Source organism: Theropithecus gelada, chromosome 5 (assembly GCF_003255815.1).
Source record: "Theropithecus gelada isolate Dixy chromosome 5, Tgel_1.0, whole genome shotgun sequence".
NCBI lineage: Eukaryota > Metazoa > Chordata > Mammalia > Primates > Cercopithecidae > Theropithecus > Theropithecus gelada.
In genome coordinates this window covers 37,703,207-37,775,295 of record NC_037672.1, presented here as the reverse complement: position 1 = coordinate 37,775,295, position 72,089 = coordinate 37,703,207, and the positions used below count along the sequence as shown (strand labels likewise).

The 72,089-nt window shown below is 41.6% G+C and overlaps 2 protein-coding genes across 8 annotated transcripts; both read left to right on the top strand.

Moving 5' to 3' along the window:
* Positions 1-16,472: 16,472 nt before the first annotated feature.
* TLR1 (toll like receptor 1) lies at positions 16,473-30,726 on the top strand. 6 transcript variants are annotated; one of them, XM_025386728.1, is made up of 4 exons: positions 16,771-16,889; positions 19,220-19,346; positions 20,713-20,804; positions 22,755-25,369. In XM_025386728.1, exon 4 carries the CDS (start codon positions 22,822-22,824, stop codon positions 25,180-25,182), a length of 2,361 nt encoding a protein of 786 aa, XP_025242513.1. In that variant the 5' UTR covers positions 16,771-16,889; positions 19,220-19,346; positions 20,713-20,804; positions 22,755-22,821; the 3' UTR covers positions 25,183-25,369. The 6 variants fall into 6 exon arrangements, 5 of the variants coding, with proteins under 5 accessions (XP_025242512.1, XP_025242513.1, XP_025242511.1 ...); XM_025386724.1 differs by lacking the exon at positions 19,220-19,346 and adding an exon at positions 17,261-17,337 and having other exon boundaries at positions 16,802-16,889; positions 22,755-25,402; XR_003119593.1 differs by lacking the exons at positions 19,220-19,346; positions 22,755-25,369 and adding exons at positions 17,261-17,337; positions 30,472-30,726 and having other exon boundaries at positions 16,828-16,889.
* Positions 30,727-39,356: 8,630 nt separating this feature from the next.
* Positions 39,357-49,374, top strand: TLR10 (toll like receptor 10). 2 transcript variants are annotated; one of them, XM_025385885.1, is made up of 2 exons: positions 39,357-39,426; positions 46,761-49,374. In XM_025385885.1, exon 2 carries the CDS (start codon positions 46,823-46,825, stop codon positions 49,256-49,258), a length of 2,436 nt encoding a protein of 811 aa, XP_025241670.1. In that variant the 5' UTR covers positions 39,357-39,426; positions 46,761-46,822; the 3' UTR covers positions 49,259-49,374. The 2 variants fall into 2 exon arrangements, with proteins under 2 accessions (XP_025241670.1, XP_025241671.1); XM_025385886.1 differs by having other exon boundaries at positions 39,391-39,426; positions 45,986-49,374.
* Positions 49,375-72,089: the final 22,715 nt, after the last annotated feature.

The window sequence follows — 72,089 nt, the reverse complement described above, 5'->3', positions numbered from 1 at the left end:
TCCCACTGTGGACTTTATAAACACTGTACATATAGGCCACACAAAATTTATTAAAAATTTTTTTCTTTCTTTAGTAAGAAGTTAACCTTAGCTTATTGTAATGTTTTCACTTTATCAACTTTTTGCTTTAAAATTTTTTTTGGCTCTTTAGTAATAACACTTTGCTTAAAACACAAACACATTCTACAGCTATATAAAAATATTTTCCTTCTTTATATCTTTATTTTATGTTTTTTCTATTTTAAATTTTTTTATTTTTATTTTTCACTTTTTAAACTTTTCTATTAAAAACAGACCCACACACACACAGACACACATTAGCCCAGGTCTACATAGGGTCAATATCAATATCATTGTCTTCTACCCCTACCTCTTGTTCCTTTGGAAGGTCTTCAGGGGCAATAACATGCATGGAGCCATCGTTTCCGATAACAACAATGCCTTCTTCTGGAAAACCTCCTGAAGGACCTGCTTGAGGCTTTTTTATAGGCTCTTTTAAAAAACAAGTAGGAGTACACTCTAAAATGATGATTAAAATTATAGTCTACTAGATACAGAAACCAGTAACATAGTTGCTTATTATCATTATCAAGTATTATGAGCTGTATGTAATTGTATGTGCTATGCTTTTATATGACTGTCAGTGTAGTATGTTTGTTTACAGCAGCATCACCACAAACATGTGAGTAATACATTGCACTACAATGTTACTAGGCCATAGGAATTTTTTATCTTCATTATTATCTTATAGGGCCATGGCTGCTGAGTGAAATATTGTTATGCAGTGCATGACTGTACCACAAATTGAGTAGCTTATAAACAATGGAAATATATGGCTTATAATTCTGGAGGCTGTAAAGTCCAAGGTCAAGCTGCTGACAGATTTGGTGCCTGGCGAGGGCCCCACTTCCTGGTTCATAGATGGCTTGTCTTTTCACTGTATCCTCACATGGGGGAGGGCACTCATCCCATTCATGAAGGCTCCACATTCATGACCTAATTGTCTCCCAACATCCCCAACTCTTAATACAGCTGTTCCTCCATATCCACAGGGGATTGGTTCCAGGAGCCCTGTAGATCCCAAAGTCTGTGAATGCTCAAGTCCATATATAAAATGGCATACTTGCAGCCTGGGCATCATAGTAAGACTCCACCTCCTCAAAAGAAAAAATACAAAAATTAGATGGGCATGGTGGCACATGCCTATAGTCCCAACTACTCAAGAGGCTGAGGTGGGAGGATTGCTTGAGCCCAGGAATTCCAGGCTGCAGTGAGCTATGATCATGCCATTGCACTGTAGCCTGGGCAACAGAGCAAGACACTGACTCTGAAAAAAAAAGTGTACTATTTACATATAACCTATGTACATCTTCCCATATGCTTAGGTCATTTCTAGATTTCTTACAATACCTAATACAATATATGTAAATGTTATGTAGTTGTTATACTATATGGTATTTTATTTTTATTATTTTGTATTATTGTATTGTTATTATTTATTTATTCATTTATTGAATATTTTCAATCCATGGTTGTTTGAATCTATGGATGTGGAACCCATGGATATGAAGGGCTGACTACATTATCCCTTTAGGGGCTAGGATTTCACCATATGAATTTTGGGGGAACACAAACATCCAGACCATAGCAAAAGGGAAGAGAAACCTAGGTGAGTGACCAGGGAGGGCTGCTAGGATGAGCCTTGATGAAAGGTCTTTCATCAGGGGGGTCCTGGGCATGTGGCTGGAAAGGGTCCTGGGCATGTGGCTGGGAAGACCCTTCAAAGGGGAGGGCACAGTGGGTGCAAAGTTGGAAGTGAAAGAACACCATAAGCAAAGAAAACATCAAATTGGCAGTATTGTTGGATGTGTTAGTTTCCTGTGGCTACCAAAAAAATTACCATGAACAGGGTGGCTTAAAACAACAGAAATGTATTTCTCCCATTTCAGGAAGGCAGAAGTCAGAAATCAAGGTTGGCAGGGTTGGTTCCTTCCAGAGGCTGTCAGGGAGAAATCATCCCTTTCCTCTCCTAGCTTCTGGTAGTTGCTGGCAAACCTTGGCATCCCTTGGTTTGCAGATGCATCAACTGCTTCTTAGAACGCCCTGGGGTACATGCCCCAACTGTTAGCAGCTTTCTATAGAATGTGGCACATAATACTTCTTTGTCTTTAGTTTTGGACCCAAGTCATAAGAAAAGTTCCAGTCAACACCCTGTTACGTAATCAGTAGAACCAACAGATGAGAAGAGAAACAAAAAATATTGGTAGGCTATTGAATTACATGGCAGATATGCAATCTAAAAAAAAAAAGAAAAGGCATCCTAAATTTGGGTTAAATAATCAATAATTTGTGCCTGTGTCTTCACATGGTGTTCTCCTCCAAGCCTCTGTCTTTGTTTTTTCCTGTCTCTTACAAGGACACTCTAGTTGGATTTAGGGGCCTTCTTAATCTGATGCCATCACATCTTGGTCCTTAACTTAATTAGATCTACAAAGACTCTTTTTTCAACGAGGTCACATTCTGAGATTTCAGAATAAATCTGAAATAAATGGACATAAATGCTCGGAGGGTGGATGGAGGACACTATTCAACCCAGTCCTCTGGGGTTGGCATGACCATCTCTGATGCCCTGGAGACTCAGTTCTGAGTGTGGCAGCAGAAAAGAAATGCTATCCTGGAAAGAGTGAAGACTCTGAAAGAAGCTGCTTGGAAAGTCAGAGGTACAAAGAAAGAAGTAATAGGCAAAGAGAATAGGGTGGATGGATGTAAGAGCATAGGAAAGAGACAGTGGATAGAGACCTGGGATAGAAATGGTGAGAGTGTGTGAGTTTTAAAGAGAGTGAGACCACAAATATGGGGAAAGGAGGAAGTATTTCTGCCTAGGTTTCTGGAGACTGATTTGATTAGAAAGGAATGAGACTAAACTACAGGGAGTAAAAGACCTGAGGGGATTTCTAAAACCACAGGGACTTTCTGAGAGTTTCAATTACAGTTAGTTTATGAGGAATCTCAACATCATCTAGTCCAAATATGGAGTAGTTTTTATTTTTCTCAGTCATTCCATCAACTGGATTCTGAAATTCTCCCCTTGTCACTCCTTAGTGATATCTTGAGCAGATTTAATACTTCTCCAGTCCTTTTGAGATATTGATACTGCAATCTAGTTTAAAATTCTAAATCTCCATCTCCATCTAAAGCTCACCTTCTTTCTGCATATCACAGGCTAGGTCTGTAGCTCAACCTTGGCATATATTTTGGAGGTAGGCATGGTTTATCTGAGATACACTCTTCTTGCCCCTCCCTCTCCCAGATCTAGCTTTTCTGATGTGGAGACCAGGGATGAGTGGTAAGAAGGAGGATATCCTTTTCTGTAATTGAGTTGATTAAGGTATAGGCTAAGCTGCAGGACAGGGAGACATCAAATACAGAGGCTTAAATAAGATTGAGGTTTATTTCTTTCTCATATAATAAAAAAAGTATAGCTAAGAGGTCTAGAATAGGTAAGCTGTGTCTATTCCACAAAGTCATTCAAGGGCTCAGGGTGACCAGATGGCTCTCTTTCCTATAGCTCTGGTCTTATCCTATGGCCTCCATTCTCCCTTGCATGGAGCCACAGGAGCTGATGAAGCCTTCCTGTGCCTTTTTGTGTGTGTGTGGCCCAAGGGATGCTGAGATGGAGATACACCCCCTTTTCCAGGTACCTGATACCACAGTCTCTAATTGCCAGTTGGCAAGGGCTGGTCCAATGGAAATCTCCAACAGAGTAGACACCAGTCCCTCTACTAACTTACACTCCTGAACCCCCAGGGAGCACGTGTAATGTTCTCTAAGACTGCTCAGAGGGGCAGGGGGGATCAACCTCAGAGGGTGATCCTGCACATTGCTGCATCAAAACAAGCATCCTCTTGAGTAAAGAAATGCCTGATTTGCCTGTTCGGTGTCTGTGAGTAATTTTACTGTTATTCCCCCTTCACTTGGCTTGAGAAAGAGATGTCATCTCTTGCACAGGGAGAAGAGCTTGCCGGCTTACATCATAAACCCTCATCTCCTGGTGCTGCTGACTCTCCTGCCACCCTCCCCAGCATTCTCAGGTGAATGAGGGAGGTAGGGTGAGGCGATGCTGTGGACAGTGCTATCTGGTTCAACTGTTTCTTAGAATGCCCTGGGGGACATGCTCCAGTTGTTAGCAGCTTTTATAGAATGTGGTACATAATACTTCTTTGTCTTCAGTTTTGGACACAAGTCATAGGAAAAGTTCCAGTCAACACCTTATTGTGTAATCAGTATGACCAACAGATGAGAAGAGAAACCAAAATTGTTGGTAGGCTATGAATTATATGGCAGATGAGCAATCTAAAAAAAGTATCCTAAATTTGGGTTAAGTAATTAATAAAAAAGACTTTTCGTGTATAGTAATAGAAAAAAAGGCAAAGAATAATGGTATTGGTTTATGTCTATTGGTTCAAAAAGTCCACTTTATAAAATATATATTTTAAAAAATTGTTCAACCAGGTGCGGTGGCTTATGCCTGTAATCCCAGCACTTTGGGAGGCCAAGGTGGGTGGATCACCTGAGGTTGGGAGTTCGAGACCAGCCCGACCCACATGGAGAAACCCTGTCTCTACTAAAAATACAAAATAAGCTGGGGGTGGTGGTGCATGCCTGTAATCCCAGCTATTCAGGAGGCTGAGGCAGGAGAATCGCTTGAATCCTGGAGGTGGAGGTTGTGGTGAGCCGAGATCGTGCCATTGCACTCCAGCCTGGGCAGCAAGAGCAAAACTCTGTCTCAAAAACAAGAAAAGAAAATAATTGTTCATACACATCCCAAGGCAATATTGCTGCTTATTGCAGAATTATTTCTAATTGTGAAAATTGGAAGTAATTTAAATATCCAACAACAGAAGATTGGTAAAATACATTATAAATGAAAATATTAAAAATTGCATTATAAATAAAATGTTATATTATCCAGCCAATAATCATGAAATTGTAGATGGATAATTACTGGCATGAAAAAATATTTATGATAGATTATAGATTAAGACAAGCATATTACAAACAGTATACATAGTATGATGCTATGTGTGTGTGCATGCACTTGGGCATGTGTAAGTAGATAAATTGTTATAAACTTTCTGAACCACAATTTGCAGTAGGAGCCAAGAATCTAAAGAATGTTAATATATAGAGAAAAATGACTGCATGATTGCTCTAAAAATGATATTGGTGTGATTCTATTTGCTGAGATTACTATTTATTTAAATATTTTAACATTTATTTATATTTCCTGATTTTTCTTCAGTAAACATTTATTACTTGGATAATTGAAAATTAAAATACTAAAAAAATACATTTGAGAAGAACACATACACATATATCTATCTTATCTTGTTATGGAGAAAAACTTTCTAAATCTAAAAGCTGGGTAGCCATGGTGTACTGGAGCTTGCTTGTACAGATTTGTTAAATCTGATTCTAAAATATTCAGGGCCAGGCACGGTGGCTTACGCTTGTAATCCCAGCACTTTGGGAGGCTAAGGCGGGTGGATCACTTGAGGTCAAGAGTTTGAGACTAGCCTGACCAACACGGTGAAACCCCATCTCTACTAAAAATACAAAATTAGCCAGGTGTGGAGGCACATGCCTGTAATCCCAGCTACTAGGGAGGTTGAGGCAGGAAAATCACTTGAACCTGGGAGGCAGAGGTTGTGGTGAACCGCGATCATGACATTGCACTCCAGCCTGGGCAACAAGAGCGAAACTCCGTTTCAAAAAATAAAATCAAATATAAATAAATATATAAATAAAAATAAAATATTCAGGAATTTTGCCAAAAAATTAGTTGGTAGCTAGCCCTCAGCAATAGTGGGAATATTGATACTGCAGATATCAGCAAATGCTACAGATCAGACTTTTCTTTTGAACCTGCTTTACCAGCACACATCTGAATGACAGTGATAGCAAAGAAAAGGGGAACTTACTTGTTTATGTAAAAATTAAATGTGGGGCCTAGTGGCAAGTGATTAGATCATGGGGGAGGAGTTCTCATGAATGAGTTGACATCATTGCCTTAGTGCTATTCTTGTGATAGTGAGTGAGTTATTGTAAGATCTGGTTGTTTAAAAGTATGTAGCACCTCCCCACACTCGCTCTTGCTCCTGTTCCTGTTATGGAAGACGCCATGCTCCCCCTTTGCCTTCCACCATGATTGAAAGCTCTGTGAGGCCTCCCCAGAAACAGAAGCCACTATGCTTTCTGTACAGCCTGTGGAACTGTGAGCCAATTAAATCCCTTTTCTTTATAAATTAGTTAGTCTCAGGTATTTCTTTATAGCAGTGCAAGAACGGACTAAAACAGAAAATTGGTACCGAGGAGTGGGGCATTGCTATAAAAATGCCTGAAAATGTGGAAGCAGCCTTGGAATTGGGTAACAGGCAGAGGTTAGAAGAGTGTGGAGGGCTCAGAAATAGACAGGAAGATGAGGGAAAATTTGGAAATTCCTGGAGACTTGTTAAATTGTTTTGACCAAAATGCTGATAGTGATAGGGATAATGAAGTCCAGGCTGAGGAGGTCTCATACAGAAATGAGGAACTTATTAGGAACTGGAACAAAGATCACTTTTGTTAAGTGTTAGCAAAGGACTTGGAAACATTGTGTCCCTACCCTAGGAATCTGTGGAACTTGGAACTTGAGAGAGATCATTTAGGGTATCTGGCAGAATAAATTTCTAAGTTTTAAAGTGTTCAACATGTGGTCTGGCAACTTCTAACAACCTATGCTCATATGTGTGAGCAAAGAAATGACCTGAAACTTGAACTCATATTTAAAAGGAAAGCAGAGTGTAAAGGTTTGGAAAATTTGTATCCTGGCCATATGGTAGAAAAGAAAAGCCCACTTTCAGGAGAGGAATTAAGTAGGTTGCAGAAATTTTCATAACTAAAAGAAAGGCAAATGCTGATAGCCAAGACAATGGGAAGGTGGCTTCGAAGGCATTTCAGAGACCTTAGAGGCAGCCACTTCCATCACAAGCCTAAGGAGGCTTAGGAAGGAAGAATGGTTTCCTGGGCCAGACCCAGGGACACTGCTCCTCACATCCCAGCCACTCTAGCTCCAACAATGGCTCAAAGTGGCCCAGGTACAGGTCAGGCCACTGCTTCAGAGAGTGTAAGCTATAAGCCTTGGCAGCTTCCACGTGGTGTTAAGCCTGCAGGTGTGCAGAGTGTAAGAGTTGAGGCTTGGAAACCTCCACCTAGATTTCAGAAGAAGTATGTAAAAGCCTGGATGTCCAGGCAGAAGCCTGCTGTAGGGCTGGAGCCTTCATGGAGAACCTCTACTAGAGCAGTGTGGAGGGGAAATGTGGGGTTGGAGCCCCAACACAGAGTCCCCACTGGGGCACTGCCTAGACAAGCTGTGAGAAGAAGGCCACTGTTCTCCAGACCCCAGAATGGTAGATCCACTGGCAGCTTGCACCTTGTGCCTGGCAAAGCTTCAGGCAGTCAACATCAGCTTGTGAGAGAAACTGTGGAGACTGAACTCTGCAAAGCCACGGGGGAGGAGACGCCCAATGCTTTGGGAGCCCACCTCTTGCACCAGTGTACCCTGGATGTGAGGCATGGAATCAAGGGAGATTATTTTGGAGCTTTAAGATGTAATGACTGCCCTGCTGGGTTTCAGAATAGCATGGGGCCTGTAGCCCCTTCCTTTGGCTGGTTTCTCTCTTTTGGAACAGTTGTACTTACCCAGTGCCTGTACCCTCACCGTTTGGGAGTAACTAACTTGCTTATGGTTTTATAGGCTCATAGGTGGAAGGGACTTGCCTTGTCTCAGATGAGACTTTGGACTTCTTTTGAGTTAATGCTGGAATGAGATAAGACTTTGGGGGACTGTTGAGAAGGGATGATTGTATTTTGCAATATGATAAGAACATGAAATTTGGAGACACTGGGGGTGGAATGATATACTTTGGATCTCTGTCCTCACTAAATCTCATGTCCAATTGTAATTCCCCATGTTGGAGGTGGGTCCAAGTGGGAGGTGATTGGATGGGGGTAGAGTTCTCATGAATCTGTTAGTATTACCTTCGTGGTGCTGTTCTCATGATAGTGAGTAAGTGAGTTATCATATTATGAGATCTGGTTGTTTAAAAGCATGTAGCACTTCCTCTCTCTCTCTCTCTCTCTCTCATTCCTGCTCTGGCCATGTTCCTGCTCTCTCATTCACTTTTCACCATGATTGTAAGTTTCCTGAGACCTCTCCAGAATCAGAAGCCACTGTGTTTCCTGTACAGCCTGCAGAACTGTGAGCCAATTAAACCTCATTCCTTTATAAATTACCTAGTCTCAGGTGATTTTTTCAGCAGTGCAGGAATGGACTATTACACAATTAAATAGTAAAAAACAGAACCCTGAAAGAAAAATAGGTAAATGACATGAACAGGTAATTCACTAAAAAGATACATATTGCCAATAAAAGAAGAAAATAAAAATAAAACAATAATGAGATGTCACTCTACATCTATCAAATTAACAGATCTCTAAAGTGTTATTTTTGTGGAGGATGCATAGAATGTCTACCCCAGCACACTCTTGGAGGGCAGGTAAAGTGGAACAAACTTTATGGAGAGCATTTGGTGGTATGTAGCATAACAATGCTCATGTTCTTCAACCTAGTTATTCTTTCCCAGAAATTTATCCTAAAGCAGTAGTAAAAGATTCAGACCAAGATTATGTACAAAGGTGCTTATAACATTTTGTGAAATGGAAAGGGCAAATCTCCCCTCAGACAGAGCTCCGCATGACTGGTCATGAGCTAAGATTTACTCAGGTACTGATGTATCAGTGGCAATTTCAAACATTTGGCTGGAAAACTTTAGGTCATTAAGGGAGAATTTATTAAAAGGTAAATGTCCAAGTGATGATATTTCTCATTCCCAACACATTTACAGGGTGCAATTTTGAAGTTCTAGGATCAGGTGGGTAAGAGAAACTATAGGACTCTGTAGGGGCAGTAGGGAGGAAAAGAGGGAAAGGAAGATCACTATTCTGCACATTGATGTGAGTGCTAACCTCACTGCGAGAAGCACCTCACAAATTATGACACTGTGCCCATAGCATTTGTTTCTTTCCTTATTGATTAATAAACCATACTATCTACTCCTTCATGATAAAAACACCTAACAGGCTAGGAATAAAAGAGGATTTTCTCAACTGATAAAAAGCATCTATGGAAAAACTCACAGTTAACATTATACTTAATGGTAAAAGATATACTTAAAGCTTTTACCCTAACATCGGGAACAAGATAAGGATGTCCGCTCCCACTACTTTTTTTCAGACTAGATCTCATTCTGTTACCCAGGCTGGAGAGCAGTAGTGTGATTATAACTCACTGCAGCCTCGACCTCCAGGCTCAAGCAATTCCCCAATCTCAGCCTCCCCGGTAACTGGGAGTTTAGGCACACATCAGTATGCCTGGCTAATTTTTTTTTTTTTTTTTTTTTTTTTTTTTGTAGAGACAGAGTCTCCCTATGTTGCATATGCTGATCTTGAACTCCTGGCCTCAAGTGATCCTTCTGCCACAGCCTCCCACAGTTCTGGGATTACAGATGTGACCCACTGTGCCTGGCCCTGCTCTCACCACTTCTATTCAACATTTTACTGGAGGTACTAACCAGGGCAATTAGGAGTTAAGAATCCATATTGGAAAGGAAGAAGTAAAACTGCCTCTATTTGCAGATGATGCTGAGACCAGCTCGGTCGAGGAGACCCTAACCCAGCGGTGTTAGAGGAATTAAAGACACACACACAGAAATATAGATGTGTGAAGTGGGAAATCAGGAGTCTCACAGCCTTCAGAGCTGAGAGCCCTGCACAGAAATTTACCCACATATTTATTAACAGCAAACCAGTCATTAGCATTGTTTCTATAGATATTAAATTAACTAAAAGTGTCCCTCATGGGAAACGAAGGGATGGGTGGAATTAAAGGAATAGGTTGGGCTAGTTAACTGCAGCAGGAACACGCCTTTAAGGCATCAAGCGCTCATGCTATTGTTTGTGGCTAAAGAATGCCTTTAAGTGGTTTTCCGCCCTACCCAGGGCGGGCCAGGTGTTCCTTGTCCTCATTCCCATAAACCCCCAACCTTCCAGCTTGGGCGTTAGGGCCATTATGAACATGTCACAGTGCTGCAGAGATTTTGTTTATGGCCAGTTTTGGTGCCAGTTTATGGTCATATTTTGGGAGGCCTGCTCCTAACAGATGACGTTATTTTCTTTATAGAAAATACTTAGAAATCTACTTGTCTTAGTCAATTTGGGCTGCTGTAAAAAGTGCTAGAAACTGAGTGGCTTATAAACAACATAAATTTATTTCTCATTGTTCTGGAGCCTGGAAGTCTGAGGTCAGAGTGTCAGCATGGTTGGCTTCTGGTGAGGGACTTTTCTGGGTTGTAGACTGCTGTCTTTTGTTGTACCCTCACATGGCAGAAAAAGGACTAGCAAGCTCTTTGGGTCTTTTTTTATAAGGGCACTAATCCCATTCATGAGGGCTCCACTGTCAAGACTTGATTACCTCCCAAATGTCCCACCTCCTGATATTATCACATTGAGGGTTATGATTTCAGCATATAAATTTTGGGGCAGTACACACATTTAAGTCTATAACACCACTAAAAGACCATTAGAACCAATAAACAAGTTCAGAAAGATTGCAAGATACACATCACTATATAAAAATCAATGATACTTCTATACAGCAGCAATGAACAAATCAAAAATTTGAAGAACAGTGCATCAAAAAATACTTAGAAATAAGTTGAAAAAAAGAAATACAAAACATATACTCTGAAACTATAAAAGACCATTGAAAAAAATTAAAGACCAAAATCAATAAAAGACATCCCATGCCTGTGAATCAGAAGATTTTTTTTTTTTTTTTTTTTTTTTGAGACAGAGTCTTGTTCTCTTGCCCTGGCTGGAGTGCAATGGTGCAATCTCGGCTCGCTGCAACCTTCACCTCTTGGGTTCAAGTGGTTCTCCTGCCTTAGCCTCCCGAGTTAGCAAGGATGTAGAGAAATTAGAGCTCTTAACTATTGCTGATGGGAATATAAAATGATATCAAGACAAAAGTGGCTCCATCTTGGGTGCTAATCCACCATGTTGACTTCTGATTAGCCTCAGTCCCATGAATGTCTCCTGATTCCTACTTTATTTACTATCCTTAGTGTTCTCACTATAGACAGTAGGAAGGGGTCTAAGCTGTTGATCAAGAATCAGGTCTTTCAGAGGCCCACTATTCTGGCATTGGGTTGCTCATCTATTTTTTCTTTGCCTACTGCAGCTGAGATCAGATCATACCACATTTGTTTCCTGGTAATTCTAACTGGGTCTTTCAGGCCTCCCTTTTTAAGTTCAGCAGAATTGGCTTCTTCCTTTTTCCAGGAAAGAATTCAAGCCGGAGGTAGAAGAAAACAGTTTTATTGAACAGGCAGTGTTATATCTCTGGTGGTGTTACAGTTCCCTGACTGCTTCCGCAGAACAGGGCTACCCCATAGGCAGAGTAGCAACTTTGGGCAGTTTTGCAGTCATATTTATACCCACTTTTAATTGCATGCAGATTAAAGGGCAGTTTCTGCAGAAATTTCTAGGGAAGGGTTAGTAATCATTGGGTCATTGCCATGGAAAAGGGTGGTAATGTCTGGCTGTTGCCATGGCAATGGTAAATTGACATGGCACACTGGCGGGTGTGTCTGATTGAAAGCTGCTTTCACCCCATCCCTGTTTTAGCGAGTCCTCAGTCTGGTCCAGTGTCTGAGCCCCGCCCCTGGAGTCGAGTCCTGCCTTCTACCTCAAAGCCATTAAAAACTTTAATTCAGTTGAGACAAATATAGGGCTGGTACCACACCAAAAACTCAGGACTACCGTAGAGGATGGTCCATTAACCATAGTGGCAAACAAAGTCCAGCCAGACAAATTTCTACTGGAGCTGGTAAAAGGCCAACAGCAAATATTATTTGGGACTCCCCAAGACCTTGAGGCAGAGGAGGGAACACTTGAATAGAAGTTTGACTGGCAATCTTCCCCAGGTTGGATAAGGTTTTTTTTGTTTGTTTTTGGTTTTTTTTGTTTTGTTTTGTTTTGTTTTTTTACTAGAGAATGGGGAATTCCTTGACAACTAAAGAGGTCTTCATTGATCCTGCTGGAGTCTGGACCAAGACGCTCCACATAGCCATACACGGAACATGGCCCTTTTTAAAAGACACTCTTGGTGGCCGCTTGGTATATTTCTTTGCTGCCCCTGTGACCTTACCCTTGCCCTCAGGCAACACATTTGGTGTGCACCCTCAGCCCATAGTCCTCGGGCTGTCTGTGTCATAACTAAAAGAGATGAAGCTACCATAGCCATTTTGCCTGATGGGGAAGAACTGCCCTGCCAAGTACCTACTCGACACTCCTATTTCCTCCCATAGTCTTCTGTTCCTGCTGCTGCCCTGCCCTGCAAAATGCCTCTGGGTTTGGATTCTGGAAAATACGATGTCAAAGGCATGATTAATTCTGTGTCTCATACTTGGCATAGGTATCATTGCCTGTTGTTTGTATTGTTGCTGCAGCCTCTGCTTACAAGTAGAAAATAAACCGATGCAACGTGTCACCCACATCACCAAAATGACTGCAGCAACCCCTTTCCCCCAGAGGCTCAGGACCCATCATGGAAGAGGTGGGCGCTTGAGGTTGTAAGAGCTGGATCAGAGGGGTGGAGTGTGGAGGCAAAAGTGGCTCCATCTTGGATGCTAATCTGCCATGCTGACTTCTGATTAGCTCCAGTCTCCTGAATGCCTCCTGATTCCTACTTTATTTACTGTCCTTAGTGTAAGAACATGAACTCACTATAGATCCTGACTTTAGATCAAAGCAACATTGATGTTATCACACATATTATAGGCTATCATGCACATAACAGTCTTGCCTGTTCTGGAAGGTGGCCTTTCGCTGTCTCTATAGAGCATGTACTTCCTTTCCCTACATAAGGTATCGGTAAGTCCTGGGTCTGGACAGGAATGCTGCAGAGATCTACCTGTATTGCTCCTGTTTTGGCCATGCTTCTGTGGGTAAGTTCCCCAGATAAATCACTCTTTACTGACAAACTGGATTTTCTGCTGAGTTCTTTGGTTTCTCAGCTCCTAGGGCATTTGGGGGTTGCTTTGCCTATATGGCTGTTTCATAGAACAAATGGTATAGCTGCTTTCAAACAGTCTGGCAGTTCCTCAAAAGGCCAAATGCAGAGTTACCGTGTGATGCAGCAGCAATTCCACTCCTAGGTATATACGTAAGAGAAAATATGTCTACACAAAAGCTTGTTCATGAATGTCAATGGCAGCATTATTAATAAGAGCCATAATATCCATCAACTGATAAATGGATAAATAAAATGTACACACATACACTTGAAAATCATTTGGCAATAAAAAAGTGAAATATTGAATGGACGAACCATGGAAACATTACACGAAGTGAAAGAAGCCAGTAACAAAAGGCCACTTTTTATGTGATTGCATTTGTGTGAAATATCCAGAATAGACAAATCTATAGAGATCAGTATGATCTATAGAGTAGATTGGTGGTTGCCTAGGGCTGGGATGCGTGGAGAAGTGGAGGTGATGACTAAGGAGTATAGTGTTTCCTTTCAGTGTAATGAAAATGTTCTAAATTGATTTGGGGATGGTTGCACCACTCTGTGAATATGCCTAAAGTCATTGAATTACACATTTTAAATGGGTGAAATTTTTTTATGGTTTGTGAATTATAACTCAATAAAGCTTTGTTAAAAAAAACAAACAACAACTAATTACAGATCACATCTAATTGACAACATATTTTTACTGCCCTGAATCCAAAAAGAAGTGCCCAGGTATGGGATAGGAGTGGGCAGAGAAACTGCTATGAAGAGATGTACGGGGTTGGTTAGAGTATAAAGTATGAAGTCTTTATTTTGAATTAACTCCGTGGGCTGCTGTTAACTGGAATTAGGCTTGTACTTATTGGCATGGCTGTGATAACGCTATTCTAGACCCGCATTGTCCAAGATGGTAGTAGCCTCTGGCCAAACGTGATTGAGTGCCCAAAATGGTATAGCCCAATTGAGATGTTCTGTAAGTATAGAACACACACTGGATTTTGAAAACTTAGAATGAAAAAAGTAAAATATCTCATTAATAATGCTTTATAATCATTGCATGTTTGGATATATTAGACTAAATAAAATATTTTTAAAAATTTAAAAAGAAGCTGTATTCTCTGAGAATGGAAGTTCTCCCTGGGAGATGAGGCTGTGTCAATGCATGGATGTACATGATTAGAAGTGTGTGTTTATTGAGTGATGGGTGTACATGATTAGAAGTGTGTGTTTGTTGAGTGATAGGTGTACATGATTAGAAGTGTGTATTTGTTGAGTGATGGGTGTACATGATTAGAAGTGTGTGTTTGTTGAGTGATGGGTGTACATGATTAGAAGTATGTGTTGAGTGATGGGTATACATGATTAGAAGTGTGTATTTGTTGAGTGATGGGTGTACATGATTAGAAGTGTGTGTTTGTTGAGTGATGGGTGTACATGATTAGAAGTATGTGTTGAGTGATGGGTATACATGATTAGAAGTGTGTATTTGTTGAGTGATGGGTGTACATGATTAGAAGTGTGTGTTTGTTGAGTGATGGGTGTACATGATTAGAAGTATGTGTTGAGTGATGGGTATACATGATTAGAAGTGTGTATTTGTTGAGTGATGGGTGTACATGATTAGAAGTGTGTGTTTGTTGAGTGATGGGTGTACATGATTAGAAGTATGTGTTGAGTGATGGGTATACATGATTACAAGTGTGTATTTGTTGAGTGATGGGTGTACATGATTACCAGTGTGTATTTGTTGACTGATAGGTATACATAATGACACCTATCACTGTGTTTGTTCCATGGTGACCCACTGGACAACAGGGGGAAAAAGAGGCAGGTGGGTGCCTCTGAATTAGACACTTTATTTTATTTATTTTATTTTTTATTTTTTGAGACGGAGTCTCGCTCTGTCACCCAGGCTAGAGTGCAGTAGTGTGGATCTCGGCTCACTGCAACCTCCAGCTCTTGGGTTCAAGCGATTCTCCTGCCTCAGTCTCCTAAGTAGCTGAGATTACAGGCATGTGCCACCAGGTCTGACTAATTTTTTTTTATTTTTAGTAGAGACAGGGTTTCGCCATGTCGGCCAGGCTGATCTCGAACTCCTGACCTCAGGTGATCTGCCTGCCTCAGCCTCCCAAAGTGTTGGGATTATAGGCATAAGCTACTGCACCCGGCCTGAATTACACACTTTAAACGGGTGAGGGTGAACTTTTTTATGATTTGTGAATCATATCTCAATAAAGTTTTGTTAAAAAAACACACACACACACACAACTAACTACAGATCACATCTAATTGACAGCATATTTTTACTGCCCTGAATCCAAAAAGAAATGCCCACGTATGGGCTATTGGTAGGCAGAGACACACACACTTGTAATCATGTACACAACTGCTAGTGGTGGGGATGAGTCTGTGGGGGGAAAAACAGGAATTCAGAGTGCTGAGGAGCTTCCCTTACTGCTCTGTCCACTTCCCTCCCCTGGGCATTGCTCCCTCGGCCTGGATTCACAAAGTTAATGCTTTTGGGAGCCAGGAACTAATTTCTTGGTCAAGGACACCTCCCTCCTGTCCAGTTAGGGGTCTCAGGGAGGAAATGGAAGGCGGGCAGTTTCATTCTTTCAGTTCCAGAAAATGTTTATAGCCATAACATATTTCCTCTATTAAACAAATTCTGAGGTAAGGGGAAACAGAGAGAGACAGTGAGAACATTACAAGTCAAAAAGAATCTCAGCGCTCTTAGTTTAGGGAAGTTGGCGTTGCTCGCAGTGTGGTAGAAAAGCTGAGTATGGGAGAGAACTGTGGAGGGAAGGAAGAGAGGCAGTTTTGTCATCCCCACATCCGGTTTTGACTGGACACCATGCAGGCTGAGATCAACTTCAGAGGCAGTCAGCTGGAATCCCGTAACTTTATTTGCCCATTTATTGTGTTGTTATTGTGTTGTTATTACTGGAAAAGGCAAGAGTAGAACTATGAGAATGGCTTCCTTGAACATGCTGTCAACAAATCCCAGGATTTTTATAAACCCTATGTGAAAATCACGCTAAGAATCTGTTTTCTTCTTAGCATGTTTTTCACTTAGGTTTACAAAAGTATGTTTTGAAGAAAGCTTGAAAAGATCAGTGGAAAAAAATTCAGCATCAAATTTTCTCTGCAAATCAACTTGTCAAAAAAGACATGATTAACATCCATCCTGTAACTAGCGCATGAATGATCTTCCCCCTTTACGAATGTGTTTCAGCACAACTTTAATCTTGACGCCTTCCTCTTTCCGCTCTTAATAGTGGATAGATGAAAAGGCAAGAGGAAAAACACAGCAGCTGAAACACACCCAGACGCACGCTTCAGCAGCATAGCCATGACGGGAAGCATTTTGAATTCAGCCAATTATGATCTGTGGATTATTACCACACCTCATTTACTTCATCAGTGTAGGCAATAGTAAACGGACTGTAGTGAAATTCGGAACCATAGAAACATGATTCTATTTTAATACAGGCCTATCGGTTAACCCACAGACTATGCTACATATGAATAAGAGAAAATGTTTGTTCTTAATTATGTAATGTCATTCCAGTGGAATTCGGTAGGTGGCATAAGAGAGCCTTTTTGTTTTGTTTTGTTTTCAACACTAAATGTGGTTAACAGTGAAATAAGTCTTCAAGGAAGTGCTTGAGTTTCTTATGGACTGCCAAACGGAACAGACAAGCAGGTTGTCTTGGTAAGCAACATACTATTTTATTTTGTAAAAGAAAATAATTGTATAGCTAGTTATTAAGTACAGAATTCTCAAAAATCTGTGTAAGTCCTGGGTGTTTTTCTAAGTGGGTTATATTTCTGATATGTACATAGTTACTGTGTAGTTTGTACTGGCATTTGTGTATCAGTTCTGAGTCCTAAATCAGAGAAAGTCCCCTCGCTGCTCTGGGAATAGCACCTCGTGTGTGATTTGCTTACAAGAAATATTTTTGAGCTGGGAAATAAATATTTGGGTCACACACGTCTTCTGATTTTCTTCCAGAACAGCTGCTAGTTGTTGATTTTGACAGCATTTCTCTTCACCCCATCCAGCCATTCGTATTCTCTTCGCAGTGTTAAGGAAAATGAGATATAAGTCAGTTACTCCTGGAGGCAATGCTGCTGTTCAGCGCTTCTGTTTTTGTGGGCAGGTTTGTTTCAGTTTTTTTCTCTGGGCTTTCCCACTAGCTAGTCCTTCTGTTTCTCAGACCGCTAACATGGTTCTGGGGAGCTAGAAGTCAGGTGGAATTGCAGGTTTTGAAAATGTTTCCCAGGCTACACCCAATTTGGTCAAAAGACTTGAAAGCGAATGTGTTTTTATAACAAACAAAAGGCAAAGGTTCTCAAAACTACATAGAAAACAAAGCAGAACAGTTCTTGAACTGTCTCAAGTTCTTCTAACCTGCAATTAATAGCTAGTAGGATTGTGCAGAGAAGGCCCTTAGTAAATATTTACAGGACTAAACTCAATGGGCCAGATAGATTGCATGGGTATTGTCCATTAAGACCAGTCAAAGCCTTGATTTGATGCCTCCAAAATCTCCAAACGAAGACAAATTAAATGTATTGATTCATTGTATCATATAATGTGAGGCTAAACCTATCATAATAATGAAAATTGACAGAAGCACACCTAGAGGCATTTTACACTTTCAAATTAAAGCATCCTTTACTGCTCAGCTTATTTTCTGGGTAGTAAAATAGTTTTAAGGTTCTAAAATAGATGAGGCTCAGTCATGGTTGTTAAGACTTTGATCAAAAAATGCTTTGGTTAGGAAACTGAGACATTGATCTTCATTGATTTAGCAAGTTTGGTACATAAAATTCAAAGATCCTGGAAATATTAAAAATCAGTTATTCCTGTGTATAACATTTGATTTCTTAATTATAGAAATAAGAATGTTTTGTAAACTGAGTACTTGAAATTAATGACTTTAAATGAAAGGGCAAGATGGAGGTTGGGCAAATAGAAGATATGTGAGTCAATTAATTTAACTCGACATAAAACTGAAGCTATGCTTTCATTAAATGCTTGCGTTAGCGGTGGCAAATCCATATGGGTCTGTTGGAACTTGATTCTTGCCTCCTCAGTGGAAAGAATTTGTCTGAGGGGCATACGGCAGAGTGAGAGACTGAGGCAAGTTTTAGAGCCAGAGTGAGAGTGTCACGCCCAGGGCCAGGTTCCAGCCCATACTGAGGTCTGAGGGGAGTGGGTGGATGAGCAGATAGCTGAAAGAACACTCAGTAGGCAGGTGAAAGGTGATTTTATTCAGCAGCAGCTCTCATCAGCAGCTTACTTACAGTAGTTCTCTCAGACTGTCCGCCTTGTCCTGGCTGCTTAGTTTGGCAGCTTCCACACACAGCTGTGCATCCGGCTCTCCCTTACCCTCAGGGTCAGCAGCTTAACTCTTTCTCTTGGCTGGGCACGAGCACGCCAAGCTGTGTCCTGGCTCCCCTCAGTCCGTCTACAAAGACAGACAGCATTGGCGCTCTCTCTCTCTCTCTCTCTCTGGGTGCCAATGCACCTGTATGGTGTCAGCAGGGCAATTATACCATTTACAGACAACAGTGGCTTAGAGCCAAGGGATGAACCTTACCTATGTTATGGCGATGGTGTAAGCTTCTCTATGCTATGTCTACATGGCTACGATAAAAAGTGAGTTACACGCCGGCACTCTAAATTCGCTGAGTTACTCTGGATGTTTACCTCAGCCTATCCTTGACCAAAGCACAGCCATATTCCTTACAGAGAGTTTATTAAAAAGTTTTAGATCAGGAACGAAAGGAAGTAAAGTATACTTGGAAGAGGACCAACTGGGCAACTTGAGAGATCCAAGTGCCCAGTTTAACCTTTGACTTGGGGCTTATTCGTTGGCAGGCTTCTGGAGTTTTGTGTCTCTTCCTCCCTGATTCTTCCCTTGGGATGGGCTGTCTGCACGTGTGGTGGCCTGCCAGCCCTTGGGAGGGGCTGCATGCACACTGTGTTTACTGAAGTTGTGCACATGCTCACTGGAGACATTTTTCCCTTGCCAGACAAGCCTTCTTAGAGGAAGGTCACATACCCATTGAAGTCTGCCATTATGCCTCTTGGCATGCATGCTCCAGCCTGCTTGCCCAACTCCTGAGATTTTATCAGGAGGCTGCTAACCACCAGCTTCAGGCATGTTTTCTATTAGGAGATTGACTTTCCCTGGTGCTGGCTGCAACCAATTATTATTCTAGAGAGACTGATTTTTTGTTTTTGTTTGTTTGTTTGTTTTTGAGACAGAGTCTTGCCCTGTTGCCCAGGCTGGAGTGCAATGGCATGACCTCAGCTCACTGTAACCTCTGCCTCCTGGATTCAAGCAATTATCCTGCCTCAGCTTCCCCAGTAGCTGGGATTACAGGCACCTGCCACCATGCCCGGCTAATTTTTGTATTTTTAGTACAAGGGTTTCACCATGCTGGCCAGGCTAGTCTCGAACTCCCAACCTCAGGTGATCCGCCCGTCTCGGCCTCCCAAAGTGCTGGGATTACAGCATGAGCCACGGCCCCCGGGTTAGAGAGACTGTTTAACAACCACCTGATCATCACCTGATGGTCACCTGATAATCCTGGTTGGGGGGCCCCTCTCCTGTCCTGCTCATGTCTGCCTAAGTACCTGCTCTAACACTTGCAGACAGGCAGTTTTATAAATGTATGTATTTTTGTGACGATGGCTGTTGTTAAGGAAAAAAGAACAACTTTCGTCTTGCTTGTGGTAGGTTCTGTGAGCCAAGCACTTGCACCCATACATGGGGTCCTGTCTGCCCCTGTCTCTCTGATCACTTTTGCATACCATGCTGATCACTGATTCCATGAACTCTGCAGTTGGCTAGGAGGTGGAAAGAGCCCTGATCTGGATTCAGGCATAGGAATAAGCAGGGAACCCCACTTGGGCCTTAAGGCCAGGCCACTTTTGTTTCGACCTATCTTGTAACAGGTAGCTCTGCTTTGAGATATTAGGCACTGCCCCAGGGTATTATTTTTATTCCCATTATTTGAGTCCATTTAAATGGCCATAACAAAGTACCAGACTGGGTGGCTTATAAACAACAGACATTTGTTTCTCACAGTTCTTTAGGGTGGAAGTCTGAGATCAGGATGGTAGTGTTGTTGGGTTCAGGTGAGGGCCCTCTTCTGGTTTGCAGATGCCTCCTTCTTGTATTTTCACATGGCAGAAAGACAGCCAGAGAGCTCTCTGGGGTCCTTTTTATAAGGGTACTATAAAGGCTCTGTTCCTATGGCCTAATTACTTCCCAATTTTCTCCTGCTAATACCATCACATTGGGGGTTCGGATTGCAACATAAGAATTTCACAGGGCACAAACACTGAAGCTATAACATCCATTGAAGTATTGCTCCTTGTGTGAGTAGCTCTTTCAGGAAGCTGGAGAGGAAGAATTGGGAAATTTCTGGGTCTTTCAGCCAAATACAATCAATGTCATAAAAACACCACCTTGACTTTTAACATGAACGTTAATGTCTGCATCATCTTCCTTGCTCAGGGTCTTCATGAACACTAATGGGGGTATCAGGCCCTTTTCCATGTTAGAAGAAATCAGGATAACAAAGGCATATTGGGCACCTCTACAAAAGGGTAAGTCCAAGGAAGGCTCAAAAAAACCCAGATAAGTTTGCATGTCTAAATTGGGGAACTTTTGTAACTGAAGGTTGTTTCTAGAAGCTGAATTATTTAGGTTCTCTGTGCTCATTGAGATATGGAAGGGGATATATGAAGAGGAATTTGGTGCTTTGCTGATACTGATGGCCTGCTTGTCTAATGGTTCTAGGGGATTTTGAATACGTTCCTTGTGAGAACTGGGTAGCTGTGTAATCGCAGCTGAAAGGGTCTCTGGAGGTGAGTAGCGCACACTCTAGAGTTCATCCCAACACAGCTCCCTCTGTTCTGTCTGCCACTGGAATGCTGACCACGAAGTAGTGTCTGAGCTAGAGCAGTTTGAATACTGGTACAATAGGCATAACCTAGAACAATACCTGTCACTGCATAGAGAATAAATACGTATTTGATGAATGAATGAAAAAAAGTATTCTGAATAAGAGAGAGGAGGAAACAACTCCCTTTCTCAAAACCTCCCAGTGTTCGCCACCCTCTCGTCATTTTTGGGGTAGAATCCCAACTCCTCACAATGATCAACAAAGCCTGAGTGATCTTGGCCCTAACTCCTCTCATCTTCCCTAACTCCATGCTAACATTGAACTTCCCATTCCTTCTCAGACAAGCCAAGCTCAATTCCATCTCAGGTCCTTTATACTTGCCTTTTCTTTTGCCAGAAATGCCATAGGTTACCCAGACCTTCCCAAAGGTTACTCATTCACTTCATTCTGATTTCTACTCTAGTGTCATCATCTCAAAAAGGCCTTCTCTAACTCATTACTCAAAAATAGCCATCCCCAAGCACTGTCTTACACCTACAATTTACCCTGATTTATTTTTCTCTGTAGAACTTATCACTACAGGAACTTGAGTTTAATCATTTGTTTATTTTCTGTCTCCCCACTAGACAAAAATTCCTTGAGAATTCAGACTTTATCTTGTTCACTGCTCTATCTCCAGTTCTTAAAACATGGCCAGTAGGTGATCAATAAATACTGGTTGAATACATAAATGGATGAATAAATGGATCTTCTGAGAGACCTTTTATTATGATCTAATTACCTTTTGAATAAGACCAAAGTTAGACCCAAACCGTGTATAGGTCATAAAAGGTAATAGAAAAGCAGTCCCAATACCACCATTTGGGACACCTATTGAGAAAGTCATGGGGAGACACATGTCGAAGAGTGAAAGTACACCAGTCGAGTCTTAGCTAGAGTTCTAAATAATTTTGGGAAGCTTGGGGCCTAAGAACTTTCTATGAACCCACCTGTATTAGTTTCCTGAGGCTGCTGTAACAGATGATCACAAACGTGGTGGCTTTGCCCTCAACGTTCTGGAGAGCAGAAGTCGAAACTCAAGGCATCAGCAGGGCTGCCCTCACTCCAGAGCCTCCTCTAGCTTCTGGCGGCTGTTGCTGTTCCTTGCCTTGTAGCTGCTGCACTCCAGTCTCTGCCTCCACTGTCATGAGGCCTTCTCCCCTGTTTCTTAGTCGTCTCTTCTCTTGTCCCTCTGCCTTTCTCTTAGAAGAGCACCTGTCATTGGAATTATGGACCACCTGGATAATTTGGGATGATCTCCTCATCTCAAGATCCTTAACTTTATTATCTCTGCAAAGACCCCTTTTCTAAGGAAGGTAACGTTCATGGTTTCTGGGGATTAGGACATGGTTAAGATGTAGACATATCTTTTGGTGAGCCACCATTCAATCTATTACACCATCCATATGAAAACTTATTTGATTAGAGCTGGCATCATTATTTACCAATATATATACTTCTCTAGTTTTAGGCTGTGTAACCCAAAAGAATGTATCCTCCATTTTATGAGTCTCTAATAAAAAAAAAAGTTTAATATCAGCCATGACTAACTTCATGTATTTAAAAAATGTATGTAATGTATTTCATCATTTCATGTATTTTTTTTCTCTAGAATCTGTATCTGTATCAAGATGATCTGAAGAACAGATTCTACCTTTAGGAATGTCCAGTGTTCCAGAATGACTAGCATCTTCCATTTTGCCATTATCTTTATGTTAACACTTCAGATCAGAATACAATTATCTGAAGAAAGTGAATTTTTAGTTGATAGGTCAAAAAACAGTCTCATCCACGTTCCTAAAGACCTATCCCAGAAAACAACAATCTTAAATATATCACAAAATTATATATCTGAGCTTTGGACTTCTGACATCTTATCACTGTCAAAGCTGAGGATTTTGATAATTTCTCATAATAGACTCCAGTATCTTGATATCAGTGTTTTCAAATTCAACCAGGAATTGGAATACTTGGATTTGTCCCACAACAAGTTGGCGAAAATTTCTTGCCACCCTACTGTGAACCTCAAGCACTTGGACCTGTCGTTTAATGCATTTGATGCCCTGCCTATATGCAAAGAGTTTGGCAATATGTCTCAACTAAAATTTCTGGGGTTGAGCACTACACACTTAGAAAAATCTACTGTGCTGCCAATTGCTCATTTGAGTATCAGCAAGGTCTTGCTGGTCTTAGGAGAGCATTATGGGGACAAAGAAGACCCTGAGGGCCTTCAAAACTTTAACACTGAGAGTCTGCACATTGTGTTCCCAACAAGCAAAGAATTCAATTTTATTTTGGATGTGTCAGTCAGGACTGTAGCAAATCTGGAACTAACTAATATCAAATGTGTGCTAGAAGATAACGAATGTTCTTACTTCCTAAATATTCTGGCAAAACTTCAAACAAATCCAAAGTTATCAAGTCTTACTTTAAACAACATTGAAACAACTTGGAATTCTTTCATTAGGATCCTCCAGCTGGTTTGGCATACAACCGTATGGTATTTCTCAATTTCAAACGTGAAGCTACAGGGTCAACTGGACTTCAGAGATTTTGATTATTCTGGCACTTCCCTGAAGGCCTTGTCTGTACACCAAGTCGTCAGCGATGTGTTCAATTTTCCACAAAGTCATATCTATGAAATCTTTTCAAATATGAACATCAAAAATTTCACAGTGTCTAGTACACGCATGATCCACATGCTTTGCCCATCCAAAATCAGCCCGTTCCTGCATTTGGATTTTTCCAATAATCTCTTAACAGACACGGTTTTTGAAAATTGTGGGCACCTTACTGAGTTGGAGACACTTATTTTACAAATGAATCAATTAAAAGAACTTTCAAAAATAGCTGAAATGACTACACGGATGAAGTCTCTGCAACAATTGGATATTAGCCAGAATTCTGTAAGCTATGATGAAAAGAAAGGAGATTGCTCTTGGACTAAAAGTCTATTAAGTTTAAATATGTCTTCAAATATACTTACTGACACTATTTTCAGATGTTTACCTCCCAGGATCAAGGTACTTGATCTTCACAGCAATAAAATAAAGAGCATTCCTAAACAAGTCATAAAACTGGAAGCTTTGCAAGAACTCAATGTTGCTTTCAATTCTTTAACCGACCTTCCTGGATGTGGCAGCTTTAGCAGCCTTTCTGTATTGATCATTGATCACAATTCAGTTTCCCACCCATCAGCTGATTTCTTCCAGAGCTGCCAGAAGATGAGATCAATAAAAGCAGGGAACAATCCATTCCAGTGTACCTGTGAGCTAAGAGAATTTGTCAAAAACATAGAGCAAGTATCAAGTGAAGTGGTAGAGGGCTGGCCTGATTCTTATAAGTGTGACTACCCAGAAAGTTATAGAGGAACCCCACTAAAGGACTTTCACATGTCTGAATTATCCTGCAACATAACTCTGCTGATCGTCACCATCGGTGCCACCATGCTGGTGTTGGCTGTGACTGTGACCTTCCTCTGCATCTACTTGGATCTGCCCTGGTATCTCAGGATGGTGTGCCAGTGGACCCAGACCCGGCGCAGGGCCAGGAATGTACCCTTAGAAGAACTCCAAAGAAATCTCCAGTTTCATGCATTTATTTCATATAGTGGGCACGATTCTTTCTGGGTGAAGAATGAATTATTACCAAACCTAGAGAAAGAAGGTATGCAGATTTGCCTTCATGAGAGAAACTTTGTTCCTGGTAAGAGCATTGTGGAAAATATCATCAACTGCATTGAGAAGAGTTACAAGTCCATCTTTGTTTTGTCTCCCAACTTTGTCCAGAGTGAGTGGTGCCATTATGAACTCTACTTTGCCCATCACAATCTCTTTCATGAAGGATCTAATAACTTAATCCTGATCTTGCTGGAACCCATTCCGCAGTACTCCATTCCTAGCAGCTATAACAAGCTCAAAAATCTCATGGCCAGGAGGACTTATTTGGAATGGCCCAAGGAAAAGAGCAAACATGGGCTTTTTTGGGCTAACCTAAGGGCAGCCATTAATATTAAGCTGACGGAGCAAGCAAAAAAATAGATTACACATCAAGCGAAAAATATTCCTCCTGTTGATGTTGCTGCTTTTGGAAGTTCCAACAATGACTTTATTTTGCATCAACACAAATGCAAACACAATTGTGAGTGCATGATGTAGGTAAAAATATGTACTTTCGGGCCCCAGTTCACCATTTATATGTGGTATTAAAAATTAACGAATCATATAACTTTGATTTAAGCAGTTGATTTCTGACACATAAGGTATCCACTTGTTTCTTTGCTATAACTGAGTTCTGAGTTTATCATGAAGTCAAGGGAAGCATCTGTTTCCCTTCAGTGATGTGTGTTCCGGGGTATCATGGTCAATATTGGAAAATGCCATGACTTTTATGAGTATAGCTGGGTTTGTGTAGCAGATTTCTACAGCTTTTGATGCTTTCCTCAGTTCCATGGTGCATTCAACTCAACCTATTGATGGTTGCTCACTGATAATGCTGGAGACACTATGCCTGAAGGTTCCCCCCCAACCCCCGACCATGATGCCCACACAAAGGGCAGTTCAGAAGAGCTGGAAGTTGTCCTTGGAAACAGCCCTCAACCAATGTCAGAAAGAGCTGGGGGATAAATACCCCAACTTTCTCACCCATTTTTTAAGATAAATCTTGGGTATACCTTGCACTCTCCCTGAGTTCCCCAGTAAGATAAAATTCTGGTTGTCCACTGTCTTGATAAAGTATTCTCGATTGGCTTCCTTCCCATTTTTTTTCTCACTTACTTATTCCTCTATGTGTATTCCATGAGATCACCTCTGTGATAAACTACTTGCCACTGAATATTTGTCTCAGGGTCTGCTTATGAGGGAGCCCATACCAAGAAAGTGTTCCATCTTAGTCCAAATGGAAATTCTGAGTCTGGTTTTCTGTGGCTGGAGATCTCACTGAGATTCTGGTTGTATGAACTAACATGCACAAGAGCCTTTGGTCTTTTGATTAGAAGGAAGAATATAGTTGATATATAGTGCTTCTATATATAGCATCTGTCTCTTTGGGGAACTATTAAAGTTGAGCATGAGCAGATGGGGCAGTGTAAGGAATGGATATATCTGATGTTTTCATACCCATCAAACATCCTGTCAGTCTACCTTTTTACTCCAGGAGCCAGCTCTGGGCTGGTGTAGTCATGACAAGAACGTTGTCATGACAAAAACCTTGTCATGACTACACCATGTATCTTTCACTTTATGCCCCCCATGACTTCACTGATACCACTGCATGGGATGCTTGCAGAAGCCTGTTCAACCATTCTGATACATGCATAAACCTGGAAGCACCAGGAATATCACTATGGGATGGGACGCGTTATATACATGCTCCTTTCTTCTATTCTTGGGTTGAAAAATGAGGTATAATCAATACCTTTTCTCAAACAATCCCCAGTGGCTTTGTGGTTTACTTCCCCACAGGGTAACCAGCTCAGTAACTTGCTTTTGCATTGACTTTCCATTCTTCCTTGGTCACTCTTCCCATTCCCCTCACTCTTGAGCCCTGAGATTACTTCTCCAAACAAGCAACCTTCCCTTAACTCAAGGAGTCTAGAAAAAAATAAAATAAAATAGAAAATAAAATAAAACAAAATAAAATAAAATAAAAAACAACAAACAACAAAAAGCCTACAAATGACCAGCACACAAAACTGTCATCCCAGTCTCTACTTTTTTGAGTGGGAAGGAGCCCAAATAACACATACATATACTATTAGCTTCTTGGCCTAAAGAACTTGCAGTCAATCAGGGAACACTACATATATCCAAATAACTAAAATAAAATCAATGAAACAAAGCTATAAAATGGAAGTTTAGAGGTTGCTTAAATTTAGGGGAAAAAAAATCTTCTTAGAAATGACGGGGTTTTTTGTTTGTTTGTTTTGTTTTTTTCCATTAGGTCTTGAAGGAAGACTTTAACTTTGAATTTTTCAATGTGTAATGATGAAGAATGAAAAGGCCATTCTAAACAGAAAGATAAAGAGAGCAAAGGCAGGAATACCTGGGCCTATTCTTGAACTGGTGTCCCGGTTTGACTGGACCATGAGGTTCATGAAAAACAACAGTAGGATAGGAGTGTGGAAAGTTATATTAAGACTATAGTGTCAAAGATCTTGAAAGTCAAACCATGGAGTTAGAGCTTGGGGATACGAGAAAGTCATTATTTAAACTTCTTTGAAGCATAATAGTGGGAGGCAAATTCAAACCATGAAATGTGTGCTAAAAATAGGAAAACTATTGGTCTGTAACAGAATTGCAAAAATCGTAAGAACTGGATTTTCCCATTTTCTCTAGGATGATTGCACTTTCTGTATTGAACTTCAAGATTTCATAACCAAGTTTCAACTTCTCAGCAAGCAGTTGTGTATTCATTTTCAAGGTCTATTTTAACAGTCTATTTTAACAAGCTGGGTGTTTTTAAACTGAAATTTATTCCCATAGTTCTGGAGGCTGAAAGTCCAAAATCAAGGTGTTGGCAGGATTGGCTCCTTTTGAGAGGAGAGAGGAAAGGATCCATTTCTACTGGGGACAACCCAGTCTCTTTTCTTAACTCAGAGATGGTTTTCTTCTCTCTGTCTCTTCACATCGTCTTCCCTCTATGCCTGTCTGTCTGTCTCTGTGTCCACAATTCCTTTTTTTTTTTTTTAATAAGGACACCAAGTACGTTGGATTAGGGCCCACTCTAATGACCTCATTTTAACTAAGTACATCTCCCAACAACCTTATTTCCAAAGAAGGTCTAATTCTAAGGTTCTGGGGTTCAGGACTTCAACATATGAATTTTTGGAGACACAATTCAACTTGTTACACCCTGTAAATCCAGAAAAGAATTCCCTGAAAGGAACATAAAGTCACTTAGAGTTTATTTAACAAATTCAAAATTTTTAGACGTTAGATCAGTCCTATACATAAATAGCAGATCTCATAAGTGGTTTTAAGGACGCTGGAGGGAGGTTGAAATTGTATTGGTGGAGCCTTCTGCCAAAGAATTCAAAGTTGGAAGATGAAGAATTCAGGACAAAGTATAGATAAATATCAACAATAATAAGAGTGATTTCACAGATAAATGAGAGGAAGTATTACAGAATGGGTAAATATGCAAGCCCTGAATCAAGTCTGGGTTTCAATTCTAGCTCCATCATGTATTTGCGGATGATCTTGGACAAGTTACTTAAACGTTCTAAGCATAGATTTCATTATTTGTAAAATATAGTCTTAGAGTATGTAGCTAAGACCTTTAGATTTCCAGCTATAAATTAAAAGACTGGTCAAATATGTCCGCCAAACTACAGTTTTCACATAATGAGCTTTCCAAGTGGTACTGTTGAAGCCCTTTCCCTAGAACCTAGGTCAGAGGGAGCACACCGCACCCATCCTTCTTGAGGGTAAATGAAACTTGTAATATACGAAAACCTCTCCAAAATCCTCTTGTAATGTATAACTCTTCTCAGTCTCTCCAATCCCCTTCATTGGCTAGAGATGGATAGTTAGCAAAGGTCACAAAACCAGTTATCTAGTCTCACACCTCACTTGGGGGACCTCCACCAAAATTGAGACTAACCTAGTTCTATTTTATCAGCCTGCTATACTAGCGAGACTGCAGTGGGATGGGCATTTCATATGGCAATAATAGGAGGGCAAAGTAATTTGGAGATATATATATATATCATTTGAAAATACTCATGCTTTTTGATCTGTCAGTTCTACTTTTAGGAATGTATCCTAAGAAAATAAGTTTAAATGTGAACAAATATTTATTTGTAAGTATGTTCACTGTAGGGTCATTAGCAACCATGGAAAATTTGAGACACTCCAAATTTCTAACGATGGAGGAATGTGTTTAATGACATATTGCACAACCGTTTAATATAATGTATAAGATTAAGATGGTAATTTTTATGTTATGTGATTTTCATTACAAATTTTTTAAAAATGTATAGGGCCTGGTGTGGTGGCTCAGTTTCTGTAATCCTAGCAACTCAGGAGACTAAGGCAGGAGGATTGCTTGAGCCCAGGAGTTCGAGGCTGCAGTGACCTAGGCTTATGTTACAACATAAATAAAAAGCATAGGATACAAAAGTATATGTACACTATGATTTCAACTAGGTTAAAATATGCATAAAAAATGATCTAGATGAAATATAAAAAAATTATCACTGCTTGCCTACAACTGGTGTTTGTTTTTGTTTTTATACTTTTTGGCACCTAAAAAATTTACAACAAACAAATAAGGAAATGGGGCTTAGGAGACCAAAAATAGGTCTCTCCCAGTGGAACAGTAGAGAATAAAGGTTATAAAGCTGGGCTTTGTAAACTGGCATGCTGGGATTAAATCCTGGCTCAATTTCTCTGTCGAAGAGAAAAGAGAGGGCACAAATCCTCTGTCCATAGATAAATTCCTTAACTCTTCCTAACCTCCTTTCTCTCATCTGTAAAATGGGCATAATACTGGTACCTCTCTCATACAGTTGTTTTAGAAATCAGTGGTACAATGTATGTAATTGACTTATCTTAGGGTCGTGGCTATTTACTCTAGAGGTGGCAGACACAGTGGGGAGGAGGAGCTCTCGGATCTCCGCCTGAATTTGGCTTCTTCCACCTTCTTCTAGTGACTTTGGGTGGTTATGTACTCCTTCTCTGCTTTATTATTGTGGAGATATAAAATGAGAGTAATGAAAATACCTGTCTCATACTATTGTTACAAGGATTAAATGAGTTAATACAGATAATGTCTATAGAACAGTTCCTGGCATTAAGCAAAAGCTCAATAATGTTAGTTATTTTTATGTCATTATCATCATTCTTCTTGTCCTTGTTATCTTATACCACCAAATATGGAACTGGAGCTGAGGTGCTGATTTTGTTTCATCTAGATTATCCTGGGCTTTCTAAGATGAAATAAAATCAGAAAAGAGACAAAAGTTACAGAAAAACTGGGAACAGCTCCATGTTACACAAGCAAATGAACAAATGAGGCAAACAAAACAACTAAAAACGGCAAATGGGGAAATAAGAAATTGGGAAGTAAACTGTTAGCAAATATCAGAGATAAAATTCATATATATCAAGAACTAATAGAGTGAAATAGAAAAGCACTAAGATCTCCATTGATATGTGGGCAATAAGCATGGTCAGCTCAAAACAGGATCCAGTTAGAAAACAAACTTATGAAAAATTTCAACATCATTAATGCAGCCCAAGTGTCCCCAAGGTTTCTCATTTTTTGAGTTACCACTTCCTTTTCATTTTAAGTAAAATGACTCAAGTCCCCAACCCTTATGGTTACAGGAAAACAGTTCCTCCTGAGGATTTCAGAGAAGAGCTGGACTTCCTGGCTGACTCTCACATTCTCTCCTTCTGAACTGCTTCTTCTGGTAGCTCCCTGTCACTTTGGACCAGTTCGCACTGCCTTCCTTGACTGTTCTGGAACTGTGTGATGGACTTCATCCTACTAGGACCCAGTCGCTTCTTGAATTCCCCGAATAAACACCCACCCGTGTGAATGACAAGCCTTAATAAAAATTCATTATCAAAGTTAATCAATAAGGTCCCAAACAAGATTGAGAGCCAGGGGACAGAAGTACCACCAATACTGATATAGTCACAGGCAGACCTATGAGGTTGTTCATCTTTCCTTTAAGACAACTTGAAGTTACAGATATTTCTTAGAACTTAAAAAGTTTGATAGCCCCTTACCCAAAGAAATAGAAATGTTGGAAAATATGTTAAAGAAATTTCTATGAAATTAGAACAAAATGACTAATTGCCAATGCAAGAGAAAAAATAAGTTAAAGCCTAAGTTTGGGAAGTCCACATCCATCTGATAGGTATTCCAGAATCAGAAAAAGAGATGAGGTGAAGACATTATAAAAAAATAAATAAATAAGACAGAGAAATCCCACTGAAGGACATGAATCTCCTAAAAGAACCCAGCAAAACGAACAGTTCAAAGACCCAAACCAAGGCACTTTCTCTTGAAATTTTAGACCATCGGGGACAACAATAGTAAAAGCTTCCAGAGAGACAGAAAGAAAAAAGAAAGCAGGTTACATACAAAGAATCAGAAATCAGAATGGCCATGCATCTCTCAGTACAATGCTAGAAGCTAGAAGATAATAGAACAATACCTTCAAAATTATATAGAAAAATCATTTGCAACTTATGACTTTATATTCAGTCAATCAATCAAATATGAGGCATGACAGTCAAATTCTGCCTCCAAATTAACCATCAATGCATTTTCAGGAGACTACTGGATGATGAGTTCCACTACAACAGATGAAAATCAAGAAAGAAGATGCTGTGCATTCCAAGAAACAAGGGATCTAATGCGGCGGAGAGGAGCAATGGCTTTCCAGGGGAGCAGCAACTCGAAGTCAGAGGATGTCAGTTCTGCAGAAATCCAATGCACACTGGAACAAAATGACAGACAGTAATTTGAGAGAGGTGATTGTTTATTTGATAGATTTCATTATATTTCATTTTTTGACCTGAGAGCTGTTTGGGAATGTGAGGAAAATTATCATAGACACATCGAAAACAAACGAAACAAAATACAAGGCAATTATTAACTACAAGAAAACCGAAAAGTATAATCATAGATTGTAATCGTAGTGTATAATGTAGCTTTTAGTGAGGCCCAATATTACGTAGGTCATAATAATGTAAACACTGAACATTAATTTAACCAAAAGTAAGAGTTCATATCTAAATCTCTGCCAAAATATTGCTCTTTTAAAAAGTAAACCATTGAGACCTGGTGCAGTGGCTCATGCCTGTATTCCCAGCACTTTGGGAGGCTGAGGCGGGTGGGTCACCTAAGGACAAGAGTTCAAGACCAGCCTGGGCAACATGGTGAAACCCTGGCTGTACTAAAAATACAAAAATTAGCCAGGCATGGTGTTGTGCGCCTGTAATCCCAGCTACTTGGGAGGCTGAGGCATGAGAATTGCTTGAACCTGGGAGGCGAAGATCACATCATTGCACTCCAGCCTGGGCAGCAGAGCGAGACTCCAGCTCAAAAAAAAAAACAAAAAACAAAAAACAAACAAAAGAAACACATTGAGTTAGATAAATGCTTTCTTTTTAAAATCAGATATAAATGATACCAGCTTCTGTAGTGTGCTGGTAAATGTTTAACAACAGATTCACAGAAAAGGAAAACGCTTTGACAAATTATTAATGTTTTCTTCATTACTTTTGTAAGTCTAGAAAATTAACAAAACAATGACTAAAGTCCTAATTTATAGTGTTTGCCAATTTTATGGTGTAAATACTCCTACCTTGGTTGATTTCAAAGCACCAACATGACATCACTGAAAGTGGAGTTGGAAAGAGAAGTGCAGTATATCATTCATTGTAAAGTGTTTCCACCATACAGATATGGTAGACATAAATAACTCCCAGAACATAATGATAGTAAATATACAGTCAAATAATTAGGAATTGATGAGTTCTGCGTATTTACTACTTTTGTTTTAAATATACCTTTATTTATTTATTTATTTATTTATTTATTTATTTATTTTAGAGATAGAGTCTTGCTGTGTCACCTGTGCTGGAGTATGGTGGCACAATCATAGCTCACTGTAACCTCAAACTTCTGGGCTCCAGAGATCCTCTTGCCTCAGCCTCCCAAGTAGCTAGGAATATGGGCATGCCACTACAGCTGGCTCATTTAAAAGAATTTTTTGTAGAGATGGGGTCTTGCTATGTTGCCCAGGCTGGCCTTGAACTCCTGGCTTCAAAGGATCCTCCTGCCTTAGCCTCCCAAAGTACTGGGATTACACACACGAGTCACTGCACTTGACCCTAAATATAGTTTATTTAAATGCAGGTATATATAATTTCATTTTTAATAATGATTATTTTTAACAACTGACTCATAAAATTCTTGAAAATTAAAAATTGGCTCTTATGAGCTGGTATAAGCTGGCTCTAGCGGAGCCCTGGATGTACTGAAATATATCTTAGTAAGCATGATTCAGTGTATAATTTTTCATATTCAGTGCAAGCAACAGTGGCATGTGGCTTGGATGCAAAGGAGGAAGTCCAGGGGAATTCCTCATGCTGACATGTCTTTTTGGATATTTGTTACATGATTAAGTCTTGGAATTCTGCCTAAGAGCAATGCTAAGCAACTAATTCATAAACTTATAATAATACCTAGACCTGGAAGAGAAATCCAGGCTTTCCTCTTTTTCTCTGTACTCTTTTCTCTTTACCGCTCCCTTGTTTAGTCTTCTATTTTATTTTCTCCCTTCCTTTTCTCTCCATTTCTCTCCTGTTCTTTGCCTTCCATCCCAATTTTCTCTATTTGTGTTTCCCCTGTTCTTTCTCTTTTTTGCTTTCTCCTTTTGATCCTTTCCTTCTGGTGCTTTTCTCTTCTATTTCTCTCTTTTTCTCTTTAAATTTTCTTTAATATTTATTTGTCCTCCTTTTCTCCCCCATGACACCTCTAACAGATACACATATTCCTTCCTAGAGCCTTTGGGAGAATTTCTGAGGACGCGGGTTCTGAGTGATGGCTCTTACAACAGGACGATTCCCAGAGTGAGCAGGGTCAGTTGAGAGGGGAAGTGGGAGCGGGAGTCAGGGGGTAGCACATGGGGAAATGAGAGAGGAGAAATATCAATATTTGGTATCTTAGGGAAAGTTTTTTGGGTGCATTAGAGTTCAAGTTTGTTGGCTCATTGTAGGACTGTCATTTATTAACCTAAGGCTCTAGTCCTGTTTGTCCAATATGGTAGCCACTAGCCGTGTATGGCTATTGAATGCTTGAAATGTGACAAGCCTGAATTGAAATGTGCTGTAAGTGTAAAACACATACCAAATTTCAAAGACATTGTATAAAAAAAAAAGTCAAATATCTTGCTAGTAGTTTTTTATATTGAGTATTAGTGAAATAATATTTTAATGTGGTGAATTATATAAAATACATTATTAAAATTAATTTCACCTTCTTTTGTCTTTTTAGTGTGGTTACCAAATCTCTCCAAGGTCTTTCAGGTTCCTAGCACATACCTAGGATCATTTTATTTTATTCTTTCTTTTTTTTTTTTTGAGATGGAGCTTTGCTCATGTCACCCAGGCTGGAGTGCAGTGGTGCGATCTCGGTTCACTGCAACCTCCACCTCCCAGTTTCAAGCAATTCTGCTGCCTCAGCTTCCCGAGTAGCTGGGATTACAGGTGTGTGCCACCATGACCAGCTAATTTTTTTGTATTTTCAGTAGAGACAGGGTTTCACCATGTTGGTCAGGCTGGTCTCAAACTCCTGACCTTAGGTGATCCACCTACCTTGATCTCCCAAAGTGCTGGGATTGCAGGCGTGAGCCACCGTGCCGGGCCAGGATCATTTTATTTGTTTGAACTAAAATGTTCTCCCCTCCGTATACTCAAATGTAGTAAATGAATGACAAATGATTTAAATTTTCTAACCATGTGAGAATTTTATTACTTTTCATTTATTTTTCAGAAATAGGATTTAGAAAAAAAAAAGTTGTCACTGTTTTCATTTACTGATACCAGTAATTAAAGTAAAGGAACTTTCCCCAACTAACACATGCTCCACACTAGACCCTGAGCCACCTACAGTGCCCTTAGGGAGAATGCAAGCCCAGGCCCTTCCTTCTACCCGGCAGCAGCTCTAGGTCATGTGACTTTCCCACCTGCCTGGATCAGGGACCAAGGCCCTCTTAAAGGCAAGAACTATAAAAATAGGCCATGCGTGGTGGCTCATGCCTGTAATCCCAGCACTTTGGGAGGCCAAGGTAGGTGGATCACCTGAGGTCAGGAGTCCAAGACCAGCCTGGCCAACATGGCAAAACCCCGTCTCTACTACAAATACAAAATGTAGTCGAGCATGATGGCGCACACCTGTAATCCCGGCTACTTGGGAGGCTGAGGCAGGAGAATCACTTGAACCCAGGAGGAGAAGGTTGCAGTGAGCTGAGATCAAGCCACTGCACTCCAGCCTGGGTGACAGAGCAAGACTCTGTCTCAAAATAATAATAAAAATAAAATAAGCTAGCCGCCTGTAAGGTGGTCATGAATCCTCCGCCCAACAGAGACACTCCATCTTGCATAGTGAGGCAAAGATCTGAACAGATTTCCCATCTTGGGGGAGGTATTCTCAGAGTGAGCCTCAGCCCTGACTGTAAGCCATGAGCCTGGGAAAAGGCTGTAGGAAGACACATGCAGAAGCAAAGGCAGCAATAAAGAGAAGTGGGGAATAGAAAGAGAAGTAGATTGAGGAAGAGTCAAAGAGAATTCAAGTCACAGCTAAAGTGGAGAGCAGCCCAACAAGACAGGCTGACCACCACGGCTGCTCTGGGAGTCCCCAGAAGCCACTGCTCCAGGTCTCTACAGGGCCGGGCTGTGCTGCTGTATTTCCTTACAGCCTCTAGTGTCCTTAAAGTAAACCTCCATCCCCTTGTGGTAACCCAAGGCTCTCTGTTCATTGCAACTTACGTGAAAGCAGAATCATAGAAGACCCACCTCTGGAATCAGAGGAAGACATAGGAGGGAAATGTGTGTGTGTGTTTGTGTTTGTGTTTGTGTGTGTATATGTGTGTGTGTGCACATGCATGTGTGTAGGGCCGGGGGAAGTTTTTTTTAAAAGGAATAAAAATATTACATCTCAAAGTTATCAGCACATATGGTTCTGAGCATACTATTCTTGGTTGCTAGTTGTGAATAAGGATTTAAACATTTTAGAAATCTCAGGTGAAGGCAGAGAGAGTATTACATAACCTCTTGGGCACCTGGAGTCGTGAAAAAATTGTGGACTTTGGAACCAGACTTACTTAGTTTTGAATCTTGTCTCCCTCCTCTGTTGGATGATGACCTTGTGGAAGTTTTTTGTTCTCTCTCAACCAGTTTCTTCATCTGACGAATGGGAATAAAGTATATGTTCTATGTAGTTTGTGGTGATGGTTAGCCCATATCTTGTGTGCAATACTATCTACACTTAGGAAGTAAATGCAAGCTTAATGATGATGATTAGATGACACAGACGACAACTCCTTACTTGGCTCAACTTGTTTTTGGTAAACAAATGTAAAAACACTTAAAGAAAACTTCTCTGTTTACTGACAATAAAGTATTTAAACATGTCCATCTCTGGGAAAAGGAAGAATATGTCTTTGGACAACAAAAACCCCAAGTGATTATTTTTCCTTGAGAGGGCAATATACAATGTGAATGTGCTGATCATAGTAGCTTGAGAATTTCTGAAATGAAAAAGATTTTAGAGCTTAGTTCATCCAACAAGCTGGGAATACCCTCTCCAACATTCCTGACGGGTGTACAGCCAGCACCTGTCTTCCTCCGTCTGTGTAATACAGACATGTTTGTATATGCTTAGGTGGGCAGCAGAGCTGGTTTTGTTTTGCTGTTGTTTTTCTTGTTACATTTATTTATATTTTGTGTGACTTCCCCCTACAATACATGTGGAAGGACATGGACTACATTTTAAATTTAGAAACCCCAACATGGTAGTCAAAAAAATGTATTTTAAGGCCGAGCATGGTGGCTCACGCCTGTAATCCCAGCACTTTGGGAGACCGAGACGGGCAGATCACAAGGTCAGGAGATCGAGACCATCCTGGCCAACACTGTGAAACCCCATCTCTACTAAAAATACAAAAAAACTAGCCGGGCATGGTAGCGTGCACCTGTAGTCCCAGCTACTTGGGAGGCTGAGGCAGGAGAATGGCGTGAACCCGGGAGGCGGAGCTTGCAGTGAGCTGAGATCGCGCCACTGCACTCCAGCCTGGGCGACTGAGCGAGACTCTGTCTCAAAAAAAAAAAAAAAAATGTATTTTAAGAACCCACGCACTCTCCAATTTTACATGACATAAATTTATTATAATCATTCATGTTTAAATTGATCATTCCTCCTGTGGACAAATCCATTTGGAAATTTTCTTCTTTACTCGTGATCTCCAGCAGTCACCTAAATCTTAAGTCAAGTATGAAAAAAACCTCAAAAATGTTGCTTTAAAAATTGATCTGTACTTTGCAATCTACATTGTTTTAAAATACCATGCTTGTTTTATCACTTCACTTCAAGACAAGACCTCTAGATCAGAGATCTCCAATCTTTTTGGCACCAGGACCAATTTCATGGAAGACAGTTTTTCCACAGACTGGGTCTGGAGATGGGGGAGAGATGGTTTCAGGATGATTCAAGCATATTACATTTATTGTGCACTTTATTTCTATTATTATGACATTGTAATATATAATGAAATAATTATACAACTCACCATAATGTAGAACCAGTGGAAGTCCTGAGCCTGTTTTCCTGCAACTAGATGGTCCCATCTGACGTGATGGGAGGCAGTGACAGATCATCAGACATTAGATTCTCATAAGGAGCACACAACCTAGATCCCTCCCATATGCAGCTCACTGTAGGGTTCACACTCCTGTGAGAATCTAATGCTGCCGCTGATATGACAGGAGGTGGAGCTCGGGTGGTGACGCAAGTGATGGGGAGTGACTGTAAATACAGATGAAACTTCATTTGCTTACCCACCACTCACCTCCTGCTGTGTGACTCGGTTCCTAACAGGCCGTGAACTGGTACCTGTCTGTGGCCCAGGGGTTGAGGACACCTGCTCTAGATAACTCCTTCCCACCCTCTCCTGCCTGATTGCTGAAATTATGGAGTCACCATTCCTATTCCTGCCCATCATCACATGACTGCCCTACCCAACTGATGAAAGGGATAACTGACCTGCACCTTGAAGAAAAGCATTGTCAAAGTGCTCTAAGATGCTGTGGAAAACCAGTATGGTGGTTCTGCAAAAAATTAAACAGAATGAATGGTCATATGATCCATGAATTCCACTTCTAGGTATAGACTCAAAAGAATGTTAAGCACCAACTTAAATAGGTATTTGTGCACCACGTTCATAGCAGCATTATTCACAAGAGCCAAAAGGTGAAAACCACCCAAATGTCCGTTGATGGAAGAATGAATGAACAAAACGTGGGACGTACATACAGCAGAATAGTATTCAGCCTTAAAAAAGGAAGGAAAGATTCTATTATTCTATGTAATAATAATGGAAATGATATGGACGAACCTTGAAGACATTATGCTTAATGAAATAAGCCAGTCTCAAAAAAACAAATATGGTATAACTCCACGGACATGAGGTACCTAGAGCAGTCAAATTCACACAGACAGAAAGTAGAATTACAGTTTCCAGGGTCTGAGGGGAGGGGAAAATCGGAAATTATTGTTTAATGGGCATAGAATTTCAGTTTGGGATGATGAAAAAGCTCTGGAGATGGGCAGTGGTAGTGGTTGCACAACAGTGTGAATGTACTTAATGCCAGCAAATTGTACATTTAAAAATGTTTAAGTTCGGCCGGGCGCGGTGGCTCACGCCTATAATCCCAGCAGTTTGGGAGGCCGAGGATCCCAAAGGATGCTCGAGGATCACGAGGTCAGGAGTTAGAGACCATCCTGGCTAACACGGTGAAACCCCATCTCTACTAAAAATACAAAAAACTAGCCGGGCGAGGTGGCGGGCGCCTGTAGTCCCAGCTACTCGGGAAGCTGAGGCAGGAGAATGGCGTGAACCCGGGAGGCGGAGCTTGCAGTGAGTTGAGATCGCGCCACTGAACTCCAGCCTGGCGACAGAGACTTCGTCTCAAAAAAAAAAAAAAAAAATTGCTTAGTGTTGGGCGCGGTGGCTCACACTGTAATCCTAGCATTTTGGAGGCCGAAACAGGCAGTTCACTTGAGCTCAGGAGTTCCAGATCAGCCTGGGCAACATGGCGAAACCCCATCTCTACAAAAAATAGGAAAAACTTAGCCAGGCCAGTTGGTGAGCGCCTGTAGTTCCAGCCATTTGTGCAGCTGAGGAGGATGGATTGAGCGCAGGAGGTCAAGGCTGCAGTGAGCAGTGATCACGCCACTGCACTCCAGCCTGGGTAACAAAGTGAGACCATATCTCCAAAAAAAAAAAAAAAAAAAGTAAAAAATAAAAATGGAAAGATAGTGAACATGGTAACTTTTCTGTTTTGTGTATTTTACCAAAATTTTAAAAAGTGCTAAGATTATAATGAATATATATAACATGCCATACCACTAGCATGCAGAAGAGGGCGGATGAGGTTTAAGCGTTACAGAAAAACTTGATTCAATTCGCTCCTGCAGCCAATTCTGACCGTGTCAACGAGTCATCCACACACCTGCAGCTCTGCTGAGACCGTGCAAGCCCCGGGGTAAGAACCTTAGCTTTGTTTGTTGTAACTCTCGTTAAAAAGATATAAGGGCTGCATGGGTCTTTTCTAAAGAGGAGATAATTCGAGCTAATATTGAGGGGAGGGAGGTAGGGTTATTTAGATTTTTAGTATTTACTGTTTTGTCTAGATTAATGATTAGTGACCTTGGGGCTACTGATCTGAGGAATTTGTCGCAGATACTTGAGATCGTGGGTTTCTTTTCACTGATTGCGGATCAAACCTGGTCAGCCCTTCTATTCAGATTGAAGGGTCCCATGCATTGTGGCAAGTTTTCTCTAGCTCTTGTTTCCCCATGGTGTATGTTCACCTCTGCTGGGTGAAACCTTTGGCTATTTAAGGCATATTTGTTGCTCCTTTACCCCGTTGAAAAGTTCTGCATTTGTGTTACCTGTTTAAAGGTAGGGGCAGATCTGATGGATCTTGTACATTGCAGTTCTTATTCCCTTTCCTTCAGAAGTGGACAAAGAGAGCCATATGTGGTTGCTGTGAAGAAGAGGATGGTTAACAACCTGTGAGCATTTGATTTCTTAATGAGCTTTCTCCCAGACCACCTACATTGAGCTATTAATTAGGAATAGCATGCACTTCGAGTTTTATTTCAATTCTTGTGAACTTATAACTTTCCTAAGAATATATACACGTGTAGGCAAAGTCTCTTGAACTTTGTGGCACCTAGCAGAGTGTCCCACAGCAGCCGCATGAAGCTTCAGAGAGAGGGGCATGGGGTGAGAAAGGAGGAAGTGGCCGCCATGGCAGCTGGTCAGATCAATGGATTCAGCCTCCGTGATTTGGTCCTTAGGATGTGATTACATCCTAAGCTACCTCATTTCAAGGTTTGAGGTGCCTTCCAGTTGGGTTTAGCTACCATCCAGAAGGAAACAAACAGGTCTGGGTTCAAATCTCTGCTTCTTCAATTGGCCGTCTTGGGCAAGTTACTTTACCTCTGGGCTTTAGCTCCTCCATCTGTAAAATATGAATAATAATGGCCGCCATTTTGTTGAGTTGTTGAGGGATTAAACAAGATAATGGACAGAAAACACTTAGCTCCATGTCAGATACATAGGAAATACTAAAAAGAAGTCATTCTTACACTTATGTTGCAAAGATCATTCAACATTCAATAGGTTCTTAATCTCTTTTCTATTTCTTTATATCATTGGGAAAAGAGAAATTAGATGATTAAATATTCTTTGGTAAAACGCTAGTTGTCATTTGTCTTTTGACTTGGGCTTTAAATGATAAGGTATTAAAGATGTATTAAGGAAGGTCATTCCCTGTTTTTTTTTACCTGCTTTTAACATAGTAGTAGGGGTATGATATTAACATATATATACTGTTGATAGAATACATCACCAACATGATGAAACCCCATCTCTACTACAAATACAAAAATTAGCTGGGTGTGATGGCAGGTGCCTGTAATCCCAGCTACTCAGGAGGCTGGGGCAGGAGAATCGCTTGAACCTGGGAGGTGGAGCTTGCAGTGAGCTGAGATCATGCCACTTTACTCCAGCCTGGGCAACAGAGTAAGACTCCATCTCAAAAAAAAAATGTTTACGTCCTACTTTTAAAATTGCTTTAATGAGGCCAGGCACAGTGGCTCACACCTCTAATCCCACCCCTTTGGGAGGCTGAGGTGGGAAGATTGCTGGAGGCCAGGAGTTTAAGACCAGCCTTGGCAACATGGTGAGATCCGGTCTCTATATAAATGTTGTTTTTATAAAATGTCATAATGCGTAAGTATTGCCTGAGAGATAGGACCTTTATTATTATTATTATTATTATTATTATTATTATTATATTAAGAGAAGTTAAAAAAGAGTTCATTCTTCTCCCATTACAGTCCCAGATAAGACTGTAGTATTGGGCAGGAGGAAGAAGTGGGTAAGAGAAACTCTGACTTCTCAGCCCAGAGAGTTCCAGCTAAAGCAACCTGGTTAGATTCTGCTGCATTCTTAAGGGGCCATGGCTGTAAGACCTAGAAGCTTAAAGTGAGTTGCTACAAATTAAGCACTCTATGAGATGATAACATTAAAAGCACCTTTGTCAACCTAATGATTATAACTGCCAGGGTCCTATCAAGCCATAATAGAGCCTGAGGCAAAAGAAACAATCAGTAATACTGATCCTGTCTTTATGACAAATGTCGATATTTTGTTCAACATCAATTTCGGCATTAATTTTCATTTTTAAAAATATTTCATGTAAACATTATCTTGATTCCTGAGTTCCTTGGGATCCCCTTAACATTTATGCCTTCCTCACTTCTCCCAAGTCTTGACCTGATAACTGCCACCATTTATTAAGTGTGATATGCTAGGCATGGTACTAAGTGATTTATATACATTGTCTTACGCCTCTTCACAGGCTCCATTTTACAGATGATAAAACTAAACCTTTCAGAAATTAAATAAATGGTCCAAGTTACATAGCTAATGAATGGTTAACACTGGACTTGAACACAGATCCATCAATCCCTAAAACCAAACTCATTCTTTTTTTTTTCTGAGACTGAGTCTTGCTCTATTGCCCAGGCTGGAGTGCAGTGGTGGCGTCTCAGCTCACTGCAACCTCCTCCACCTCCTGGGTTCAAGCGATTCTCCTGCCTCAGCCTCCCTAGTAGCTGGGACTACAGGCGCGTGCCACCATGCCCAGCTAATTTTTTTGTGTTTTTTTAGTAGAGACAGGGTTTCACCATGTTAGCCAGGATGGTCTTGATCTCCTCACCTCGTGATCCACCTGCCTGGGCCTCTCAAAGTGCTGGGATTACAGGCCTGAGCCACTGCGCCCGGCCCACCAAACTCATTCTTTAACCATCATGCCCTGCACTATATCAGGAATTCACAACATAAATTCATTCATTCAACACATATTTATGAGAGCATACTATGCCTCATGTTGTGCTAAGGATTAAAATGTTGACATTCATACATACAAGGATTCATTCATTCATATGTGCATTCAACAAGTAGTTAATGAGCTGGCACCATGTGTCAAGCACTATTCTATGTGCTGAGGATACAGAAGTGAACAAGACAGACAGCTATCATGGGAATGAATGGAGAGGGGACCGTTGATAAACAAATGAACGAAAGTTTATTTACCAAGAGGTCATTCTGAAGAGATCATGAATTCATGGAAAATTATTTTCTGCTTCTAGTGGCATGGACATCAACATATTCTGAAATTTAATGTATAGTTTTAAGAAAACTGAAAGAAAATATAAAGTTTATCATTATACATTAGATACTATGAACACAATAATTTGAGTAGTAGTTACACTTCCAGGCCACAGTTGTAAACTGATTTTCTATTAGAAATATTTAAAAGTAGATGTAGAAAACTTACTCTTAAATATATAACAGTTGAAAAATCCAGCAGGAACTAAGTTAATTAAATAGAATATTCACCTGTTTTTTTCTGATAATTATACTGTGTTATATTTACATATTAATGCAGTATAATATTTTAGTATGTATTACACTGTAGGGAGTCACTGAAATGTTAGCAAAGAAAAATACGGCCAGAGGCATCTAAGTCATTTGACCATGTTTTTAGAAGTTGGTGTTTTTTGTTTTTTTTTTTTTTTGAGACGGAGTCTCGCTGTGTCTCCCAGACTGAAAAGTTGGTATTTTGAGAAATCATCTAAATATGGTGACCTTACCAAAATTATTACTTTTTCTCCAAGATGTTTGAGAACACTTACCAGAAAAGTTTACAAAATATAAAAATTACATGATCAATGTGGATAATTAATATTTTTACAAAAGAATTCTCCAAGTTTACGATGTAAGGGAGTTCACACAAAGAAACTATGATCGTATGTGTTCCCAAGATTAGAGATAAGATGCTCTCTTTCCTTTACTAGTATCAGCCGCTAATGGAAAACTTGGGAGTGGCCCTCCCACTCCCTGCTCTCCAGAGGTTTTCTGGAATTTCTTTACTTCAAGAAAAAACCAGACTTGGGAAGGTTCTAGAGAAGAGAAATACAGATGAGAGAGAGGTAACATTCTAAGTGGCCGTATGTTTTGATTCTGCCCCACCTTTGTTACCTCGCCATGTTTGTGTGCATTCCTGTGGGTGGGTGTGCCCACTGCCTCCCCCACCTCCCATCCAGCCTCTCAGAATGCTGGGAGCATGACACGCACAGAGAAGTCTCTCTACCCCATCCTCTTTCTGTTGAGCATGTCTTTTGCTCGCTCTGCTTGTCTATGGGAGTGACCTGTCTGAGGGAGGTTGAGGGTCAGTGTGTAACAGATACATACAAATGGAAGCAGAAAAACTCCCACACTAACTTATCACCTGCCCTTGGTACCTTCAGAGTGCCTGGGGTGGGGACATGTGTAGTTAAATTGTTTACTAATTTGCAATTAGAATCTAACCACTTCTCTCCACTTGCACTGATACATTCTCTCTGGCACAAGTTACTCTATAGTGTCCCAAGGAGTCTTCCCTGCCAGCCTTGTGGCTCCCAGTCATTTCCACCCAACAAACAGAGGAATCTTTTTATTTATTTATTTATTTATTTATTTATTTTTATACTTTAAGTTCTGGGGTACATGTGCAGAACGTGCAAGTTTGTTACATAGGTATACACATGCCATGGTGGTTTGCTGCACCCATCAAACCGTCATCTACATTAGATATTTCTCCTAATGCTATTCCTCCCCTACCCCCCATCCCCCAACAAGCCCCAGTGTGTGATGTTCCCCTCCCTGTGTCAATGTGTTCTCATTGTTCAACTCCTAATTATGAGTGAGAACATGTGATATTTGGTTTTCTGTTCTTGTGATAGTTTGCTGAGAATGATGGTTTCTACATTCATCCATGTCCCTGCGAAGGACATGAACTCATTCTTTTTTATGGCTGTGTAGTATTCTGTGGTGTATATGTGCCATATTTTCTTTATCCAGTCTATCATTGATGGGCATTTGGGTTGGTTCCAAGTATTTGCTGTTGTGAATAGTGCTGCAATAAACATGTGTGTGCATGTGTCTTTATTGTAGAATGATTTATAATCCTTTGGGTATATACCCAGTAATGGCATTGCTGGGTCAAATGGTATTTCTAGTTCTAGATCCTTGAGGAATCGCCACACTGTCTTCCACAATGGTTGAACTAATTTACATTCCCACCAACAGTGTAAAAGTGTTCCTATTTCTCCACACCCTCTCCAGCATCTCATGTCTCCTGACTTTTTAATGATCGCCGTTCTAACAGGCATGAGATGGTATCTCATTGTGGTTTTGATTTGCATTTCTCTAATGACCAGTGATTATGAGCTTTTTTTCATATGTTTGTTGGCTACATAAATGTCGTCTTTTGAGAAGTGTCTGTTCATATCCTTCACCCACTTTTTGATGGGGTTGTTTTTTCTTGTAAATTTTTTTAAGTTCTTTGTAGATTGTGGGTATTAGCCCTTTGTCACATGGATAGATTGCACAAATTTTCTCCCATTCTGTAGGTTGCCTTAAACAGAGGAATCTTTAAAATGTATGCCAGAACCTGCCACTCCTGGACTCTAAATCTTCTGCTGGTTTCTTATTTCAGTCAGAGGAAAATTGCCAAGTTCTTACAAGATCTGACCTTTTCTCTGATTTCCTCCCCTAACTCCACTCCAGGCCTTCCTCACATTTTCCAAGCACATCAGGATCTTTAAATTTGTACTTGCTGTTCTCTCTCTCCAAAATACTCTTTCCCTAGACAACAAGTGGCTTGCTTCTTCACCCGCTTTAGATCTCTGTATGAATGTCACTATCAGGGAGGCCTTTTTTGATCATTCTATACAAAAAAATCACTCCGCAGTCTCTTTCTGTTTCCCTTATCGTAGTTATTTTTCCTTCAAGTCAATATCACTGCCTGATATTGACTCCCCACCCAAATCTCATCTTAAACTGTAGCTCCCATGATTCCCACATGTTGTGAGAGGGACCTGGTGGGAAGTAATTGAATCATAGGGGCAGGTCTTTCCCGTGCTCTCATGATAGTGAATAAGTCTCACGAGATCTCGTGGTTTTATAAAGGGGAGTTTCCCTGCACACGCTCTCTTGCCTGCTGCCACATAAGACATTACTTTACTCCTCATTCGCCTTCCACCCTGATTGTGAGGCCTCCCCAGGCATGTGGAATTGTGAGTCATAACATATAAATGTATTGTGTTGTTTGCAGTCTCTCTTTTCTTACCCTCTCTCTAGAATGTAAGCTGTGTAAAAACAGAAATCTGTTCTTTTCACTGCTACTTCCCCAGTGCCTAGAAAAGGCAGAATAGGTACTTAATAAATATCTTGAATAATGAATATTGTAAAATCTTAGTATTCCAACTACCTCTGTTCTATGTCTAATCAAACCACATGAAGCTTAACATGTCTCCCAAAGTCCTCAGAATTCTATATCCTTCAGTTTCCTTGTCTATCAAATAGGAGTAATAGTACTTCCCTCACAGAGTATGGTGATAAATAAATAATATACACGAAGCAATTAGTATGTGTCTTGACACATTGAAATGTAACCCGGAAGTTTTGATTCTATGCCATAGCAGAATTCAACAGATGAATATCAAGACCTTTGAATTCAACAAGAAGTTAAGGCATTTATAGTTGTCTAATAACAGACTGAAGATTGTAGCTTGGTATTCACTGGCAGGTCTCAGACATTTAGATCTTTCTTTTAATGACTTTGACACCATGCCTATCTGTGAGGAAACTGGCAACATGTCACACCTGGAAATTGTTTCTCAACATTAATACTATTATTTGGCAGTGATCCAGATTGCTTTTGCCACTAACCTGAAGACATATAGAGGCAGAAGGACAGGAATCATTCTATTTGTTTCCTGTTTTGAAACTTCCATCTGTATAGGTAAGTGTGCAAAGTCCAATATTAGCTCCAGGGACTTTCTATATCCACAAATACAAAAATTGAGGGGTAACTCCTTGATATCAAGTCAAAGGTTCACAGTGTCTGGTAATAAAACAAATTACTTTCAATTTTCTTGAAATCTTCAGGCTATCAAAAGGAGATGTGAGAGAGGGTGTTGAGTCTGACCTGACAATGCGGTTCTTAAACCGAAGGGCCATTATGATTCTCCTCTCTGAGAATCCTGACTTGCCTCAACAACGGAGATATGGCACAGTAGCCAGCTTGGAGACTTCTCAGCCAATGCTCTGAGATCAAGTCAAAGACCCAACATACAGATTGGGACCCTATTCCAACCTCTTGATGAATATAGTCAGATGTTGGCATTTTTTTTCATAAATAAAAGCCCTACAGGATTTAACCAAATAAAAACCTAACATTATATACTGTCTTTTTAGGGTTTTGAGCTCATCTTCATCATTCATATGAGGAAATCAGTGGTAAAATCCTTGGAAATACAATGAGACTCATCAGAAACATTTACATATTTTGTAGTATTGTTATGACAGTAGAGGGCGAGGCTCCAGAGCTGCCAGAGGAAAGGGAACTGGTGACCAACTGCTCCAACATGTCTCTAAGAAAGGTTCCCGCAGACTTGACCCCAGCCACAACCACACTGGATTTATCCTATAACCTCCTTTTTCAACTCCAGAGTTCAGATTTTCATTCTGTCTCCAAACTGAAAGTTTTGATTCTACGCCATAACAGAATTCAACATCTGAATCTCAAAACCTTTGAATTCAACAAGGAGTTAAGATATTTAGATTTGTCTAATAACAGACTGAAGAGCATAACTTGGTATTTACTGGCAGGTCTCAGGTATTTAGATCTTTCTTTTAATGACTTTGACACCATGCCTATCTGTGAGGAAGCTGGCAACATGTCACACCTGGAAATCCTAGGTTTGAGTGGGGCAAAAATACAAAAATCAGATTTCCAGAAAATTGCTCATCTACATCTAAATACTGTCTTCTTAGGATTCAGAACTCTTTCTCATTATGAAGAAGGTAGCCTGCCCATCTTAAACACGACAAAACTGCACATTGTTTTACCAATGGACACAAATTTCTGGGTTCTTTTGCGTGATGGAATCAAGACTTCAAAAATATTAGAAATGACAAATATAGATGGCAAAAGCCAATTTGTAAGTTATGAAATGCAACGAAATATTAGTTTAGAAAATGCTAAGACATCAGTTCTATTACTTAATAAAGTTGATTTACTCTGGGACGACCTTTTCCATATCTTACAATTTGTTTGGCATACATCAGTGGAACACTTTCAGATCCAAAATGTGACTTTTGGTGGTAAGGCTTATCTTGACCACAATTCATTTGACTACTCAAATACTGTAATGAGAACTATAAAATTGGAGCATGTACATTTCAGAGTGTTTTACATTCAACAGGATAACATCTATTTGCTTTTGACCAAAATGGACATAGAAAACCTGACAATATCAAATGCACAAATGCCACATATGCTTTTCCCTAACTATCCTACAAAATTCCAATATTTAAATTTTGCCAATAATATCTTAACAGATGAGTTGTTTAAAAGAACTATCCAACTGCCTCACTTGAAAACTCTCATTTTGAATAGCAATAAACTGGAGACACTTTCTTTAGTGAGTTGCTTTGCTAACAACACACCCTTGGAACGCTTGGATCTGAGTCAAAATCTATTACAACATAAAAATGATGAAAATTGCTCATGGCCAGAAACTGTGGTCAACATGAATCTGTCATACAATAAATTGTCTGATTCTGTCTTCAGGTGCTTGCCCAAAGGTATTCAAATACTTGACCTAAATAATAACCAAATCCAAACTGTACCTAAAGAGACTATTCATCTGATGGCCTTACGAGAGCTAAATATTGCTTTTAATTTCCTAACTGATCTCCCTGGGTGCAGTCATTTCAGTAGACTTTCAATTCTGAACGTTGAAATGAACTTAATTCTCAGCCCATCTCTGGATTTTGTTCAGAGCTGCCAGGGAGTTAAGACTCTAAATGCGGGAAGAAATCCATTCCGGTGTACTTGTGAATTAAAAAATTTCATTCAGCTTGAAACATATTCAGAGGTCATGATGGTTGGATGGTCAGATTCTTACACCTGTGAATACCCTTTAAACCTAAGGGGCACTCGGTTAAAAGATGTTCATCTCCCTGAATTATCTTGCAACACAGCTCTGTTGATTGTCACCATTGTGGTTATCATGCTAGTTCTGGGATTGGCTGTGGCCTTCTGCTGTCTCCACTTTGATCTGCCCTGGTATTTCAGGATGCTAGGTCAATGCACACAAACATGGCACAGGGTTAGGAAGACAACTCAAGAACAACTCAAGAGAAATGTCCGATTCCACGCATTTATTTCATACAGTGAACATGATTCTCTGTGGGTGAAGAATGAATTGATCCCCAATCTAGAGAAAGAAGATGGTTCTATCTTGATTTGCCTTTATGAAAGATACTTTGACCCTGGCAAGAGCATTAGTGAAAATATTGTAAGCTTCATTGAGAAAAGCTATAAGTCCATCTTTGTTTTGTCTCCCAACTTTGTCCAGAATGAGTGGTGCCATTATGAATTCTACTTTGCCCACCACAATCTCTTCCATGAAAATTCTGATCATATAATTCTTATCTTACTGGAACCCATTCCATTCTACTGCATTCCCACAAGGTGTCATAAACTGAAAACTCTCCTGGAAAAAAAAGCATACTTGGAATGGCCTAAGGATAGGCGTAAATGTGGGCTTTTCTGGGCAAACCTTCGAGTTGCTATTAATGTTAACATATCAGCCACCAGAGAAATGTATGAACTGCAGACATTCACAGAGTTAAATGAAGAGTCTCGAGGTTCTACAGTCTCTCTGATGAGAACAGACTGCCTATAAAATCCCACAGCCCTAGGGAAGTTGGGGACCACACACTGTTGGGATGTAAATTGATATAACCTTTATGATGGCAGTTTGGCAATATTCATTAAAATAAAAAATGGTTATTCCCTTCATATCAGTTTCCGGAAGGATTTCTAAGAATGTATCCTATAGAAACACCTTCACAAGTTTATAAGGGCTTATGGAAAAAGGTGTTCATCCCAGAATTGTTTATAATCATGAAAAATGTGGCCTGGCACAGTGGCTCATGCTTGTAATCCCAGCACTTTGGGAGGCCAAGGTGGGTGGATCACGAGGTCAAGAGATGGAGACCATCCTGGCCAACATGGTGAAACGCCGTTTCTACTAAAAATACAAAAATTAGCTGGGCATGGTGGCACACGCCCATAGTCCCAGTTACTTGGGAGACTGGGACAGGAGAATTGCTTGAACCCAGGAGGTGGAGGTTGCAGTGAGCCGAGATTGAGCCACTGCACTCTAGCCTGGAGACAGAGCAAGACTCCGTCTCAAAAAAAAAAAAAAAAAAAAAAAAAAAAGAAAGAAAGAAAGAAAATGGAAAACATCCTCATGTCCACAACATAAGGTCTAATTCAACAAATACATGTAATACAATATTACATGCCACTAAAAAGAATGAGGTAACTCTATATTTACTGGTATGGAAAAAACATACTAATATGTTATAAACTATTAGGTTGGTGCAAAACTAATTGTGGCTTTTGCCATTGAAATAAAAGTATAAAGAAATCTACACCAGATGTAGTAACAGTGGTTTGGGTCTGGGAGGTTGGATTACAGGGAGCATTTGATTTCTATGTTGTATATTTCTATAATGTTTGAATTACTTAGAATGAATCTGTATTTCTTTTATAAGTAGAAAAAAACAATAAAGATAGTTTTTAAAGCCTACAGATCCTACTCATTTGGCTTGATTCTTCATTCTGGTCTCGCAGGTCACAGGAAGAAAAGCATAAAATATAAAAAATTATAATTTTGCAAATTTATAAATACCATGTCATTTTTTCTGGTTAGAAAAAAATTCTGTGGCTTAAACACATGATTCAGGGAGAGAACGTCATGCTCCTTTAAGATCTGACACCAATCTCCTTTTATCTCCTTGCATCTTCTTTATTTTTAATTGTTAGAGACTAGCTCTTGCTCTGTCACCCAGGCTGGAATACAGTGGTTCGATCGTAGCTCACTGCAGTATTGAAATTCTGGCCTCAAATGATCCTCCTGTCTTGGACTCCCAAAGTGCTGGGATTACAGGTGTGAGCCACCACACCCAGCCCCTCCTTGCATACTATCATTGGGCCCTATGGAGCTACTGGCCCTTCCCCAGAACTTTCAGTGTTCTTTCATGGCTCCAGAGCCCAGATTTCACATTGCGCCTGCTGTAATGCCTTCCCTACTTGGGTTTGTTCAGGAAATCTTACAGTTATCTCAGGACACAATCCACATATTGACTCTTCTTTGAAATCTTCCTTACTCTTTCCCATAAGTATGATGCTTCTTGATTCTCTTCCACGCTTTGGACATATTTCTATCATTAACCTAATTATGTACATGTTTAAAGTTTCTGTTTCTCACTAGACTATGAACTCCTCAAAGGTTAAGACAGACATACATCTGACCTTGTGTCTGCAGCATTCCCTGTTTCAGAACCAGTGCTCAATGAATATTTATGGAATGGATGTTGGCTAGAAGAGCTTAGTGGGAACTCAGCTGGCTTAAGGATAGATGGTGGAATCTGAAGGCATATTCTGAGAAGCTCAGGAAGAGCAGGAATAGGTTAAACTCAGGTAAGAAGACAGAGAATCCAGAATTGAAGGATTCCTAAGTAGAGCTCAAGTCATGTGAAATTGCCAAAATTTGGTTGCTCTTGACCTAGAAAAGCATCTACTTTTAAAAATCTCATTTTATCTGTATTAGTCAGGGTTCTCTAGAGGGGCAGAACTAATAGGATATATTTTTTATATATATATATATAAAAGTTTATAAGGATATATAAGCTCATATATATATGAATTTATTAAGGAGTATTGACTCACACAATAAGCAATATATATGGGAGTTTATTAAGGAGTATTTACCCATACAATTACAAGGTCCCACAATAGACCATCTGCAAGCTGAGGAGCAAGGAAGCCAGTCTGAGTCCAAAAGCTGAAGAACTTGGAGAGCGATGTTTGAGGGCAGGAAGCATCCAGCACAGGAGAAAGATGTAGGCTGGGAGGCTAGCCCAGTCTAGTTTTGTCATGTTCTTCTGCCTCCTTTTATGCTAGGTATGCTGGCAACTGACTAGATGGTGCCCTCCCAGATTAAGGGTGGGTCTCCCTTTCCCATTCCACTGACTCAAATGTTAATCCCTTTTGACAACACCCTCACAGACACACCCAGGAACAATACTTTGCATCCTTCAATCCAATCAAGTCGACAGTCAATATTAGCCATCACACCATCTACTAAGACTAATCCCCTAAACAAGTTAAAACTGGATTCTGCATCTAATTCATTTTCTTATAGTTTGTGATCTTATGAGTTCCTCACGCTAGTGATTATTTTAAAATTTGTACTCAAGAAGGCCAACCCAAGAGTACAGGGAGGGCACTGGGTGTTGATCTAGAAGCCAGGCCATGCTACCATTTGGCTAGTAGCTGGAGTTGAGGAGCTAGAGTCCAGCAGCCTCGGGGCTGAGCATCTCTCTTTCTCTTCCCTGGTGAGCCCATGGTCTGTCTGGCAGAAGGGGAAACCCAAGGAAACTACAGTGGAGTGGGGACAAAGCATGGGGAAGGTGTCTTTCCTGGGCAGGACACTGATGTAAATGTGATTCTTGGCTTCTGGAGGAGTGAGACCGATTCTGCATGAGGGTTTGTAAATCTTGAGTAAATTATTCAAAATGAAACTTTCACCTTTAATTAGTTAATGAATTCACCTTTAATTATTTAATGAATTCACCTTTGCTTAATTAATTTAGCTTTAATTAATTAATTCACATTTAATTAATTTGGAACATGCAAAGAATGTAAGATTAGACCTAAAGTCACCAGGATTTAGTCATTTCATGGTAGAACCCTCAGTTTAGCAATACCATTTAAAAAATAGATGTGTTTTATTACAAATTTTAAAATAACACATGAGGCTGAGCTCTCAGCAACTTCACAGCTGGGTAATCCTTAAATCTTACCTATCAAATCATTGTGCTGTTCCTTTCTCAGAAACTTAAATACCATCCAAAATTTCCTAATATGCTTGGTTTTGACTGTTATGACTTACAATCAGAAAAAATAAATTTTACATGAGTTGAATGTTATTTGCTTTTGAGGCTTGAAATACAAGTAACACCTAGCCTCATACAAACCTGATGATATACTTTTACCCAAGAAATCTCAGATTTCAACAAAGACCCACTGTTCTGAATCACGACATTGATGCGGAAGTGACGTACCCTGACTGAATGCTGTAACAGCAGCCTGTGTCATGAACTCCGATCATGTTTTTAAAATGACTCTGGAGCTTGTAAGTTCCTTTTTATTTCCTGGCTATTTGTCAACCTGGAACTTCTTTCATTTATTTTCCCTGAGGAAACTGAGCTCTTAAGTGAAGTCTGTCTGTGCATTCCTCAGAAGGCCTTCACAATCTCTTAGCATCTCTACAGATACATTGCAATCCTTTCTGGACGTCAACAGTTGAGTTGTTGAGAATGGTCTGTATTCTCTCAGCAAATGTGGCAAAGAGGGCTGTACTGAAATGGAATTGCAATCCTTGAATTCCCAACAGATTAGTGGGAAGAAGGAATTTTACATCTAATTTTTGGCAATGGTTCCCCAAAATTCACTCCTTTATCTATTATGATGAACCATTCAAGAGAAGCATAGATTAGACATATCAAAAGTGAGTGAGAATTTGGAGATGGTCAAGTATAACTCTCACTTTCAAATGGGGAAATTGAGGCTTTAGAATTTTAAATGACCCACCCAAGCCCAGGTCATAGTCTTTTAACTCCTAAAGTTTTTCCTTCCAATCCACAACCAAGTGGCCTTTCCTTTCTGCATTTGATTTTTATTCTCTCATTCTTTCTATTGCAATTCTCAAGAACAGAGCCCTGGATGGGACACTTTGATTAGCCCATCTATATTCCCCAAAGTCATTTGAGGTCTAGGCTGTCTCTGCAGTCTTCCTCCATGGCCAAAGTATCCTGTATCTGCCACCTGATTCCATCCCTGATAAAAACATTATTTTGCCATCAGTAACTTGCAATGGGGACTGCTCCTCAGGTCAGCCACCCGTGGTCTAGGAGCCCAAAAATGTTCTCTACATAAAGGATGGGAAATAATGGGGAGCCTTTTCTCCCCTGGAGGTTTCAAAGGCAACTTAATCACTAGCACCCTGCTGGGGATACATTCCCTGGTGTCTGAGCTCAGTTTTCCACCTGGTTTGCTGTGACCCATGACGTGCTGCTGCCATTGATGCTTTTAACCCTGGATAGGGCTCCTTGAGGACCCACTTGAGGGAGGAAGTGGGTCGGTGGTGCATCCTGAAGTCCCCCGGGGGACAAGCACAATGAAAAACTCCCGACTGTGGGTCTGGAAGTGGCCTACACCTGTACACCTATTCAACAGCCAGCTGCTGAGACACTGCCCTCTTTCACAGATGGGGGCTCTGAGCTGCTGGACAACATTGCATTCTGGGTGTTCAAGGACAAAGATGCAGCCAACAGTAGGGGTGTTCAAGGTTAGGGTTAGGGAGGCTGGGTAGGGGCTCCTGGCCAGCACAACTCCCGACAGCAGCCCCATGTCTGCCTCTTCACAGTGAGATACTTGTCTTGTTAGTGGTGTCCGAGCAGCCTCAAGGGTAACTGTTAATCCTCTAACAACACATGCACATTCTAATCATCATTTTGACATACTTAATGAAAAACCAGTGGAGTGGACTCTAAATCAATTCACATTTTCCCTGAGACATTTATTTCAGTATTCTTTTTGCTCTTCAAATCTTTGCTCCAATCCCATTTCCATTGAAGACTTCCTGGATGACCTAGTAGAAAATGGCGGCACTCATTGTTCACCTTCCTTGCTTTTTATTTCTCCATAGCATTTGCCATCTTCGAAGTTTACTTCTAAGTTTTCTCTTTATCCTGCTGATTCCCTGTCTTCCCCCACTAGAATGCAAACTCTTTTAGAGCAGAGATTTTTTTTTCTGTTTTGCTCACAGATATTGCCTCCTTCTCTGCCTAAAACAGTGCCTGGCACAGGTCCACTCCCCAAGGATTTTCTTTCTGTGGACCCTTTGTTGATCAGCCTCCTCTGCTTCTCTGAAGTCCCTCAGGGCCTCTGTTGCCAAGGCTGCCCCCTTCAGTGTCAGTGCTTGCTGTTGGAAATCAAGGATACAGATTTTACTTGTAAAGGGGTGTATTTGTCCATTTTCACGCTGCTGATAAAGACATACCCAAGACTGGGTAATTTATAAAGAAACAGAGGTTTAATAGACTCACAGTTCCATGTGCCTGGGGAGACCTCACAATCATGGCAGAGGTGAAAGGCATATCTTACATGGTGGCACACAAGAGGGAATGGGAGCCAAGCAAAAAGGGAAACCCCTTATAAAACCATCGGATCTCGTGAGACTTATTCACCACCGTGGGAACAGTGTGGGAGAAACTGCCCCATGATTCAATTACCTCCCACTGGGTCCCTCCCACAACACGTGGGAATTATGGGATCCACAATTCAAGATGAGAGTTGGGTGGGGACACAGCCAAACCATATCAAGGCGCATCCCTCACCATCTGTATTTTTGCTGACACTTTCTGGGATGTGCCATCACTGGCCTGGTGCTTCCCCCAATCCCTGCACACTTCATGAATCTTCTCTTTGCCTCCTCCTATTGGAAGCTGCCGGATCTCAGGGGCTTGCTCTGGGCAGCCCTTTAACTATTTTGGAGTCTGCAGATTATATGAATCACTGCAAATGGGGTACCTGGCTCCACGACCCCCAACTACTTCCCCTGTTCTTTTGCTGTCTTAGCCTTTTTAGAGGGGAAGGGGCAGCACTGGGCCAATGAAGCCCGGCTGTGGGTCCACGCCTCAGATCTCCCCTTGCCCTGGTGCTTCGGAAGGTCTCCCTTGAACTTTCTAAGTTCTTCTGAGGGCCTGGTACAGCTAGGACTGGCAGTGTTCCCCAAGTGGGATACCTCAGCCCAGATGCAGACTCATATGGACCCCAGTCTTTATTTCTCCCCTTTGAGATGACCTCTGACCCTCTACCGCAAACATGGAGTCAACCAGATATCCTGAGGAGCTCTGGAATTCACATCTTTGGGGTTCTCTCAGAGACTGGTGATTGGGTCCCCATGTGAGGTGGGTGGCCTGGAAAGCAGTACAGGCCCACCCAGGATTGGGCACCAGAATGCTGCTGACATGTTGATTGGGGTGGCTCTCACACTGAACACAAGATGACTTCAGGGCATTGGCTACCAGCAGCTCATCGCTGACCCTTGGGCTGGAGCCACCAGCGTGGACCTATGCTCATCTGTGTTTTGACTGTGGTGCCACCTCTCGTCTATAACACCTGAGGGTGGCAGGTGTGCTGGCAGGTGTCCTTTATCCTGCATCCCCCTGTGCCCCCAGCCTCGGGCACCCGGGGTAATAGCTGCCATTGCTGTATGCTCTGAGCCATGTGCCAGGCAGTCCTTCAAGGATGGCTTTCAAAACTGAACACCAATGGGCCTTGCAATCCACATCCTCTCTTGCCTCCCATGGTTACATGGTGCTCTGTCAGTCAGTATTAAGCTGTGCCTGATGAAGGAGGAATGTTTCTTGCAGGAGCGGGACTGCTCTTCTCTCTTTGTGCACTGACCCCTTGCCTACCCTTGTGTGGAAGGCAGGAGTTCAGTCAAAATCAAAAGTACTTCCATGGTAGGAATGCAATGGTTACCACCTCAAGAGGCCAAGAGAAAATGCGGCTGGATGGTTTGTGGTTCTATGTTTATACTATAAAATTCTGAATGGTGAACTTAACAGAATCAGAAAATGACTACTGTACAGGCTCACATTTCCCTGCATCCTCTGGGGAAGGCTTGCATCCATGAAGCACAGCAACAACCTTTGAGAGTCACAGGAAGCCAGGGTGGATAGATGATGTGGCAGCATGAGTAATAATTCAACCAGCGTTACAAACATACTGTCAGGGAACTGCAGAGGCAAGAAGACGTACATAGTTTAATGTGAGCAGGTTCTGAAGAGCTGCCTTGTGATGAATTACAACACTGCTGCTGTTTTCTTCTTGGTGAGAGACACAACTAACCAAGAACAGCACCCTGGACAATAAAATGCATGAAGAGATGGCTCCTGGGTTTGAACAGGAAGAGATGTTGCGTGGATGCTGCAAAGGATCCTCACAGGTACCAGCTAGAAAATAAACAATATGCAAACGACTCTTCTGTACCAATTCTCATTAATAACTCACTGAACCTCACATGGGTCCATCCATTTCAAAATATTCTTTTTTTTTTTTTTTTTTTTTTGAGACAGGATCTCATTCTCACCTGGAATGCAGGAATGTAGTGGTGCAATCACAGCTCACTGTAACCTCAACCTCCAGGGCTCCAGTGATCCTCCTACCTTGGCCTCCTGAATAGCTGGGACTACAGGTGTGTACCACCACTCCTAGCTAATTTTGTATCTTTTTTGGTAGAAACAGGGTTTTGCCATGTTATCCAGGCTGGTCTTGAACTCCTGGGCTTAAGCAATGTGCCTGCCTAGGCCTCCTAAAGTGCTGAGATTATAGGCGTGAGCCACTGTGCCTGGCCACAAAACATTTTTTTTTTTTGAGATGGAGTCTTGCTCTATTACCCAGTCTGTAGTACAGTGGCACAATCTTGGCTCACTGCAAACTCTGCCTCCCAGGTTCAAGTGATTCTCCTGCTTCAGCCTCCCGAGTAGCTGGGATTATAGGTGCACGCCACCACGCTGGAGTAATTTTTGTATTTTTAGTAGAGATGGGGTTTCGCCATGTTCGCCAGGCTGGTCTCGAACTCCTGACCTCCGGGGATCTGCCCACCTTGGCCTCTCAAAGTGCTGGGATCACAGGCGTGAGCCACTACTTCCTGCCAAAACGTATTTTTTAAATCAAATTATTTTGTAGACAGGGGCCCTGTGCTACACAGTCCTGAGAAGGAGAATATCTTGGCTTTGCAGCCAGAATGTGTATTGCTTCTGATTTCTTAGCTGTACAATGATTTGTTTCTGTTTCAGAGGAAGTCGCTGGCAGCAGGACAGTTTTTATCTCGAGTACTAATGTATGATGTGGTGAAATTCGGTGGTAAGATGGGTTGCTCTGACAGATTGGAACAGGCACATTCTAATACCACAATATTAAGTTTATTGGATGTTCCTCCTGTGGTGTTTATTAAAAATGGAAAGGAGACGAGGCCTTTATTATTTTAGGCCATGATGGGTTAAGGCACCCCATTACTAGACTGTGTTCTCCCTGTGAAGAAAGTTAGATCCTTGGTCATGCCCAGGAACCTTCTAGACCTAAGGACTTTAAGGGTCTTTCCTGGCAGCAATACCTTTGGCCCTGGGGAAGAAAACAGGCCAGAGAAAGCTGCTGAAGGAATGTGTGCAAGGTTAGCTCTGATGTTCCATTAGGACCGATATCTTTGATTCCTGGACTCACTACCCCTGAGCCCTCAACCTCTTTCTGGCTCTTTTATTTCTGGAAAAATAAGTTTCCATGATGCTGTCGTTAGCATCCTGGCCTTGTACTTAACAATACAAGGCACTAAACCTTTCTTGAGGATTTACTATTTGTTCATTTATTTAGAGACAAGGTTTCACTCTGTTGCCCTGGCTGGGTTGCAGTGGCATGACCATGGCTCACTTCAGCTTCCACCTCCTGGGCTCAAGCATTCCTCCCACCTCAGCCTCCCGCATAGCTGGGACAACAGGCACATGCCACCATGCTCTGCTCGTATCTTAATTGTTTTGTAGACACAGGGTCTCGCTATATTGTCCAGGCTGATCTTGAACTCCTGGCCTGAAGTGATCCTCTCACCTCAGCCTCCCAAAGCATTGGGAATACAGGCATGAGCCACCATGCTCAGCCCTTCTTGAGATTTCAAATGTGCCAGCCACTGTTCTAAGTCTGTCATGAGTTATACTTGTTAAATCACATAGATCTAAGGGTTAAATGTTATCATTATTCCTATTAACAGATAAAGTCCCCAACCAGAAGTCAAAGTTTCATGGCTAGTGACAGAAAAGTGAGACAGTGTGATGACAGAGCCTGCTTTTTTATTTTTATGTTTTTTGAGATGGAGTCTCTCTCTGTCACCTAGGCTAGAGTGCAGTGGTGCTGTCTCACTCAGTGCAACCTCTGCCTCCTGGGTTCAAGTGATTTTCCTGCCTCAACCTCCCAAGTAACCGGTATTACAGGTGTGTACAGGTGGTATACACCACCATACCCGGCTAATTTTTTTGTATTTTTGGTAGAGACGGGTTTTCACCATGTTGGCCAGGCTGGTCTCAAACTCCTGACCTCAGGTGATCCACCTGCCTTGGCCTCCCAAAGTGCTGGGATTAGAGGCGTGAGCCACCGCGCCCGGCCCAGAGCCTGCTTTCACAGATGCTCTTCTACACTGGTAGAGCAAGAGCTTGGTGACTTGAAGAATTCATTTTTTTCCTATGTGCAGTAACATGGACATACTTGTTCCTGCTAGACCCTTGAATGGAGGTATCTCGTTGTGGAAGAGCGATTCTTATGACGTGTGAAATCCAAATGCCACCAATCCCTACTAGCCTGTGGCTACAAAGAAGGCACAACAATATCAGTGACCCCAGTTATTCCCGCTCCCACCTGCTGAAATGGGGCCTCTCGCCCTCCTGCAAACGTGCACACGAGTATTTCCATTCAAACCCGAGATTCTCACAGGTGCCGGACAGCTTGCTGTCAGCTCTGTTCCCCTCTAGCTCGCAGCAGCTACCCCTGGGCCCTTTGCAGATCCTTGCAAGAGTCTCTCACTACTGACATTGCTAAATGACGGTGCTTTCTCGATGATGCTAACAACAGTGCTAAGGGTGCTTTCTCCCAGTAATCCCAAATGCAACTATTCTTGAGATGGGGAGCCATGCCGAGTTCCACGGAGCTAGCAGTAGGTTCAGTATTTCTCTCCTCAAAATTGTGTGTCAACCTCTCAGCATCCCAGTGGAGAGAGGGATCCACCATCTCTCCGAGTTTCTCATGTAGTCCATTTCTTCAGCTCTCACTCCTCCCTCCGCGGGGGTTCCAAACCAGCCCAAGGGGGCAAGAAGGGTGACACAGCACCTCCTCCTTTCCACTGTCCCGATTCTGTCCCACCCTTCCTTTCCAACCCCCAAATACTCCTCCTTCCACCCACCTATACATATCAATTCATGCGCACAGACGGAGAGGAGTAAAATTTACCCAAATAAAAGCCAAACTGTTACTCCTGGCTTGGGTGCAACCGGAACACCCTGATCCATGTTTTCTACAAATTAAATAGGAAAGTTTGTCTCCTAAGGCTGCCTGGGAGAGGAGGGAAATGAACTCCATTGTCAGAGCCTCAAAGAAAACATAGAGCCAACTTCCTCCTTCACCCTTACAAGCAGGTGGCTGGAGAAACTTTAACCTGAATCATTATAATAGATAAAAACTGAAAGATCAAATTTGGCTTTGAATTTTTTTATTGTCTCAAAACTCAGCTTCAGGCTGGAGAAGAAAAACGACAAAAATGATATATGAAGATCATTAAAGAGGAAAAACCAAACCAAATCCAAAAAATTAAAATTAAAATACCAGGAGAAAAAGAACCCCAGCAGGAGGCAGCCATAATGCAACTTCCCGTTTTGCCACATGCATCTACCTTAAAGCAAGGGCCTGTGAATAGCTACAGACACCCAGCACTGGGGTAGAAGCAGTTTCACTTCATTGGTTGCTCCCCACGGGGCCTTCTCACTGTGGAAAGCAGAAGTTCATGGGATTAAAATAAATCTCGTTATGTATGCAAGAGTAACACTGCCGGCAGAGCGCCTCTTCCTGTGACTCCACACTTCTTCAATTCTGAGCTTGGCTCTTTCCACCCAGACTGGTTTTTTTTTTTTTTTTTTTTTTTTTTTTTGAGATGGAGTCTCGCTCTGTCACAGGCTGGAGTGCAGTGACGCGATCTTGGCTCACGGCAACCTCTGCCTCCTGGGTTCAAGTGATTCTCCTGCCTCAGCCTCCCGAGTAGCTGGGACTACAGGCACATGCCACCACACCCGGCTAATTTTTGTATTTTTAGTAGAGACAGGGTTTCACCATGTTGGTCAGGATGGTCTTGATCTTCTGACCTCGTAATCCGCCTGTCTCGGCCTCCCAAAGTGCTGGGACTACAAGCATAAGCCACCGGGCCCAGCCTCCACCCCAACTTTCTATGCACTCTCTCAGGAAACCCAACTTCGGTTTTGGGGGAAGCCATGAAGTGTTTGCTGAAACATCAGGTCACTTCCTGTGTTGTAAATTCTGTAACAAATTCTGGAAGGAGTCCTTGTGTCAGAGAAAGACCCTACTGGGAAGGTCTGACCTTCTCCACAACTCACCTTCACCGGGGCACCTGCTACCTTGAATCAGTTGTCTCTGAGGGCAGAACCGCAAATCTCATGGGATTGGAATGGAAAGAGAAAGCTGCCCTGGTTTTCTTTGGTTGTTTCTGATTTTTCTTCTTGCTCTTCATTACCTCCTAAAGGCACAGAAAGGAGCCATTTTTCTGGTCTTCTTAATTCTGACTCCTGTCCCTAATCAGAAACAACAACAGAGAATTGCTGAAAGCTGTACTCCAGCTAAAACCAGGCTGCAGTGTTCACATCACCTGAGAGACGTCAGAAATGCAGAATTTCAGGCTCCATCCCAGGCCTACTGATTCAGAAGCTGCATTTTAGCAAGATCCTGGCTGGATTTTATGCACGGTAAAGTCTGAGAAAGAAGAGTTTAAAAACAAACAGAGCAATAGAATCCTTTTTTTTTTTTTGGTGGGGTGGGGGGGGATGTTCAATAGCAGAGTAGGGTGACTCTAGTTAACACTAATGTATTGTTGATTTCCAAGTAGCTAGAAGAGAGAACACATAGAAATGATACTCAGGGTAATGGAGACTCCAAATACCCTGACTTGATCGTTACACATTTGATGCATATAACAAAATAGCACATGTACTCCATAAATATGTAAAATATCACATACCATTTTTTTAAAAAAATGAACTGAGGGCCTTAAAAAGGAATAAAATAATGGCATTTGCAGCGACCTGAATGGAATTGGAGACCATTATTCTAGGTGAAGTAACTCAGGGATAGAACACCAAACATCGCATGTTCTCACTTATAAATGGGAGCTAAGCTTTGAGGACACAAAGGTGTAAGAATGATACAATGGACTTTAGGGCCTCGGGGGAAAGGGTGGGAGGGGAGGTGAGGGATAATACACTACAAATTGGGTACAGCATACACTGCTTGGGTGATGAGGGCACCAAAAGTTCAGAAACGACCACTAAAGAACTTATGCATGTAACCAAACACCATCGGTTCCCCCGAAACCTATTGAAATTTTTGAAAAATTATTTTCCTAAAATATCCTTGAAAAAAGGATATTTTTTCAAGCAGTGCCTTCTCCATCTTGTGGCCCTTTGATTTTGATAGCTCTGAAAGCTTTGAAAAGCTTGCAAATACCCAACTTCAGGAATGAATGACCTCTGAGACCCTCACCTGAAGGCAGGGTAGTTCCTGCAACTCCAGGACTTCCGGGTCGGAAGAATTGTTTCTTAAACCGGACTCTGAGGACACACTCTTAAAGTCACTCAAATTCTCTATAAAATTCTTAAGTTTTGCATTTCCATTTATAAAGATAATACAAATAATTGATATGATCAAAAAACAAAAATTAACCAAAAAAATTTGAAAGAAAAAAATGAACTGAGGGTAACGGTTCACCCTTATGTGAAATTTTGGGTTGCAGTGCCACCTTGCGGTCACGTTAGTATTTTTCGGGGAACTTCGCAGTGGACGAGCTGCGTGGGACAGAACAGAAGTCGGTTCATTCCTCCCTGGAGGAAACAGACTGCCCTTGTGTTAGTGCCCAGAGGTCTCCGACTGTGGTCTCTCTGGACCACACGGTCAATTGAAGAGATATGGGCCCTCTTCCAAGGACGCCTTCTATCCAAGCTTAGAAGAATGGCTCATAGGCTAAGGCACTTTCTGCATCAGCAACAGCAACAGATCTCAAAGAATGTCTGCCCCCATCACAAGATTTTTCATAAAATGTGTAAAGCCATTAAAACTCAAAGGCACAAAGCTTGGCTTTAGAGATCGTCTAGATGAGTGAGCCCCACCTTTCAAGAATGAGAATCGCTTTATGATAATAGTTGGTATTTACTGCATCTTTACTGTGTCGCAAGCATTGTTCTAAGCACCTCCATGTACTTAGTCATTTGAACCTTAGAACAATTTAGTGAGATCAAAATAGTGATCTCTATTTTGCAGACTCCTGTGTGACAGTCATTTTGTTTGTACTACTTGTTGGCTAGGAAAATCTACACTAAGAAGAAACTATTACTATGAATCTAGTAATTCTTGAAAACTAATTTGCATTGAATTAAATCCAATAACATCCAATAACATCTATGTATATATATTCAGGAAAGGGTAGTATAGAGATATAAATTATATTATCTACCAAGCCTCAGACCACGGTTGTGGCATAGATAGACTTAGCGCTTCTTGCAACAGTTCCAAAGCTCTCCAAGGTATTCTTAGCCCACAGGCTGGGAACCCCCAGTGTAGAAGCACACCCCAAGTGCTTTATAGATAGCACACCGTGCAATCCCGAGCACACCTGATTTCATCTGGTCTCTGATGATTAGTGGGATCAGGCTACCTTGGCCTTGGATGGGAGACTGTGGGGAAGTTGCAGATGAGGAAACTGACTTCAGAAAGTTGTTATAGTTATTCTTCTAGCTTGAAAAACCTACACTATAGAGAAAAAGAGTCCATGGGCAGTGTCTCCTTTTCATTCTTCGACCTATACACCCTAGGAAGGTTACTTTTCCTAAAACACAGTTCTGTTTGGGTTATTTTCCCCCTCAGATGGACCCCCAGCTCTGCCTGGCTGCTTATTGTAAGATAAAGCCATCTTCATCTCCAAAGCAAAATCGAACACCAACCAACCTGCTTGTTGTTACTCTGTGGATGTCCCTTACCCTCTGTCTAGACTATGTGTTGCCCATAGGACAAGAAGAATGCTAGCCTTAGAGAAGACTTGGAGGGAGGCCACCTAGTGGCTAAGATGACCTTCCTTGGGAAGCAGCACCTGAGTTAAGTCACCAGAAGGGCAGATTTAGGTCCCATCCAGACACCAGAAGACAGTCTGGCGAGCCACAGCGTTGGAGGGCCTTCTCTTAAGACTGAGCATGAGTTCACTGTGAGAAATACAGCTACTGAGGTGACCAGGTCAGTGCACACGCTGGCAGAGTTCTTTCCTGCAGGCCCTCATGGGACGAAATGGCATCGTCAGAAGGCTAATGGTTGGTATTTACTGCATATTTACTGTGTCCCAAGCACTGTTCTAAGCACCTCCATGTACTTAGTCATTTGAACCTTAGAATAATTTAGTGAGATCAAAATAGTGATCTCTATTTTGCAGACTCCTGTGTGGCAGTCATTCTGTTTGTAGTATTTGTTGGTTAGGGAAGTCTACCCTAAGAAGCAACTATTACTGTGAATCTAGTAACTCTTGAAAATGAATTTGCACTGAATTAAGCCAATAACATCCAATAGCATCTATATATATTCAGGGAAGGGTAGATAGGGATATAAATTATGTTACCTGCCAAACCTCAGACCATGGTTGTGGCACAGATAGACTTAAGGCCTCTTGCAACAGCTCCAAAGCTCTCCAAGGTATTCTTATCCCACAAGCTGGGAACCCTCAGTGTAGAAGCACATCGGTCAGCATGTGTCTTGGCCATTTCTTGTTTCTGGCTCTGTCCAGTGTCAGTGTCAATCTCTTCTTCTAAAAAGTATACCACTTCCTTTTTTTTTTTTTTTTTTTTTTTTTTTTTAGACGGAGTCTGGCTCTGTCACCCAGGCTGGAGTGCAGTGGCGCGATCTCGGCTCACTGCAGCCTCCATCTCACGAGTTCAAGCGATTCTCCTGCCTCAGGCTCCCAAGTAGCTGGGATTACAGGCGCATGTCACCATGTCTGGCTAATTTTTGTATTTTTAGTAGAGATGTGGTTTCACCATGTTGGCCAGGCTGGTCCCAAACTCCTGTCTCAAGTGATCCGCCCACCTCAACCTTCCAAAGTGCTGGATTACAGGTGCGCATCACCACACCTGACTAATTTTTGTATTTTTAGTAGAGACAGATTTCACCATGTTGGCCAGGCTGGTCTCAAACTCCTGACCTCAAGTGATCCACCCACCCTGGCCTGCCAAAATGCTGAGATTACGGGTGTGAGCCACTGTGCCCGGCTCATCATTTCCTTTTGAGGCTTTTTTTCTTCCCAGGGGATGTAGTCTGGTAGACAGTGACCAAGATACCTGTACTCTCTAGTTCGTGGATGGAGGTAGTCCAAGCTAGGACAATTACATACTCTCTTCCTAGTACTTGGATTTTGACCAAAGGATCAAAGAAGCAGAAAATAATTCTATTTCATTGCAGCAGTTGTGCCCTGGCCTTACGAGAGCCTGCTTTTTACACTTGCTGATGGTTTTGAAATTCATCCCCAAGAAATATCCTGGTTCCTGCCTGTTTCAAAGCCTCCACCCTCTTATTGATTCTATGAGCCCTGATGTCCTTTCCCCTCCCCCACAAAAAAATTTGAATAGGTTAATGTACTAGTCAGTTATTGCTAGGATAATATTGCAGATAAATCTCAGTAGTTAAGCAACAAAATTGTATTTTTCTAACTCACAGTTCTGTTGTTCAACCAGGGTGGCTCTGCCTCAGACTTCAGGTCTGGTTTAAGTCTGTTGTCTATATTTCACATTCAAAGACAGCAGCTACTCAGGGCATGCTCATCTCATGATTAATAGAAGAGACCAAAGAAAACCACACAAGCACATTTAAAAATCTCGGGTTGGGGCCAGGTGCGGTGGCTCACGCCTGTAGTCCCAGCACTTTGGGAGGCCGAGGTGGGTGAATCACTTGAGGTCAGGAGTTCAAGACCAGCCTGGCCAACATGATGAAACCCCATCTCTACTAAAAATACAAAAATTAGCCAGGTGTAGTGGCACATGCCTGTAATCTCAGCTACTCTGGAGGCTGAGGCATGATAATCGCTTTAATCTGGGAGGCAGAGGTTGCAGTGAGCGGAGATCATATCACTGCACTCCAGCCTCCACAACAGAGTGAGACTCTGTCTCAAATCGGTTGGGCATCATGCATGTTGTCCTACGTTCTGTTGCCCAAAGCAAGTCACCCGGTGAGACTCAAACTCAATTGTGTGGCGATGCATGCTGCCCACCCTACGGGCAGGTGATGCAAAGTCACCATGTAAAGGCCATAGCTGTGTGATGATCCTGTGCGGAGACAGTGCAAAACTGGGACCGTAGCCTACCCTGGTGAACCAGAAAATAATAAAACATTAACAAAATTTATGTTAACATAGTCACATTTATCGGTCTTTTCCTTTATGGTTGGTGCTCTCCAATCTTGTTTAAGAAATGCTTCTCTGACCCAGGGTCACCAGGAAGATATTCAGCTTTGTTTTGTTTTTCACACTGAAATATTTAGTCCAGGGTATGACTGAAGCTAGGATGTAATTTTGAGTTTTTGCTAATGGCTGATTAATTGCCCCGGTATTATTGTTTTTGAATAATTCACCCTATTTCCACTGACCTGTAATATCACCTTTGCCATCTATCAAGTTTCTATAAATGCAGGAAAGGCTTCCTGGACATTCCATTTCCATTTCATTGTTCTATTTGTCAGTCTCTGTGCTGATCCCACGCTTCTCAATTATTTACTATTTAGCCTTCATTTAAAATCAAACTCGTCAAGTTCCACAACGTACACTAAATATACCAATCAGTATTTTTTTTGAACTACTTTGAATTAAAGAGTAATATGAGGGGAAGAAAAGTGTTCAAGGTTATAAATTTTTCATAAAGAACATAGAATAGTTCTCTGTTTATTTCAGTCTCTTTAAATACATTTGACAAAATTTTATAATTTTCTTTTTAAAGATCATGCACATCATCTGTTAGATTTATTCCTAGGCACCTTATTTTTATGCTATTACAAGTTATATAAACGTGATCTTTAACAAATCATATCTTTTCACTATTTGTTGCAGTGTTTAGAATACCATCAATTTTTGCATATTGATCTCAAAGTCATAGCAGAATATCATACTACCTTATCATGACAGCAGGCATCTATATAACTCTCACTATGTGTCAGGCACAGTTCTAGGCATTTTACATGAATGACATGCATTCAATCTCACAATGACCCAGTGAGGGAGATCTTATTATTATAACTATTTATAGGTGAGGAAACTGAAGTCCAAAGAAGTGCAGAGAATTTAAGTAGATTCCATCATAAGTGGCGAAGCAAGGATTCAAACTCATTCTCCAGCATCCAGGGCTATACTTGTGGTATGGCATTTACTTCTTCCTCTTGGTAAACTCTGTTATTAATTCTGATAATTCTGATAATATGCCTGTCTATTTTCAGGTTTTCCATGCAAACAACGAACACACACATGGTTAATGCCATAGTAAAGCGTGTAGTCTGTGTGTATGCAGAGTGTGTATGTATGGGGTGTGTATGTGTGAGTTGTGTGGAGCGTGTGTGTGTGTGTAGAGAGGGTGTGGTGTATGGGGTGTGGGGGTGTGTATGCATGTAGTGTGTGTATGTGTGTGTGATTTGTATGTGTGAATGTGTGTCTATAGTGTGTGTGTGGATGTGGATATTTGGGAGTGTGTGNTGTGTGAATGTGTGTCTATAGTGTGTGTGTGGATGTGGATATTTGGGAGTGTGTGTGGATGTGAATGTTTATGGTCTGTGTGTGTGTGTTTGGGGTCTTTGTGGAGTGTGTGTGTATACGTGGTGTGTGTATATGTTTGGGGTGTGTGTGTAGATCTGTGTGTGTGAGTGTGTGTATGGAGTGTGTGTGTAGAATATGAGTGTGGACAGTGTGCATATATTTGGTGTGTGTGTATGTATATTTAGGTGTGTATGAAGTGTGTATGTGGAGTATGTGTGTGTGGAGTGTGTGTGGAGAGTGTGTGTGTAAATGTGTGTGGAGTGTGTGTGTGCATGTGTGTATGTTTGGGGGGTGTTGTGTAGTGTGTGTGTGTATGTTTAGGTGTGTGTAGTGTGTGTATAGTGTGTGTGGGGTGTGTGTGGAGCGTGTGTGTATGTGTGTATTTGTGTGTGTGTGTGCGTGTGTGTGTATGTTTGGGTGTGTGTAGTGTGTGCATGGAGTGTGTATAGAGTGTGTGTGGAGTATGTGTGGGGAGTGTGTGTGCATGTGTGTGTTTGGGTGTGTGTGTATGTTTGGGTGTGTGTGTGGTGTGTGTGTGTACGTTTGGGTGTGTGTGTAGGGTGTGTGTATAGTGTGTGGAGGATGTGTGTGCGTGTTGAGTGTGTATGTGTATGTTTCAGGAGGTTCGTGTGTGGAGCGTGTGTGTGGAGTGTGTGTGTGGAGTGTGTGTGTATGTGTATGGGTGTATTGTGTGTGTGTATGGGGTATGTGTGTGTGTATGGAGCGTGTATGGGGAGTGTATGTGTAGAATGTGTGGAGTGTGTGCATGTGTATGTATGGGGTGCGTGTGGAGTATGTATGCATGGGTGTGTACGTTTGGGTGTGTGTGTACAGTGTGTGTATATGTTTGGGGGTCTGTGTGTGTGTAGTGTGTGTGTGTAGAGTGTGTATGTGTATGTTTATGGGTGTGTGTGGAGTGTGTGTGTATGTTTGGGGGTGAGTGTAGAATGTGTATTTTTGGGGTGTGTGTATAAAGTGTGTGTATAGAATGTGTGTGTAGAGCGTGCGTGTAGGTGTGTATAGAGTGTGAGTCTATATGTATGTTTGGAGTATGTAGTGTGTGTGCATGTGTGTGTGGGTGTTTGTAGAGCGTGTATGTGTATGTTTGCGATGTGTGTGGTGTGTATGTAGAGTGTGTATGTTTGGGTTTGTGTGTGTATATGGAGTGTATGTGTGGATTGTGTGCATGCGTGTATATTTGGGGTGTGTGTGTGGAGCGTGTGTGTGCACGTGTGTGTATGTTTGGGTGTGTGTAGTGTGTGTATAGTTTGTGCATGTGTGTGTATATTTGGATGTGTGTGTATGGGTGTGTGTATAGTGTGTGTTTAGTTTGTGCGTGTGTGTATATTTGGGGGGGTGTGTGTGGGGTGTGTGTGTATGTTTGGGTGTGTGTCTGTTGTGTGCATGTGTGTGTATATTTGAAAGTGTGTGTGTGGAGTGTGTGTGGAGTGTGTGTGGAGTGTGTGTGTGCGTGTGTGTGTATGCTTGGGGTGTGTGTGTGGAGTGTGTCTGTATGTGTGTGTGGAGTGTGTGTGTACGTGTATGTTTGGGTGTGTGTGGAGTGTGTGTGTGCGTGTGTGTGTGTGTTTGGGGTGTGTGTGTGGAGTGTGTCTGTGTGTGTGTGTGGATGGGGAAGGTTATGAAGAGCACCATTCTCAAAGCGCATGGAATTTGCGAGCGCTGGGGATTGCTGGTCTATTTCCTAAGCAGCAAGGAATGTTATGCATTTCAGCTCTTGCCAAGTCAGTGCATCCTCAGAGAGGGCTTGCAGGCTTCAGGGGGGCCGGCATAAGGAGTGAGGCCTGGTCCAAGCCCAATAGAGAGTGTCAAATAACAGGCCTGCCTCTTCCCCACCCTCCACCCCCAGATTTGGGCTGAATCAAAGGGCCATTCAAGCCCCTCCCTTTCACAGGCCGAGGCCATCAGCGGGCCATCCCCTGAGGCTGAAACGCAGCAATCCCACGGGCTTCTGCTCCAAACAGGCTTGTATTTGAAACCACAATATACTTGGCTCTAGTTTTACACACATTACTTTCCTGGTGCTGGAAACAAAAAAAAAAAAAAAAAAAAGGAATTACAAGAATGAAAGGGAGAGTTCTTGGGAGATAGGGAATTCTTTTTCCAGTCTAGTGAATGCGGTTAATAAGTGGAAAAAATAAAACTACTATCCGTGAAGGGTCTTTGGAAGGGTTACCAGGACACGACAATTAAAAACAAATTAAAAGCCTGTATCATTCACTCAGCCTCAATCGCCTCCCACAGCCCTGGGGGAAATGAATCTGCTTCAGTGCATTGGCGGGGGAACCACCCCTCCTGAATGGTGGTGGGTGGGAGTAGGGATACCTGTGTATGTTTCTCTGTGGCGTCCCAAATGCTCCTCCATGAATTGAGGAATTGACTGGACAATCATTCCCCCAGACCTCACTACAAATTAGACTTTTGTTCACCTGTTTCAAATGAAAGTTTTTTAGTGCTTTGCATAGTGTGAAAAGCAACAACAACAAACCCCAGGGTTTGGGTCACCTTGGATGAGTCACTTGAATCTCAGTGGCCCTGAGTTTCCTCTCTGTAAAATGAAAGTGCAAACTACATCAGTGGTTTTCAAACAGTGCTCTCCTGAGTCCTCCCTGAAGCTGGAACAAGTAGGAGGAACAGAAATGGAAGAATTAACTGAGCAATTTAGCCTGTTTGCATCTGTCATCTTTGACTTCAGACCATTTTCAATACAATCTGGTTGAGCAGTTAATTCTAACAAACCTGGTTCTGGGATTTGCTAACTCTCTCAACAATTCCAGGTGACTCCCAAAGCAGGAGCCACAGTCTCTGCACAGGCTTGGCCCATATTGTCACGTTTTGGAGGGTGTGGAAGATTCCTGCCAACATCATAGCATCATGTCCTTCTTGAAGAGACTAAGGAAGACTTAGGACAACCCACACGGGTGCAGAAGGTGGCCCTGTGGCCTGTGTTGAAGTGGGATCTCACAGATCCACATTGTATTTTCACAAATACACGTGAGATTTTCCATGAGATTCTGCAAGAATTTCCCTGTGAGACCTTTCTTGAGTCCCAAAGTTGGGTAATGATGAAACGGAAGAGTTCCCTGACCCCTCTCACAGGACGTGCGACAGGGGTGTGGCTTGTCTGTTCGATTGCTGACACCGCTCAACCCCTTACAGGAAGGGGAGCATGCAGACAGGCAGGTGCAGGAGCCCAAGTGGGCACGTGTTACAATGTGTTCTTTTAGCCGTCTGAGAATGGGTTGAGTTTTAACAAGCAAGGGCAGAGGGCCAGTGTGACAGCATTCTGTATCCCAAGCTCTTGTCCAGCATCCTGGAAGAAATGGGTCACACATGGACTTGAAGGATAAATGTGGGGGTCTTATTGAATGGCGGAGGTGGCTCTCAGCAGGATGGATGGAGAACCTGAAGGGAGGACCGAGTAGGAAGATGGTCTTCCCCTGGAGTTTGGCCATCCGACAGCCGAATGTCTCTCCAACTGCCCCCGGCTGAACTCTTGGTGTTGAGACATTCCTCCTCTTCTCTCTCTCTGCCGCACCATTTTGACATTCCTCTGCTTGTCTCCTTGTCTGCTCATCTGCTTCTGGAGCCTGGGGGTTTGGGGTTTATATGGGTACAGGATACGGGGGCGTGGTGGGCCAAAAGGCAACGTTTTGCGCTCAAAAACAGAAATTAGGGCCACGGGTCTTCAAATTTGAGGGTGGGGCCTTTGCCAGGTAACCACCCTCTTCTACCCAGTATTTCCCTGACTCCTGTCCGTATCAGTGAGGCTTTTCCTGTTTTCTCAAATGCTTCAGTTATTCACTAGTCTAGAACTTAAAATCATTAGTGTTGTTGCTTGCTAACCTACTCTATGGATCCTCTCTCTTGTCTTGAGGTCAGAAACCACAGCCTTTCACTGTGAATCCCCAGACCTGGCAATGCCCTTGCCCTACAGAGGTGACCATGTTTCCCAAAAATACAAACAGCAATATTTCCAGTTTCACGTGTTCTTCCACAAACTTTCCATCTCCCATCATAAGGCAGAATCTATTTGTCTTCTCCAGAGACCCAGGATCTGGGAAGGGCTGACTCTGTGACTGTCTCAATAATTGGAATGCTACAGAATGCTTGACTTCCAAGGCTATCTTATAAAAAGCAATTAGGCTTCTGCCTGCAGCTCTCTCCCTAGGTATGTTCACCCTTGAAACCAGCCACTGGGTTATGAGGAAGCCTCAACTAGCTCATATGGAGAGTAAAAGATGCCCCCAGCCAACAGCCAGCTCCACCCACCAGATAGATGAGTGAATGAATGAGCCTTCAGTTGATCCCATCCTCCAGTTCTCAAGTATTCCAGCTGGGGCCTCAGACATTGTAGAGCAGAGATGAGGTATCCTTGGTGTGCCACGGCAAAGTCTTAATCCACAGAATCGAGTCTGTGAGCATAATAAATGGAATACACCACTAAGCATTAGGGCTATTTGTTAAGAATCCATAATAACTGCAACAATAGTGGATGACAGACACTGAATGCATTAGTGAACGATTGGCCACGGGCTCTCTCAAATTCCTGAACCCACCTTGGGAATAGAAGAGATAAGAACTCTCCTAGGATATCAGTGGAAGGGTATTGTGTTTTTCTAAAGTTTTAAGGCATAAATATTTATAAATATCCAATACTACAGTAGAAATGATTCTTTTAAAAAACAGCATCCTATTAAGCCGTGAAAAGACATGGAGGAAACTTAAATGCGTATTACTGAGTGAAAGAAGCCAATCTGAAAAGGCT

What these genes read in the sequence shown, in the direction of transcription:
- TLR1 (XM_025386724.1), top strand. Translation starts at nt 22,822, where the DNA reads ATGACTAGCATCTTCCATTTTGCCATTATCTTTATGTTAACACTTCAG.
- TLR10 (XM_025385885.1), top strand. Translation starts at nt 46,823, where the DNA reads ATGAGACTCATCAGAAACATTTACATATTTTGTAGTATTGTTATGACA.